Source organism: Grammomys surdaster, unplaced genomic scaffold (genome assembly GCF_004785775.1).
Source record: "Grammomys surdaster isolate TR1022 unplaced genomic scaffold, NIH_TR_1.0 203, whole genome shotgun sequence".
Taxonomy (NCBI): domain Eukaryota; kingdom Metazoa; phylum Chordata; class Mammalia; order Rodentia; family Muridae; genus Grammomys; species Grammomys surdaster.
This window is the reverse complement of record NW_021604648.1, coordinates 8,125,722-8,178,526: the sequence shown is the minus strand read 5'-3', so window position 1 is coordinate 8,178,526 and position 52,805 is coordinate 8,125,722. Positions and strand designations below refer to the sequence as shown.

Here is a 52,805-nt window from a genome sequence, read left to right as displayed (position 1 = left end):
TCTCTCTCTCTCTCTCTCTCTCTCTCTCTCTCTCTCTCTCTCTCTCTCTCTCTCCCCTCCTCTCTCAGATACCATCAGTTTACATCACGTATGTATGCTAATAAAAATTTAAAGCATAACGTATATTGGAAAATTTTATGATTCATAAATTTTTTAAAAAAAGCAAACCAAACTTAGTTGGTGTTCTCACTTTACAGTTTATACAACAGTGCCCTCTGATGGTATAAAAGTTGTTGCCACTTATGTATTTGCTCATGCCGAGCTTACTGGATTGTTCCAGCGGTTCAAACTTCTTGAAGCCATGGAAATTCATTGATTACCTGAGTTATTTAGCAAACTGAGATACTAGAACCTTTTTCAGATGAAACTGTTAACTTCTGTGTGACTGGACACACTATTTTTGGCTGCTGCAATGTTTTAGGTGTTCTAAGAATGGGCAACTATGTTTTATTAGCAGAGAACAATTTGCCTTCACAAAATTTTGTCAACTTAGAATGAAACTCTTTCTCTGGGGTCCCAGTCTCTGGTTGTAGGGAAGTTCTGTGTACTTCAATAACCCGAGAGTTACAGAGGAGTGTTCAAATCCACTACCCACCAGACAGCGTTCTCTCAAGTGTGCTACTATTGAATTCACAACCGTGTCTCCAACTTTCTCAATCATTAGTTGCTAAATTACAGCATATTTATGAACATATGAGAAATTTAATATTAATGAGGATCACTTCTTCAGAAAAATGCAGGAAACAGCCTTGTTGGACTGTACTCATTTTATGTTTATTAATACAATATCTGTCTTATACAGGTGCTGTGGTAGCTATTTTCATCTTGCCTTTCAAGTTACCTATTCATTATATAGGAGAATGGATCACCACATTCTTTTCAATAGTGGACTCTCTTATTCTTATTTTTAAATTTTATTTATTCATTCATTTATTTTTTAATGTGTGAGTGCTCTGCTTTAATGGATGAGTACACTCGCATGCTAGAAGAGAACGTCAGATCTCCTTATAGATGGTATTATGTCATCATGTAGTTGTTGCGAATTGAACTCGGACCTCAGCAAGAGCAGCCAGTGCTCTTAACCACTGAGTCAACTCCCCAGCCCCTTCCTATTCTTATACTTATATTTTTCCTTCCTCATTTTGTCAATTTCTCTTGAGTCTCCTCAAGATTAGGACAGAAGAAAGTACTAGTCTGTATCCTGATTTGAGTCAGGGAAAAAGGATGTGTGAAAAATAAAGCATTATTCCATAAAGAGATGATTTCAGTTGGAGGGTAACTGAGGAGTGTCCACCATCCTTGTCGAACTAGACAAGGGTGTGCAACTTATTGGAGAGCTTAGGCTTACTATGTTTGAGGCCGCAAGTCACTTCTCAAAATGCAAACACAATGAAACAAGCCAGGAAGCTGAACTAGAGCTCTGGGGTTGCTGGTCGAAGAGAAGAGAAGGGTGGTTCCTGCTTCTTGGAGTCATTTTCTTTTTGAACAATTATGTTTTTCCCCATCACTACCACATGATAATCTAGGGGTATTGATTCCTCTGTGGTTGTTTGATCCCTAAAGCTCTCATATCCATTTTGTATGGGAGAATGAAGGTAAAGTAACGAGGCAAGTTCTTAAAAGGCCTTATAGTAGAAATTAATGAGAAGCTACATGTCATTGTTCTCTGGTCCTATTCTAGCTTTGGGAACACCAAAGCACTAATTCTGACTGGAAATGGCCAGGTGGTTGATAGCCCGGTATTCCTTCTTATCTTCAATGCCCCAAATTGTCACCCACTATGCTTAATAGACTTCATATTATTTCTGGATTTCTTCATTCTTGAGCAGTTACAATATGCAAACATGTATCTTTCCCATTGTAGGTTTTATTTACAGGTTTTCCCTGCTCCTTTCTGTACTTTTTACCGTGGATTCTTTCCACATTTCTTTCTTTCTTTCTTTTTTCAGTTTTTTGAGACAGGGTTTCTCTGTGTAGTCCTGGCTGTCCTCGAACTCACTCTGTAGACCAGGCTGGCCTCAAACTCAGAAATCCGCCTGCCTCTGCCTCCCAAGTGCTGGGATTAAAGGCATGTGCCACCACTGCCCGTCTTTCCACATTTCTATATTGTGAAGCAGGGAGCATCTTTTGAATTTCTCCCCCTCCCGTTTCCCTCTCCCCTCTCCCAACTGCTGTATATGACCAGAGTGTGCTTCTTTTCCTAGGCCATACCTGTGAAGCTTTGGCGACACTGTTACCAACTTTTGTTATTTAACTAAGTCAAATTATAGAAATGATTAGAAGTTCCTCCTCTGTAGATGCTGGCCAAGGCATCTGGGATCTTTTCACCCAGCTTGCTTAGAACAAGCAGATCAGAGAGAGATGCCTTCTGTAGCCCTTTCCATGCTGTGATTTCTACAGTTGCCCATAGGCCTTGGAAAGTGATGTGTGTGTCTTAGTCTGGACAGCAGAGGGCACACTGTCCCTTGTGTGCCTGACCACTGGGTACTGAAAACTCAGTTCTGTATGGGAAAGATCCAAGAGGATGCTGGAAATTCATGTGGTGCAAAGGATATTTCACAGAATTTCTCTGGTTCTTTAATACACAGGTGCTTTAGAGTGTATGAGCTTTGACGCTGTAAGAACAACTCCCAAATTTCTCTGAAAACCTTTGTATCTCTTGTCCATCTTGGGTACCCACTCCTGGTGTGGAGAGAATGCGCATTTATTGGGCACGTAACATAATCAGGAACTTGATGCTTTCACTTTCTCTGTCCTCCAGTGACTCTTTGCATGCTATGCTGCCATCCTAATTCTACATAGGAAGGCACTGGACTTAGGGGTTAAGGGACACGCCTGGCCTTACAGCCAGCAAAGACTCAAGTCTGTGCCTGTTAATTTCCTCACTTGCTTTCTTTCTAGCAAAGGCAGATTTCTTCCTCTTTCCTCTTAAAGTCTCAATAGTTAAGGCTGGAATACCTTTGTGTGGAGAATTTGTCTGTATACTTTTGCTCCCTAAGTTCCAGAGGCCTGTGGGATTCTATGTGGGAGATTTTCCTCTGGCAAGAACTTTCCCTGACTTGTATTTATCATGGCATATAACTGTCCCTGTTTTCACGCTTGAAACCTCTAGACTGGGTATTGAAATGTGATTCTTTGTGAGCTGTTTTTAAAGGGTAAGATGAATATCCATCTCATAAGTCTATGTTTGAAAGTCAGTGGGAGAGGTGAAAATCTCTATGGTAAAATGACTTTTGAGAATCCTGTAGAACTCTCATGTGCTTCCTTTCTTTACCCTTGACACAGCCTGTCTATCCACCCTAGTTGGAAGAGATGTAGTTGTTGGTGAACTTCAAATGACAAAGGTGGCTTGCTTTGGGGAACTCTTTGGGGGAGTAATTAAAATAGTTTAATACCAGAGTTTCATTTACCACAAGATGCTTAAATCTGAGATCTGGCTCAAGAGAAGAAATAGCATATTTGTTATGGGGCTTATTCTTGTTCAATGGCTTAAAAAACTTTTTAATAGAAGGATCAGCACTTGGTCTAGACAGTTGAACACATGTTTGTTGAATGAGTGGTTGAGTAAATTAACACACACAGTGGGGATGGTATCTATATGGCATGGATACCATTATTATATGCTTAGTTTCTGTAAACTCTTATTCCTCTGAGAAGTAGGTAGTTGTTTTCAGATTGCATAAAGATCATGTAGAAATCAGGAAGTGCATACATAGTTAGATGAGAACTAGACATGTTCGCATTTTGTGTGCACGTGTGTGCAGGGATAGAGCAGAGTATAGGAGGTCCATCTGTTTGGATGACCTAAAGAAGTACTATTTGGTCTAGTTTAGGTCCTGGGTGGTTTAAGTAACAATGCCAGCCTTCTAAAGTGCTTGACTTTCAGATATGTGCCACTATGTGGGACTTTAAAGCATTTTCTTATGCAGCCAAAATAATACATGTGTTTAGTGATATCTAATACATTGTCCATATTAACATTATCTCAACCCTCTTCAGTCTGTCACTCATATCTTATCTGTTCAAATGAGGGACCAGCCCTAGATCATGCACTGCATGTGATTAATGTGGTTCTTAAAATCCACTTAATCTAAAGCAATCCTTCCCCCATGACACAACTGTGTCCTTGCTTTGTAAGATACCTCAATTTCAGAGTGCATTCAACTCATCCTGTATTTTATGTACTTTCTGGAGCTTTGCATTTGTTTTAAAGTCTGGATAAGTTAAAAAAAACCAATTTTTTGCATTATTAAACTTTTTCATATATTACATACTGACCACAGTTTCTTCTCCCTCCACTCCTCCTAATTCCCTCCAACTTCCCTTTCCCCTAGAACCACTCCTCTTCCATCTCCCTTCAGAAACCTTAAGGCATGGTCTGACTAAGCTACCCAGGATTGCTCTGAACTCACTGTAATCCAGGTAGTACATGATTTGCAATCCTCTTACCTCAGCCCTATAAGTAGCCCGGATAATAGGCCTTTACTAACAGAGCACAGTTATAGTTATAAAGCTATTAAATAGGAAATAGAAAGATAAACTCACTAATAATTCAAAAACTAAAAAAGAATAGACAAATCTGCAAAGAGTAAATTTAGACATTCCAGGTGACTCTGTGTTCTGCTTAATGGAATTATAAGTCAAAAGGACAAAATTCTATTTTCAGAAAACTGATTTTTAAGTTAAAAACATCTTGATTTATTTCTGGATTAAAAAAATCTAAGGGAAGCAGATGTGGGAATGCTATTGCATATAGAGGTTATTTTTGTAGGGAGCACTTAAGACAAGGTCTCTCTATACAGCCCTGGCTGTCCTGGAACTCAGTATTTAGAACAGTATGACCTAGAACTCACAGAGATCCACCTGACTGCCTTTTGAGTGTTGGGATAAAAGGCACGCACCAGCATGATCAGCACGAAACACTGTGTGTTTTGATTATGGGCTCTACCAGATAAATTTAAACAGTACAAGTTTTTCCAGCATTGTGCATTGGAGTTTTGTATTACATTAAGCATGTAGCATGGGCCTAATATCTATTTGTTAAATGAATGAATGAATCAAAAGCAAAAGCAATGTAAATAAATGTAAGAAAATACAACTTTCCCTGCTGGGTATGGAGAAGCAGAGGTAGAGCTGTAGGTGTGTCTTAGTTAATCTTCCTGTTTTGTCTCTTCTCTTACACGTGTAGGCATTAACATAGTAAGACCCTTAGCTTGCTTTCCTGCTTGTGTTTCCTGTCACCTTTTATTGTACTTAAAGTCCATTAAGAAATAGTGCACGTGAAAAGATGACAGTCTTCTTTACGTGTTAAGACTGTAAGTAGAAAATATTAAATTTCTATTAAAAATGCAGGTTGAATTTTAGTAAAGCAGAGAATATCATATTATTTAGAATGGGGGAATTTGCCAGTGTGCTTGGTATTTAGGAGACTTCAGAAAATGCTTCCTCGGTGAGCTCAGTAGAAATTAGAGATGTGAATTGACCTATAGTTCCCAAATTGTCCATAGGTGATTTCTTTTCTTCTTTGGAACTGTTAAGAGTCTAAATATGTAGAAAGTAAAAGAAAGGAGATCATTGGTATGCCTCAATGGTAAGTGGGGTCCAGACTCACTTTCCACAAGATTCCTGCTGTTACTCTGTGAGAAGCCTGACCGACTATGCTTCTTTTCTCTTCTTTAGATGTGACTTCCCTTTTGTTCAGGAGCCACAGGGTGACTTCTCCTGCCTACCTCCTGCTCTTTAATCTAGGCAGAGGGTCCATCCTGCCTCCAGAAGACCCTGCTGCTGTACAGGCTCTGCAGTGGGAATAAAGACTTGCCAGGCAAACTCTGTTGCTGGAAGGGCAGAAGTGGAAAGATAATGTGGGAACAGTTCCCAGAGAATTGACCAGAGAAGATGCTTGAAGGACAGCATCCTTGACCTCCCTGGTTCTAGACAACTTCCTTTGCAAACTAAAATATCACAATTACTAGTTCACCTCTGTGTGCAGATCTCTTGGGAGATAGCTTAGTAGGGAAAATTTTAGCCAGATGCAGAAGGTTTCAGTTCTTACTTTTGTTACTTGGATGTTTAAAACTGGATAAGCTTTTAGCTCTACACTTCAGACTGCTTATCTGTCAAATGGGCATAATAAAAAGATCTATTTCCTAGTGTAGAAATATAGTGATAATAGATGTTGACACATTACTTAGTCTTCTTTTGGAAGATAAAATTACCCTCGAAATGAATGCAGGTGAATAATCACTAATTGCATCATTTATTGGTTCAGTTAAGCTACTTCCTGTCAAAGCCTGAGATCAATCCCATAGAGCTCTGCTCCTTCTCTTAAGACCTTGCAGTCTGGTGGTGTGAGGCACACATGTGAGTTCCTGCTGCAGCTGGTGCAGGAGTTCTTTGCAGCCCTCTGGTGTTGAGGGGAGATGGCTAGCTCTTCTGGGCTGAGGCGTGTAGGGGAGGGTTGTGTGAGCTGGGTGTGGCTGGACCTGGGATATACGGCAAGAGCGAGCATCTCCCTGAAAGAGAAGGTGGGGTCTTAGGAACACAGATATCAGGGTAACATGTCCATTATCCCCACAGGTAGCTCCTCTAATTCCTTATAGTTTGGTTAGAATAACCAAGGCAATTTAAAGTTTTATGCCTCATTAGGGAATAGTAGCTTACTAAACATCAACAGCATTCATGACGTTTTTAATCCATGCTAAACTGAATGACCAATTAATGCTATCTGCCATGGATACTTTCTTAGGAAGGATTCAGAGGGCACTGTCCAGTCAGAGGGAAAGAGGCAGCGAATGGTTAGAGAGGAGCCAGCAGCGTGAAATAGGGAAGTCTGGTAGCCTTGGTGACTGCTCTGCATTACAGCCTGTATTTTAGTCTTGGCTGTGCCACCTGTGTGAACGCTGAGCCTTGTGTCTCAGTGCCTTTGCCTGTAAAGCCACAGTGCCTGATTCTTGTTTATTGTGCTAATTAAGTGAATTATTACATGTGCAGTTAGAACAGTATCTGATACATGCAAGCAGTAATTAATAACAGCTGCTGTTAGCTACTGTTAATTTCCTAATATGTAAGATTAAAACTCCAAGGAGGTTTAGTGTGTGTCTCAGAAGAGGTGGCATCTGTAGTGCATTAACAACCAAAGGCTAGCTTTTACTTTTTGTTTCTTTTTTTGAGATAGGCTCGCTCATTGTCCTCTGCTCAGGCTCATCTGGAAGTTACTATGTTGTACAGGTTGGCGTTGTACTAGGAACTGGCAAAACCTTCTTTCTCTATCTCTCTTCTGTGGAGAAAACAGATGCTGTCACCATACCTGCGGACAGAACCCATTTTCATTTGTTGCACTTAAGATTGTGTGATGGGATGTTCAAAAGTGGAACAAGGATCACATATCTGTGGAAGACACATAAATTGCACAGTGTTTCAGAGAAATCTTTCTGGTCTAGCTTAATATCTAGTTCATATGCTCTGCAGAGGTTCAATCTAACTTTTTTTTTAACATTCGAGTTTTACTTACAGATTTGTGAACTCTTTCTAGGGGTTCATGTGGGAAGTGGCTGAGGAGCTGAAAGCTTTGCTGGTGTTTGTTGAGCATCGATACTATGGGGAGTCCCTTCTCTTTAGTCAGGCCTCATTTAATGTAAAATTTCAAGGCTGTCCCTTTAGGGAGGATAGGACAGGGTCTCATGTATCCCAGGGTGTCCTGTCTTCACCTTCAAGTGCTAAGATTATAGGTGTGCAGCAGACATAGTGTGTGGTTTCACATGGTTCTGGGATGGAACCCAGGGCTTTATACTTCACAGGCAACCATTCTTTCAACAGAGCTATATCCCCCAGCACTGTACATTTCCCTCCCTCCCTTCCTTCCTCCCTTCCTTCCTTCCTTCCTTCCTTCCTTCCTTCCTTCCTTCCTTCCTCCCTCCCTCCCTTCCTTTCTTTCTCCTCCTTTTTATTGCTTTTGAGACAAGAGTGGGTTACATAGCTCGTTCTAGCCATAAACTCATGATTTTTCTTTGTTGGTCTCCTAAGTACTGGAATTACAGGTGTGTGCAGCTGTTACCAGTCACCAGGAGTTCTTTTGCTCATCTGGATGGTAGCTACAGGTGGGCTAAGAAGGCTAGTTTCTGGAAGACTATATTTTGCTTCAGTGTCAGAGAGCAGTGAGTTATGGCAATAGCTAGGCAGAAGCTGTAGCAAGTAGCAACTGCTATTGTGACAGAACCTGGATAGCTTTGGGACCCTTAGCTCCATGGGTCACAGTCCCCTTGCAGAGCTTGGGTACTGGGGTGCTTGAATTTTGGCAGCAGTTGGTGTAGAAGCTCCCATCCTCGAGTCTAAGGCTATTGGCCTAGAAGACTCAACAGTTGTCTAAATGCTTCAGATGACCAGATCCTGAAACTCTGGGGTAAAGGGGATGGAGGAGGGGAAGGGCACATGCCTATCAGTGTCCTGTGTATTCTGTACTCTCTGGATCCCTGTGGCTTCCTTAGCTCAGGAGCTCTGACCTAGGGCCTGAACTTTCCTCAGCTATGCCAACAGCTCACACCTCTTCTCTGCTGTGTTGTCTGACAGCCTAGAACTCCAAAGTCCTTTAAGGCCACTTCTTCCATTCTCCCTTGATGTCAACAGATCCTGGAGGTTGACAATTGTTTTAGTTCCTTTCCTTCCTTCCTTCCTTCCTTCCTTCCTTCCTTCCTTCCTTCCTTCCTTCCTTCCTTTCTTTTCTTTTTTAAAAGGTGTGTGTGTGTGTGTGTGTGTGTGTGTGTGTGTGTGTGTAAGTGGTGGAAAAAAAAACCAGCCTCTGTCCTGTAGAATTGGAGACCATCAAGCAAGGAGGAGAGTTATATTTTTAGGATCAGAGACACGGCAGCAATTTTAAAAAATGTCTCAGACATACTGCAGTGACAATTCTTCTATAATGTTATTTTTATTTCAGAAACAAAGTTATGCTTCAAACCTCATAAATCCATTGACATCCACCCACAAAACAAGACCTGAACTTGTACAAGTTGCAGGCTTGGGAAGGCTACCTGCAGGGACACTTGGGTGCCTGTGTTTTTTTCTCTGCAGGTCAACATCAAGGACACAGAACATATGATGGCTAGACCACTGCTATGTAGCCAAGCAGACAAAGAACTATAGCTTGACAATTTTCCTTAGTGCTCATGAGAAACTTCGGCACAATATCTCACTCAGCCATAGGCTGATTGTTTTTATAAATACATTGTAGGGCAAGTGGGCTTTGCCTTAAGACAGAAGAACTGGTAAGATTAAGTGAGCTCAAACCTTGGGATTCTCAGAGACTTGATATCAGCAGAGTTGAGCCTCTCCCTATCCATTTCTTTACATGCTCTGTGACACAAAACCACGCCGTGCCACTGTGAGCACTGTGGGCCTTCAGTCATATATCCCAACACCTTGAGTCCTTTCATGCAAATAGGACATCACTAACATCTCAAACAGAACAAATAGAAAGCACCTACCCCTAAATCCCACCCTATACCTCAATGTTTATAGAGTCCCTATCCAAATGGAATTAAGCACACAAATGATTTCATTGAGGGTCATATGAGGGTGGGTTTTTACTGAGCTGTAACACTTGGGGAAGAGTTCTTTCTCTTGAAGCATTAATCACTGGACCTTGGACCCATGTGGCTGGCCAGGCTCATGCTGCCGCCACCTCTGCCCCTGCCCCTGCCCCAGCCCCTGCCCCTGCCCCTGGCCTTGCTCAAGGGACCTTGGCTACCTGCCTGAAGAAGACTTCCCAAACCTCTTCACTTCTCTTCTAAGAACAGTAACACTTTCAGCATTCTTGGCAGAAACAGATCCCCATGGAACCTATTCACCCTGGCTCTGCTTTGCCTTCTGGGCAGACACCAATGGCAACACACCTCAACTGTTTTATGTTTGTGACAAAGAAAATCAAGGAGGCTTAAAGATTTAAACTAAAAATTATAAACCACACCAAGTAGTTGTTTAAATTTCTTGGCAAAATCAGAACTGTGGCAACAGAGTTCATGTGGCAAAAATTCTTAAATAGGTCAAGTTTTGTCTGCTGCTGGAAAGTTGTGTTTAGAGATGTGCTTGGTATTGTTTTTGTATTGCATTCTTCAGCAAACAGAGGGGGTGGAGGGAAGGAGGAAGGGGAGAGAGAGAGAGAGAGAGAGAGAGAGAGAGAGAGAGAGAGAGAGAGATTGATTACATTTGATACAAAATGTATGATGTTCTACAAACTTAAATCACTTTTTGTGAGTTCTTGGAAGCGTCATACCCTGTCCTCTGAATAGGCATTTTTGACTCAACTTTCTGGAGATTCTATTTGGAAGAAAGCATATGAGACTCAAGTTCTGTTCTGGACATAAGTTGTGCCTAAGCTTTGATGGTGTGAGCATTTACACCTATGTTCACCTTCTCAACCCTCAAGATTCTAAGCACTTAAACTTCCTGACACCAGAACAAGCATTGGCTGATTTTGCAGAGTTAATCAGAGAGAGTAATCCTGGGAGCTGATGATCTACTTGTCATTGCCATCAGGGGCTCTTTTGGTGGCTTGCTTGCAGCTTGGTTCAGGATGAAATGTCCTCATTTAGTAGTTGGGTAGGTGCATTTACACCGGACACGAGCATGAGCATGATCCAAACAAACTCAGAGGCTTGTTCAGAGTAAAAAGCATGTTTCCTGCTGTTGTATAGATGTTTCTGGGTTCTCATTAACAGCTGTGCTATTTTTCTAATCATCTTGTTAGAGCTCAGTTTCTATTTTATTTTTTCCAAAACTATTTTTAATGTATATCTTTATTTGTTTTTTTGTAGTTTTTTTTATTAATTCTTGTTAGTTTGTTGTTGAATTTTTTGTACAATGTACTTTCCATGTTTTCACCCTTCTTTCCCAACTCCTCCCAGATTCATGCCTTCTTCCCCAGTTACTTTGTGTTTTCTCTTCTTCTTCTTTCTGCTCTTCTTCTTCCTCCTCCCTTACACTTATCAAGTCCAATTTGTACTGCCCATATATATACTCTTGGATATATGACTGTCTACTAGAGCATGGTTGACCTACCAGTGGCCACACTACTCAAAACAATGGACTCTCCCTCTCCTAGTAACTATGCACTGGAGTTAATGATGGTACCTCAGGCCACACCCCCTCTCCATGCCAAGATATTTCTTTTACCTGGCTTGATCTTGTTGTGTTGAAACTTAGGTGAGTTATAGTTTCTTCCTTTCGTTTTATTTCCCTGACCATTTAGAGCTCTTGCAGCTTCTGCTCCTACCTGGCAGTTTGAGGACTTGATTTCCTGTGGTATGTTTATGAAGATTGTAACTGAATATTTTAGGAAAAGCAGTGTAAAATGTTCAGAGAACATCCACAGGTCTTGGGGTGCCATTAACAGACTTTCAAATACAGATTTTACCTAAAAGAATGGTTTTACATTTTTAAATTGAACTTCATTTACTCAATACTTTCACTTAATTAAGAAGTTTTTTAATGTATATGAATATACATAAAATATGCCTGCATGCATATTTCTGTATCATCTGTGTGCCTGATGTCAGAAGAGGGCATCTGATTCCGTGGAACTGGCGTTACAAATTGTTGTGAGGTACCATGTAGGTACTGGGAATCAAACCTGTGTCCTCTGGAAGAGCATCCACTGCTCTTAACTGTTGAGCCATCTTTTCAGTCCTGCCTTCACTTTAAAAGCACACATTTTATTAAAGCAGAATATAAACATTGAAAATAAGAGAAATCAAAATGCATAGGCTGATGAGTTGCCTGATGTAATTATCATCCACATCACTAGAAAACATCATCAGGCTCTCAGAAATCGGATGGCATTCTTAGACACACTGGCACACTTGCGCAGCCCAGCATTGTCCTCATGCCTTCAGCTCAGCTTGGTTTTACAGGTTCTTGAATTTTTCGTAATTGGAATTTTATTACATATTACATATTACATATTACATACATATAGTGGGGTTTTATTTTGCTTAGCATCTTTGTTCAGTGTTCTATGTTAGCTGTATCTATTTGTTTTAATTGGTTGCTTATTCATATTGTTCTATAGTATTCTTATTTATTTATTTATTTCATGTTAAATAAATATGAAATCTTTTAAATTAAAATGAAACATAATAAAGATTACGAATTTTGGTAAATCCCACAATGAAGTTCCACTTGTCTGTCATGAAATGATCAAATTTCATTACGGCACTTTGTTGGATGGTGTAAAAATTCTTAGTGAAGAGGCATAGAAAGTTGTATTTTCTATAGTGCAAAGTGAAGAAGAAGAGATTTGTGGAGGTTTCTGTTGGCTAGCATTTTTCAAGTAACAGCAGTGTCATTCTGTCTACAGGCAGTGTTTTACCATGGCTTACCAGAGTCTTTCACCTGTGTACCTCTCTAAACTTTGAAGACATCCAGCACCTGAAAGACTGGATCATGGAGACCTGTATGAACCTGACCATGGTGAACCACCCATACCCAGCCAACTTTTTAAAGACTTTGCCTTCTTGGCCTATCAAGGCAATACAGGATAATATCTTGTCCTCATTTACAAACTACTCTTTGGCTTTTCTCAGAGGATGACATACTGATGATGTAGGGGCTCTGTGGAGCTAGCAATTCGGAGCTGGCATCCTCTGATTATGTTACCTTGGATGTTTTAAATATTCTTTCTTAGCCTTAGTTTCCTCTTCTGAGAATTGAGGATAAAAAGCATCAATTATTGCATGAGACCAATGGTTGCTGTTAATAGAATAGGTGCTGTGTACCGAATCCTGGGCTGTACTTTGTACATGTGGCTTATCCAATTTTGTGATCTATGTATTATGCCTAAATGTATGTAACACATGGAAGAAACTTCATAAATGGCCATTTTATCACAGTGCTATAGTTATTCAATAAGGTGCTAAACATTGTAAATGCTTTATGCATGAAGTGACTGATACGATGAGCAGCAGATTGAGAAAGGGCATCCATCTTGTAGATGTTACTAGGAGGGCGTGGCCCCAAGCTGCCACTTATTCCTGAGCATCTTGGATGATGGCTAACTCTTTGAGTTGCCCCATTTTTGTCCCATATGCCTCGGACAGACATCAGTAGTTGCAAATCCTTACCCTAAGATCCGAATTTATGGTTCTGAGACATATAGACATTGATTTTAGGTTATATAGATACGTGAACCCTTTGTAAACTGAAATTATCTTTATAATTTTAAAGATTCTTTTGCTGTCCACATCATTTATTGTATGTGTCTTTTAAACTATTCTCCTGTTAAGAATAAAAGTTTTTAAAAAGCAAAGGACAATTATGTTCTGAGGATCTTTTTGACTCCCTAGCTAGAATGAGTGCTGGAAATGAAAATTTAGTTCCTTACATGACAGCCAAATTTCAAAAGCTCTTTCAACTGTCCCACTGAACTACTAAAACTATACCTTGCTTAAAATGTTTTAATTAAAATAAAATAAGTTCACTTGTTCTCAGAGTTATTTTCCTTTATGTATAAAGTGAATGTCTTGCACATAACAGGTTGGAAACTCACATGTATTCAATTTAGCTGGACATTGATAATGCAGAGTTATTATTATTATTATTATTAATTTTTTTGAGACAGAGAAAGCTCACTTTGTAGCTTAGGGTGGTCTAGAACTGTCCACCTTACACAAAAACTACTTGTCTTGCCTTTTGGTTTGAGAGCCGCCCATTGCCAGTTTCTTCTCTTCTCACAGTTAGCTAAACATTTAATTTTCTTTCTCACTGTGCCTCGATCCTGAACTCAGCCTCAGCTCTCTCTGCTCTCTGCTCATTCTGTCTCTCCTTTCTTGACCCTATCTGTCCTCACAGCCCACTAATCCCTGGAACACTACCCAGCTGGGGACCGCTCTTTCACTTGGATGGTTCCATTTAGCCAGAACTCCTCCTCCCTCTGATGCACTTCCTTCTCTGTAAAGGGCTGACAATCAGCAGACCTTTTCTGAGTCTGTGACTCAGGCTTAGCATGGTGAGATAACCTGGTTGTGAGAGAAAACCGGTTATTTCCAATTCGATCTGTACCATGTACATCTCTAGAGTATCCTTGGACAGTGACTAAATGCATTTTCCACGTCAATTCAGCTATCATTCTCTCTAATTTGTCTTTGCACATTGTCTCTATTTGCTTTTGTTTACTGTTAACTGAAGCTGCAACAGTCATGCAGAAATAATCATGCACTTGGCCGGCAAGAACACAGAGAGGAAGGGTAAAGAGAAATAGAAAACCTCTGTCATTTGACAGTTCAGGCCACATTAAAAATCACGACGCTTCTTTGTAGCTTAAAAAGCACTTTTAAAGAAGGCTGCAGTTCCTTAAATTTTGTAGTCTTTCTTTTAGCTGATAGCAAGTTAAATATTTTCATTATTTTAGCTTAGTCTTCTGAGCATGCAAATACACACGGTGAAATAGTAAGACATAAAAGGGAAAGTCTCTTCCGCTTGTCTTGGCGTTTGATAATGTATGCACCCTCTCTGGGTGGTTTAAGCGGTTTAGATGCATTCTATGAAAAGAGAGCTTTTACTGACAAAACTAATGTGATTATCTGAGGCAGTGTGAGAGGGAGGTCGGAGCCTTGGAGGAAGAGAATCGGGTCTAAAAGCTCAGCGTATCGGTTTAATCCTTCTTCTAATGGAGGGATGGAGGGACGGGATTCTGGAGAGAAGATGGGCCTTTTTGTTTTTTAAAACTATCTTCTTCCTTTTTAAGAATTGTATCTTTGCCCTACCTCCCTTTTCTTTTATTCAAACGCTTATCCTCCTAGGCACCGGCACCTAAGGCTTTCATGCAAACCATTATCCTTACTTTCTTGCCAATAAGTTAGCAGAAAGGGCAGGATACAATGGGGTGCAGACCTATCAGTCTAACATTGCATGGATGGTCTACTTTCTACACCTCTTGTATTTTGGCAACAAAGTAGCTTTGTAGACTAGGCTATCCTGGAACTTGTGATCCTCTGGTTTATCCTCCCCAGAGTTGAGCTTGTTCCAGCCTACCTAGCTTCTACACTACTTCTGTAGTTTTTTTTAAACTAATGTGCATTGATATTTATCCTGCATGTATGTTTGTGGGGGGGAGTTGGATCACCACTGGAAGTTGTAACTGGAAGTTGAGTTACAGACATTTGTAAGCTGCCATATGGGTACTAGGAATTGAACCTGGGTCCTTTTGAAGAGCAGCCAATGTTCTTAACTGCCGAGTCATCTCTCCAGCCCCATATTAAAAACTAGAATTATTAAAATGAATTTCCAATGTTTTTAAAATTTTTCTCTTAGATTTATTTTTATGTGTATTGTTTTATTTTGTCTGCATGTGTGTATGTGTACTGTGTGCATACTTGATGTCCAAAGAATTCAGAACAGAGCATCAGATCTGCAGAAACTAGATTAGGGATAGTTATGAGCCATCATGTGAGTGTTAGAAAACAAACCCAGATTCTCTGTAAGAGCAACAAATGCTCTTAATGCTAAGTCACCTTTCTGGTCGCTCTCTTCAAGTGTTTCTTGAGTGAGTGAGTGCTTATACTGGGAAACAGAAAGGAAATTAATTCTATTTGAGTCAAGTGGCTAGTACTGAGTGTCCTGTTAATTTACTATTTTAGTTTCTTTTAAACTATTGCAGATGTATTTAAATTTATACTGCAAAAATGACTCTCCAGTTTATTTTTTTATTAAAAACAAAATATAGAAAGACAACCAAACAATTAAAACTCCTATTTTCGTGATGATAATAATGAAAGCTGTGCATGATGCCACAGGCTTGTGTGTAATCCCAGCTGCCTGAGAGGCGGGAGCGAGAAGACTGCAAATTTGAAGGCAGCTTGGGCAATGATTCTCTCTTTCTCTCTTTCTCTCTCTCTCTCTCTCTCTCTCTCTCTCTCTCTCTCTCTCTCTCTCTCTCTCACACACACACACACACACACACACACACACATACACACACACACACCCCACACACAATGGCAAACACTCCAAACAAAACTAACAACTCACACATTAAGGAGCATGATGCAGGGAAGTTTTGTGTGTTAAGTCCCCTGATAAGAAGAGTTTGTTGTGTTGTTTTAGAGTCTCTTCCTGCTTGCTTTCTCATTAAATCACACCCCTCCTTCCTCCCCATGGAAGTAACTAAAACTGACTGATTTGTTGGCCAGTATTTGCAAACTACCAAGATTAAGTTCAAGTATCAAGTGAGGTTGTACCAAAGTGACTTATAAATGTGACAGCTTCATATGGTTTACCTCTGACTTAATACTTACGTTCATTAGGCACATTACACATCTGATTACAGAGTGTGTGGCTACCTCCTCTTGAGCCACTGGACTCTTGAGTAGTCAATGGGAGAGTGTGGAGGTTCTGTGTAACCTTACCACAGCAGTTCTTTTTAAAGCTTTGGGCATTCTAAGTAGATCACAAGGAGATTGTAGGTTTGTACTTCCTTTATAAAAAGACAGCTTGACAGGATCTAGTAAAGGCCTTGCAATGTTTGTTTCCTATAAACCAATAATTCCTGCAAGAAGTTATCTTGAAGTTATTAAGGATAAAGATTTAGCTATAGAGGTATACAGGTGTAATAATGAAAGGTTACAATGTTTCAAATGACCAATCTTAAGGTTTTATCTGGTTCTCAGCTTCCAGCCTCACTGCTCTTCTGGGAATTGTTTTACAATGGTGAGTGCCTTTCTGAAGGGTTGCTAGTCACAACTGAACCCCATCCTTCCAGGAGTATCTGCCTTCAGAAGGGCAGTGAGTCAGGACTGCTCCTAATTTGGTCATGGAATTCCTTTCAGCAGGTCAAATCTCTGCCAGTGATGTTCTAGGGCAGCAGAAACCTATGTATTGTCATCTGGTGCCAGCTTCCAGCCACTCTTGTGTTTTTTTAGGAGAAAATAACTGCTCTTTGTAGAGATAGCTATTCACGGGGACTCCTTTTCTTTTCTCAACAGAGGCCCAGTGTTCCTGCTGTAAGGGGGGGGTGTCTAATGCCAGAGTGTGAGTCATACTCACTTGCTGCTGTGTTTTAGGTTCTTGTACACCAGCTCCTCTTTTTTCTTACCTAGCTTCATCATCCGCTGGCCTCACCCACCACATTGCTTGAACAGACTTCTTTCTTCTGAATCTACTCTGTAGGTCTCTGCTGACCTCAGGAAGAGAGCTGAGTCTGCTGAAGGTGTCCTGATTCAGAAAGGCAGTCTTTGATGATGGGTGGTCCAGTACAGCCCATGATTCGCTCTTAGCCTCCCTACTGCTTGGTTATTTGTAACTGCTATACACCTTAGGGATGCTTTCTGAGAAAACTGCGGTTTTAAATGTTAAGTTACTTGAGTTGCCATGAATGATTAAAGAATTTTCAGAGTAATAAATCACGGCTTTGACTTTTAACTTTCCTCAGCTGGCTTTTTCTTTGACTTTAGATGCAACAGGTTCGTACTTCCAGTTTAACTCAAATCTATTTCTTTATGTACATCTTGAGTGTGGGCACAGTGTATATTTATGATTTTACAGGTATTTTTCTTTAAAAACTTTACATTTATTTATTTATCTATTTGTTTATTACTGTTTGTGTGTATGTGAGTGTGCATGTGCACACACATGTGAGCATGTGTGAGTGTCTGCATGTGTGTGTGGTGTCTGTGGGTGTATATGGTATGGCATGACTCTGAAAGTCAACCTGTAGGAGTTGGTTCTCTCTACCTTGTGGGCCCTCCAGATCTTCAGACTTTACAGTAAATAGTTTTACCCACTGTTTATTGTTGTTGTTTTGTTTTTTTTGCATTTGACCTCATAGTTTTGTTGTTTACTATTTTTTTTTAAGTAAAGGTCTCACTGTGAAGCTCTGGCTGTCTTGGAATTTACTGTGTAGACCAGGCTGGCCTCAAACTGACAGAGGTCCACCTGCCTCTGCCTCCTTAGTGCTGAGATTAAAGCTGTGTCTCATTATACTTGGTTCTCAGTTTTTTGGATACTGTACTTTGTGATTTTTCTCACACTCAGGATTTCTAAAACTCAGAAGGAGCAGACAGTGGGTCCCTGGATCAAGCTGATTACCTAGACAGGCTGTATTAGTGAGATCTGGGTACAATTGAGAAAGTCTGCCTCAATGAATTAGATGAAGGGAGACTTGGGAAGACTCTTGATGTCAACCTTCAACATCCACGTGTACCTACCCAAATGTGCTTGCATAACCCACATAGATGTGTGCCTGACACATACGAATACATACACATACAACATGAAAGAAGAGGCAGTTCTCCATATTTAAAGTTGATTGTCCAAGAACGTGAAGTACCAATTAATAGTCCATAGAAAAATTGTCATGAACAGGCTGATGGAATGATTCATTTGGCAAAGTGAATTGTTTTACAAACATGAAGACCCAAATCTGATCCCCAGAAACCATGTAAAAATGCTGTGTTTGGGCTTATAATCCCAAGGCTGGCAAAGCAGAGGCAGGGGGAGCTCTGTGGGACTGCGTAAGGGGTATCTTGCTTCATGGTTGGGCATGGGCCTGGAACCCCGAGACTCTAAGTGAGAAACGGCAGGTGTTCGGCCACGCCCCCAGAACCCAGAGTCCTGATGTGCAGTCTCATCTCCATAGACCTACATTGTTCAGTCACGTAGGCTGCCTTCTTCCAGCCACAGCGTCTGACTGAAGACCCAGAGACTCACACTGACACCCAGAGACACATGCCAAGATCCTGAGACACACACTAAATCCTACAGATCCAGACCTTCCAGCTACAGACGAACTTTTTTGTCAAAGTCAAATAGCTAAAGTTACATGTTAGTGAGGAAAACTTAATGTCTGTCTAGATTAGTCAGATGTTATTACCCTCAAACTGTACCAACTGTAATTAACTGATTCAATGATCCCTTGCCTTCCCAACCCCCCCTTAACTCCCCTTATCCTGTGACTTAATTGTGCTAACCCCTCTGGCCTACCTAGTTCTTACTTTTGGCTTCCTCATCCAAAATTTTCACCACAGATGGCACAGTGACCATGCTTTTTTTTTAAAAAAAAAAAAAAGTGAAAGGAAGGAGATGTGGTACTGTATAAGGATATCTTGGTTCATGGTTGGGCATGGGCCTGGAACCCCGAGATTCTAAGTGAGAAACAGCAGGTGTTCGGCCACGCCCCAAGAACCCAGAGTCCTGATGCGCAGTCTCATCTCCATAGACCTACATTGTTCAGTCACATAGGCCATTACAGCCCCTCTGAAAGTGCACAGGTTGAGGGTGTGACCACAGGCCTCAGGCCCTAGGGATTTACATACTAATGAAGACCAGAGGGCAGAGCAAATTAAGCATGCTTCCCCCGACCCTCCCCCTTTCTCCCTCACTATTTAACTCAGGACTGCCCTGAGTTTCACAGGGGTACATCCAAATCCATCCACCATGACAATAAACCTTTCTGAAACCAAGGACTTCCCCGTGTCATTGGGGCCTGCTGCCGCAGAAGCCTCCAGCCTCTGGAACCTTAGACCTTCTCGTGTATGTGGGACCCACCAGCATGGAACACCTCTGGGACCTCTGCTGCGCCCTTTTCTTCCCACAGAGCTCTAGGATAGTCTTGCTTAACTGATGAGCCCCAGAACAATAGGACCCTATTTCAAAGAAAGTAAAAGTGTTCTTGAGTATGGAACCTGAGGTTCCCTATAATTTGTTTATTTTTGTTAGACTTAGGTAGCATGGTGAGGAGGGCAAAATATTTCCTTTCTCATTGCTTTACTTTCTTGACCAGGGATGTGTTCCTAGCCCAGGCTTTGACCTCCAACAGGTCCTCTATTTGAGGCAGAAGAATAGGAGTTCTTCCTTCCTGCCTTCTTCTCTTAACTAGTCTATCTTTTTGATCAGATTTGCCTACTTTCTCAATTTTTTCCATATGCAGTGGGAAGGCCCATCAAAGTGTTAACAGGTATGATGTGGATGTAGTGGCTTTGTCAATGGAACTGTTCATAGTTTCACACAGAAGCACTTTCCTGTGAGAATAGCACAGTGTGTAGCATATCTCTTTTGTAAGTAGAGATCCATAGGAATAAATTTCAGTTTTACCCTTTGCTAGCTGGTAAACTGGAACAAAAGTGATTTGACCTTATATTTAGTTTCTTCTAGGCAAAATAGTATACAATAATCTGTCTGGTAGGGTAGGTGATTTTGAGAATGAGATGATGTATTGGTTATAGACTCAAGGATTAATACTCAGTAGGCTTTGTAATGGTTCAGATATGATTCTGTTGCTTGTGAATTTTCTCTAATGTTTTATTATGAAATATTTCAAATATATCGAAAAGTTGAAAACCATTGGCTAGTGAACTCTCATAAATGTAACGTGAGCATGTTAGGGAAGGACTCTATCACTGAGCTACGTCTCTGCCCTAACCTCCCAGGTTTTATAAATAATATGTAAGTATATTTGACTTATGACCCGCATGTTTACCTAGCAACCTTTTTATTCATCTTATTATAGTACATTTCAAGGTAAATTATAGACATCTCCCCCTTAGTAATTAAAGTTTTATATTATCAACTAGAGTTCAATATAGTTTATGATGCTTATCATCATCATCATCATTGTTATTTTCAAGGCAGGTTATCAATATGTAGCCCTACCTGTCCTAGACCTCACTATGTAGACCAAGGCTGGCCTCAAAATCACGGAGATACACATGCCTTTACCTCCCAAGTGCTGGGAATAAAGGTGTGAACTTCTACACGTGAGCCTAGTTTATGATGAGTTTTAAATAATTTAATTTAAAATATAGACTAATAGACTTTATTATGATATATTCGTGCATGACTCATTTTGGTTGTTCTTTTTCCCTCTCTTTCCCTATATCTCCCTGTCTTCCATCCTTGCTTGTACCCTTCTGTGCCCCCCTCCCCCACGTTCTAGGGTCTAGAAATCATGATATATCATGATATATCTAGAAAATATATCATGATTATTTTCTGAGGAAACAGAAATTTACATATAGCAGAATCCACAGATTTTTGGGTAGTGTTGATTATGTAAGTCAGTCTCCTATGAAGATGTGAAATATTTCTGCACCTTGGAAAGTTTCCCATCCATCCTCTGGGCTGTCTCCATTTTGACTCCCAACCCAAAGTATTGCCTGTGATTTTCAGAGCTAGAATTTAGACACTTACTATATGGTGAAGGCAGTTAGTTTTGTGAGCTGTGTGGTGGCATGATATGTCTCTGATCATGCCACAGATGTTGGAACTAGGAGCCTGTTTCCCTCACAATAATTTTTTTGTAAAAATATAGCCTTTCCATAAAAATGCAAAGGAGTGTATGAGCACAAAAGGATACCAGTGGTGAGGAGACAAATTTTGTTTGAAATACCAAAATGAAATCCAATATTTAGTATGCTAATTAATAATAGTCCTTCATTCAGTAAACATTTAGTTATCAGAGACCTTCCTAAGCACTGTGGGAAACACTGTAGAATCAAATGAGTACAGATAGCATTATAGGGATTGTGATAAAAATAGAAACAGAGTATAGTAGAGCACCAAGGAGGGCACAGTTCGGTTCTTTCAGCCTTGGAAACAGATAAGGAAGATCTCAGAAAGGAGGGGATATTTGAGCTGGGTATTATAAAGACTGAAATGGCCAGCCTTCATGTAATTAAAGAGTGATAAGAGAGATTTGAAGATGAGCAGGGGAGTGAAGGAGTGTTGTGGGAATGTTTTTCCTGTTGTGGAAAGGCAATGTAGATTAAGCTTGAGTGGTAAGTAGATAGGGCGTTGCATGACATGTGAATGTCTGCATTATTTCTGCAATGCAGGGAGAATTTAAAAGGTTTATTTGTTTATGATGTTTGTTTAGGAATACTATACTTAAGAGACTGAAAAACTTAAGGAATGAAGTTAGATTTGCTTTTGGTTGTTCTGGAAGTCACTGTAGATCCTAGTCTGGCTTGATATCATACTTCTGTTTCTGCTTCTAGTGTACTGGTGTTACAGGCATATGTAACCATTTCTAGCTTCAATTAGATGTTTAAGAGTGGTTTATGGTCAACTTATAACTGCATTTCTTCTTTGTGTTATTGAACTATAATTTTATATTTTCTCACTCTTCCTTTGTTTATCTTTCCAAAATGACAGGTAGTGTACCTGACAAATCCCTATATGTCTGACTCCCTGCTGGTTCAGAACATTTATGAAGCCATGAATGTGTAGTATAATTACTCAGGCCAATCCAGATGTAATAATATTTCTGAAACAACCATTGGCAATTTGGGATCCTGGGTTTGGGGCTATCAGGTAATCATGTATGACTCCTGGGACAGTCTTTGCCCTTTGCTGTACAGTTGTGCTACAATAGAGACCAGACAAGATTTTGTCACCTAACTTGCATTCATGTCTAGAAGGTTTTTCATTATACCATGAGACTACCAGTGAGTTTTTCATTCTCTCACCCATTCACCAGACACACAGTGAGTACTTATCATTGATCAAGGTCTCTTTATGCTTCAAATATAAAGTCATAAATAACATGATCTCATTGGCAAATAGTGAAAAATATAAGTATATTAGCACTATAGTAGACCTTTCCAAGTCCTGGGAAGGAGGAAGAAGTGAAATCTAACTTGACTCTCTCTGTGTCACAATTATTTTATCTGCACAGTAAGACTAATAATGGTGATGATGGTGGTGGTGGTGTTGGTGATGATGATGATGTTTTTCTCCTAATGTTGTCTTGGGGATTAAATATGATCATAGATGTGAAAGAATGGTCCTTGCAAAGAAAGGAACATACATCCTTCAGTTCTGTGACCTTTAAGCCATGTCTTTCTACTGGAGATAAGGAGTTTTGTGACAGGGATGTGAAGGGGGCAGGGATCAAGCTTGATTACAAGTTCAGACCCTGGCTTTGCTACTCATCAGCGGAGTAGTCTTTTTAACTCATCTCTTCATTTCCTTTCCTGGCTTGCTTTCCGACCTGTAGGGAAATAATCATTCCTTTTTGTATTAATGGCATTGATGACATATTTGAACCCATGTGTGGGATTTAGAAAAGTATTCTGATGGCTGTAATAACCAGTGGAGTGTGAGGCCACACCCTTCTTGGATCACTACCACATACGGAGGCAAAAACATCCATTCATACCCAAACATCATTTTCAGGTGAGTTCTGCTGGTCCCTAAAGGAACTTTGGTTGTTGGGGACCCTTGTAGAATGGCTTAGAGAACAGACTTAGGAAAGGCAGTAAAGCAATGTAGAACACATTAATGAGCTCATTAAGCTTTCCTATTAAAATCTCTCCAGCAAGAATCAAAACATGAACATGTGTCCTCATTTGTTGTTATTATGGCTAGTAACTCTTAGGGTTTCAATTGCCAGGAAAAGACACCATGACCAAGACAACTCTTATAAAAAAAAAAAAGGCAAACAATTAATTGAGGCTGACTTACAGTTTCAGAGGTTCAGTCCAAAAACATCATCATGGCAGGAACATGGCAGCCTGAAGGCAGATACAGCTCAGGAGAAAGAGGTGAGAGTTCCATATCTTGATCGGAAGGTAGCCAGAAGAGGTTCTCTCTTCTGCACTGAGTGGAGCTTAGCACTAGAAACCCTCAAAGCCTACCTACATAGTGACATACTTCCTTCAACGAGCTGCACCTCTTAATAGTGCCACTTCCTATGGGCCAAGTGTATTCAAACAACCACAGTAACTATAGCAGTACTATTCTATTTTGTTTCAACAGATACTTTTGAAGTGCCCACTCTATTTTCTTCCAAGTACTATCTAAGATGTGAGGCATTTTAAACAAATTACCCAGAATCTTCCCAACTAGTTTCAGAAGTAGTTGGTAATAGCTCTTCTTTGATTCAAGGCGACATTGAGAACCATTGCATTGAGACATTTGCAGAAGTCCAACTAGGTAGCTGTAAAGGGAGCATTCTTCCTTGGCTTGCATGCCTATGCACCCATTTGTTGTTCTTTGTCAGTACTTCTGAGAAGTAACACATTTGATACAGAGTTAACCAAGTCAGCATCAGAGATAACTGAGTTGGCTCTATGTATACATGACTCTGAGATCATGTTTTTCATGTCTAGCCAGGTTGTTAACTATTCAGCTGGCAACCAGTTAATTAAAACATTCACCAAGGGCTGAGAATATAACTCAGTAGTAAGAGTGCTTGTCTGTTATGCAAGAGGCATCTTTCATGCTTAGTACTGGGAATAGTTCTGGAAATATGTGAATGCCAACACATACATCTTCATTAGTGTTGTGGTGGAATTCTTTTTACTCTCTCTTAAGCAAGAGTCAGATTGGGCTCTCTGTACACACACTCAGTGGTTTCTAACAATGAGAAGTGCTGAAGGTAGCTGCCAGCCTTGCTTAATTTAAGCCTGTGACTTCAGACTCAATGCTATTTTTCAACCCAACAGATTCCTGTTGCCAAATAAAAGGTGAGACCTTCTGACAGAAAACAGATAGCTTCATTTGGTTTAATTTTTTAAAATTGTGTTTCTCATTTTCAGTTGGATTCTTCAAAACTATACTATTTAATTCAGTTATATAAAGAGATTGTTGGAAATTAGGAACATAAGAAGGTCTTTGAAGACTGAAAAGGTGTCTGAACTAGCCTCTAGGTCTGGCTTCATCATTAATTCTGCTATCAAAAAATATCCAAGACTGGTCAAGTTTTAAACAGTGTAAACGTATTTATCACAGTTGTGTCATCAGAAATCTAAAATGAAGGTTCTGACAGGTTCTGTATCTGGTGAAGGCATGGTCTCAGTTTCTAAGATGGCACCTTTAAACTTGTAGTCATGTGTGGCAAAAGGCAGAAGAGCGGAAAGGGACCAAACCTAGCTTCTTCTAGCCTTGTATGTTTGTTTGATTGAGGCAGTATTTCACTATGTAGCCCTGGCTGGCCTGGAACTCACAATGTAGACCAGGCTAGCTTCTAACTCATAGAGATCCACCCGCTTCTGTCTCCCAAGTGCTGCGATGAAAGGAGTATATCATCACATCTAATTTGTTTCAGTCTTTTGATGAATCCCAGTGTACGTCATCACTTCCCCAAAGGAGATACCTCTTGTTACTTTTACTAGGTGAAGTTCTCCCATGGGTATGCCAAGCACTGAGACTCCAGGCTCATCTCTATTCTACCAGAGGAGGTACAATTGTCAGTTTGATTTTGCTCCTGGAAATTATCTTTAGGGAAAATTTATATAATTCTTCTAACAGCTAAGACTTTAAGCTCATAACATAAAGACCTTATAAAAAGCCAAAGATTAAATTTAATTAAATTGAATCTTTATCCTTTGTCTGAATGTTTAATATATGAGTTTTGGTCAAGTACAATCTCCTTTCTAATTGGTTTCAACTACTGCAGATACTTCTTTTAGTCATCTGTTTGCCTGTTTACACTATTCAAAATTGTCATGAGCATTGTCTTCATTTTCACGAGAAGTGGGGGCAGATTTTTGTGAGAGACATTTCAGAACTAGAGCAGAAGTCAACGGGTCATCATAGCTCAATATAAAGAGTGGCTTTCTTAGAGAGTTGCAAAAAGTTAAAGGAACTTGTCTCAAATGAAATGACTTGTGTCATCTGATGCTCAGTTTTGTCATATGAAAAATAAGAAAAGCAGTAACACCTCAGAGCTGTTGTCATGTTTAAATGAGTTAACCCAAGCTAGACCTGGCAGTGCAGGTCTTTAGTCCCTGCCACTCAGGAGGTTAAGGCAACAGGTTTGTCTACTTAGCAACTTAGTGAGACCCCATTTCAGAAAATAATAAAACTAAATAAAAGTTAACTCAGCAAATTGCTAAGCACTCAGACTCAAATCTGGAAAATACACATGTGTAAAAAGCAAAATGAAGTCCACTTTCTCTCATGTGCTTCACATCTCTATGGTATTCCTATCCAGCACAGAACAGACACACAGACCTACAGACACACAGACAGACCCACCCACATACCCACACACAGACCCACAGACACACATACAGACCCACAGACACACATGCAGACACACTCAGAGACATACACACAGACACACACACACACACACACAAATACAGACATACATACATACACAGATGCAAACACACAGACAATACAAAGACACACACAAAGACAGACATACAGACCTATACACAGCAATACATACAGACGTACACACACAGATGCAAACACACAGACACATACCAAGACACATACAGATACACAGACACACACAGACACACAGACACACACACACACACACACACACACACACACACACACACACACATTTTGCTGATTGCTTTGGCCAAAAAGTTCAATTTAAAATTGTTGGATTGGGAGATTTTCCAGTTAAGGTTTGCAGTTAGAGAGTCAGGTGCAGCTTGGGTATCTTTTTGTTTTTCCCATAACTAAATATATGGCCTTGGGCAAACTGCTAGTATATGGAACTGAGAAATAATAGTGACTATCTAACATAGTTATTTAAATAATAAATAGATTGTTATGGAAGTAACCACAATGAGGACAGAGGTTTGAACTGTACAGGTGTCTGCTGAACTGCTGTGCCAATGAGCCAGACACAAGGTAGGTGCTCATAAACATTAGTTGGGGAGCTGGCCTTAATAGTAAGCAGTAGGTTTTACAGCCCTGCTTTGGCAATTCCTCTCATTGCATGGTGTTTCTCTTTGGTGCATTCCTGTTTTCTAAAATCACTAATGGTGATTCTCGGTTATTTATGTAGAGATTTAGAAGGGACCCCATGGAGAACTAACATCATTTCTCAAGCAAATAATTATCAACAATGATTAAACAACGAGGCTGGATGTTGCAGATTTTACTCAGGTATGTGGAGTCTCAGGAAAACAGGATTTTATTTTATTTTTGGATTTCCCAGTGGTTGGCATAGCTTACACATGTCTGACCTGAGAAATTCAAGTCCAGGTGCATGCTAGGTCTCTTGGCAGCTCCAAACACTGTTGCTAAGTCAGCAGGTGCTTCAGAAGACCTTTTAAATCAGATACATTTTGCTCATCACGTGGCTTCAGGGACTTTTTGTTTTGCCAATAATGGAGCGTTTCCTGTCTGGTTTAAGCCTGTCAAACTGGCTCAAAGATAAAGGCTATTTGTTCTCTCAAGAAAAGCCAATCTTTATTTTCAACAAAGCCAGTAAAGTGTGCTTTGGCAGTAACTTTTTTTTTTCCCCAAGAATGATATTAATAAGTTACACCAAAGCATTTTCTTTTGTATGAGGAGTATATGATGAAAAGGGAATTTAAAGTTGTATTTCAAACAGCATGCCTGAATGCTTATAATTCAATTTGTGAGTGAGTTTATCTAGAAAAGGCTGATAGAATTAGTATTCTGATTTAAATGTTTATGAGAAGCAATTTTGAATTTGTTTTTATGATTTGCTTGCCCCCTGAGTGCATTGCCACCACCCATGCTTACAGTAGATGCTAATAATGGTAAGAAGGGGACATTTGCGTGGTATGGTACAGACTGTGCCCTTTTCCATGTGTATTATTAACTTTGGCCTCTAAACATCTGTGTGAGAGAGACTTTTTAAATAATTTCTTTTCTATGGTATGCATAGGAACTAATGTTCCCAGAAGACAGGTACCTTAGTAAAGATTTAAAACTTATAGTAATGTTCTTCCTGCTACTTCATCCAGAAGAATGCCTGGATATGCATTTGTATTAGTCATTTATATGGACTCTGTTCTTTTGTGTCAGCAAGCACTGAAGAGCTTATGTGTTCATGAACCTACAAGCATTTACTCAAAGATCCCATGGGGGACCTCTGATGTGAGACAACAAAAATCTGATACTTAATTTTTGTATTTGTTTGGTTCCTATAGTATGAGCCACATCTGGTTCGTGACTAGAGACAGAATAGAAAAACCTCAAATCCTCAATCTTGCAGGACCCTGGTTTGACAGGTAATTAAACAAGGCAGTATCAACAAATATACTAAGGAGGAAGAAAAAATAAATCCAGAGATGAGATGAATGAAGTCTGGGAAGGAGGGAAAGTATTAGGAATACAAGAAACATACTCAAACACATACATGCATACATATGTACACATGTACACACATGCATACATACATACATATACACATGCATGCATAAATACACACATATACACATACACATACATACACATATATATACATATGTAAATTAATGCATGTACACACATATATAAATTTATGCATATACATGTATATGTATACAATACATTCACATATATACATAGACTTACATACTTGTGCACATGCATACATATATATACATATGTACATATACATACACATATGTAAATACTCATGTGTACATACATACACATATACATGTGCACACACATACATACACTCATACATACATGCATACACACACACACACACACACACACACACACACACACACACACACACACCAGGAATACTTTGCTAAGTGGTAGTTTTTGCAAAATCATCTGGCTAAGCACTGGAGCCAGTCATGAGGCTGGTGGGGAAGGGTACTCCAGAGACACAAGGGAGGACAAAGGCCCCCTAGAGGTAAGTTTCTTCAGATTCTTCCAGCAGAGGGAAAGAAACCTTTGTGGCTGGAATGTTCTTAGCGGTCAGTGAGGGAGGCACTGACTTGGATGAATTCAGAGAGGCAACACAGGCTTGGGTAAGGCAAAAGCTTGCAGGTTCTAGAAACCTCTTGAGATTTTACACTGATTGAGATGGGAAAACTAGAGAACTTTGATCAGAGGAGTAACATGGACTGATTCTGGTTTAGAGAAGAAAGCAGCCTGCCAACAGAGGGAAACGAGTGGGTCAGAAAGACCATCACGGTGGCTCTTAGTAATTCACAGTAGAGATAACAGAGGCTTGGACTGCAGTGTGGCAGGGGGGTGAGAAGGGCTCAGATTCTAGATGTATTTGAAGATACAGCTGATGGGTCTGTTGAGGTAAACAAAGACTAGAGAATGGAAACAAACCTTTGACCCGAGCTACTAGGAAAGTTGCCATTAATGGGGACTAAGAAGATGAAGGGAGAAACTGGTTGGAGGTTGAGGAATATGAGCTCACTTTGGACCTGGTAGGCTTGAGAGGTCTAAGTAGACTTCCATGTAAAAAATGTCGTGTAAGTAGCTGAATTTTGATAATAAGGTATTTGGGAAAGCTCGGAAACACAGTATTTGGTATTTGTAAAACTTTCCATTACTGTTACAAAATGCCTGAAATAAACAAATTAAAGAGAGAAAAGGCTCAGTTTTAGACATTTTAATCCACAGTGGGTTAGCCTTACACTTTGGAACCCAGGGCAAGGATGTAAGTGGTGGGATTATTTATCTCATGGGAGAGGTATTTGTACACACAGGGTGGGCAGGGGAGAGACTGCATCCTATAATTCTCTTCAGAGGCACATTCAGTGATCTAAAATTTCCTACTAGCCTCCACCTAAGCTTTCTGCTCATGGGCCTTTCAGGGAACACTTAAGATACAGACAGCGATAGTTGTAAACTGTGTACAGAGTTTGAAGAAGGTTTTATTGAAATAATGTTTGTGCACATTACAGAAATACTTTTATTTATCTGATAATGTGACTTTGAAAGTTTTGAATTTCAAATTTTGTTAAAATACCAGAAATATGGAGTACACATTAAACAAAAGTCAGAATACATGCACGTGTGCACGCGCGCACACACACACACGCACGCATGCACACACACACACATGCACACACACACAAGTAGTAGGTAAAGATCTTCCAAGAGGTGACACTGAAATGAGTGGGATGGCCCAGCAAGTCCAAGCACTCTCTGGCAGACCTGATGACTCTGGGGACCTGAGTTCAATTCCTGGTGCCCATGTGGTGAAAAGAGAAAACCGAGTCCTGCTGATCTCCACATTCACACATGTACCCTGTGGTATGCATGAGTCCCCACACCCATGTATGATGAAATAAATATTTTTAAAAAATCTGTTAAAGAGCAATATGATCTGGATGTAAGCATCCAGGTATTTCAGTGTAAATTTTTGCCTAAGGTTCCTGAGTTTTTATGGCTCAACCCAAAATTGTACATTTACCTGAAGCATCATGAAGGATGTGTATGTGTGTGTGTGTGCGCGCATGTGTGTGTGTGTCTGAATTTTTATTAGGTTGACACAAACTTACTCACCTCAGAAGAAGTAACCACAGCAAAGGAATTGCTTTGATAAGATTGGCCTGTAGGTATATGTGAGCCACATATTATTGATTGCTAGTTGATATGGAAGGAGAGCTGGCCACTTTAAAGACGTTACAACTAAAATGGACACTATGGTAAAAGCTGCTTGTGTGGTAGTGCATTTAATGTCAAAACTTCAGAATCAATTTTTTTTTCCTGATGGTGAGTTTCTTAGTAGACTGATTACTAAATGAAAATTGAAATTATAGCAAGCTATACTTCTATGTATTTCCACACACTGGCAAAAACATAGTCTCATGAACTGCAAAAAGTATATACCCTTCTGTGTCAGCTTGACATGATTGAAAACAGATTTCAAGCATTCTAGAAAAAGTATGTCGACTCAGTTTTCAGTGCACGTAGACGTATTTCCTGTCAACTTTCAAATGGTGCATGGAGCTAGCTGCAGGCTGACACTCAACTAAGAAACATCCGACCATGTGTGTCTATGAGACTTTTGGGTCCTATTGTCCACGCTCCACTGTCAGGCCTTGTTCCCTCTAGTGCTTTGTGTCACCAGATTCAGATCCTCAGATACAGCCTTCCAAATTGTTTCAATTTTCAGGTTTGTGCATGAAGAATGGCTCTCATATTTTCTTTGAACATGGTCATAAAGAACTGACAACCTTAATTTTTCTTGTCTCCCTCCTTCACAGCAGTGGTGACCTAGACTGGTGGTCAGGAGGTGGAGTTACTGGAGGTCTCTTTGATTGGTGACATCAACATCACAGAGGGGGCCCATCATTGAGATCTTCGACCCAGCACCCCCATCGTCCTTGTAGATAGTTCGCTCACTGGAAGCCAGACACATGAAGCAATGGGTCTCAAGCTTCTATGGGAACTACAGAAGGCAGCCCTGAGCAACTTTTAAATGTCATCATTTCCACTTTCTTCTTTTATGTACCCTTCATTCACATAAACATTCACTTTTATTATTTTTTTATATGTAACTACTTTCTCTCATTTGTCATTATATTTGTTGGGCCAAGGTTGAGACACAAGAGAGTGACGGGTGGGCACAGCCATCCCACCCAGGTGACTGCTCCAGCCTCATGTCTTTGTGTCATCATGGCAGCTCGCAGACCATCAGAACTGGTACGGTTCCTCACTGCCTTTCAGCAGAGGGAGAGCCCTCCTCTCAGCAGCCGGGAGGTCTCCTTGGTTCTGAGGCTGAAGTCTCTCTGGCCCATTGTGAGTCCCCATTCCTGCCACAAAAGGGAAAGCAGAAGCTGGATTCAAGTTGCTGCAGCTGCAGCTGGTAGAATGCGGGATGCCAGTCCAGGAAACCGGGCTGCTTCCTGTGAGCTCAGTGAGTGACTCTGAACTGGGCTGCAATGAAGAAAAAGGCCGAGACCTACCTGTGTGTTGCTTCAGTCTCCTCCAGCTGTTGGGAGGTCAGTGTGCCTGGGCTGGCTGCTTTTGGAAAGTCCTTTCTTTATCTCTTCCCCACTTGGCAGCTCTCCTTAGTTCTGGGATATTTGCCACCATGGTACTGCCAGGAAGGAATCTGGCCTTCTCCATTTCTCTTTGTTTCCAAGGTCAGTTTTGTGGTAATTTACTTAAATTATGCCACTTACTTAGGAAAATCGCTGTTTGGTCTTTCATTTTAAATGTGAACAGGCTCGATGTTGTGGATACTTCAGTAAAAAGACCTTTAAATATGATGAGTAAGCTATTCAAAGATCAGAATGTAGTGCTGGTTGTCTTTAAAAACTGTTTTGTCTTCTGATAGTTGCGAGCAGTACCATTAAAGCCGTAAGCATCAGGACACCAAACAGCAGGTGCATGGGGACTTTCTTGTATGGCTTTCAGAAGACAAGCAGGATAATTCATGCAGACAACATATTTGACATTAATAAACCGCAGAGCCTTCCCATTTCCAAGGGGTTGGAACTTTCAAGTGGTTCTTACAGAGAACTTTCTTCCAAAGGGCTTTTCTAGGATAGGAAAGAAGGTCGAACTCAAGCAATTTCAGAAACAGAGAGACTAGCAGTTTCTTATCTGCTGAATAAGTTCTTTCCTCCCTACTTTCTTTTTTATTTCCACAGTAAATTTCTTTTTACCTGTTTTGGGGAACATATAATACTTAAAAAAAAAAGTATACTTGGTCTTGGTCATTTCAAAGCCAGAATCTCGATTAGGAGGTTGCTGTTTCCCTTCCCTGGCATCCAGAAAAATCTGGGTCTTGCTGTGGAAGCCTTTGGTTCTCACTCTAATGAGCTGTCCATCTGAACAGTTTGGGCAGTACTTTGTTTCAGCATCAGAGAACTCTCTGTTGGGGTAGACATTAAAGTTAAGACAATACTAGTCTTTGTCTTCTAAGAAGCTATATGATGCAGCCATGAGACTTTAATACAGGGCGTTCTTATTTTTTATTTTGGAATTTTAACCCATTTTTAAAAACTTATTTAGAATTCTTAAAACTTTTGAAATTTCAATTATGAGGAGGCATTATATCTTTCTGAAGAAACATTTTAAAACAAAAAGATACTCTAGGAGGGACAGAATAATTTATATTATACTGTATAAAGTTAGCCTAAGTGTACTGTGCTAATTTTTTATTTAAGTTGAAAAACAATATCAAATTTTATTACAAATGGCTGGGCATGAACATGCAATCCCAGCCCTTAAGACACAGAGACAAGAGAACTTGCTTGAAAATTCATGGGCAGCCTTGCTGATGTAGCGACTTCCAGGTCAGCCAAAAAACAAAGTTGACACAAAACAAAACAGAAAAAAACCCCAAACAAACACTAAATCTGAAACATCAAACAATAGCCAACCTCCCCTTCCCCCCAAACATCTTATTTTGTAATGTTTAGTATGTTTCCTTAATTTTTTTATTTTAAAAAGTTTTTAAAGTATATACTAATCATACTGGGTTATGACATTGTGACATTTCTCCCTATGTTCCTCTCTTTTCCTCTTCCTCCCATTCCTGCTTATCCTAAGGCTTCTTACAGGAGCATAAGCGAGAGGGTTTGTCTGTTTGTTTAACAAGAGCATAGGCAACTTATCGTTGGCTACATCACAGTAGAAAACGCCTCTCCTTCTCCCAGCTACTATTTAATTGGCTTTGGATCTGGGAAGGGTAGAGCCTCACGAACCTCTTCCCCAACCATGACAGAATGTTGACGGGCCCAGTCTTGTGCATGACTGGTGCAGGTAATCACAGCTGCTATGAGTCCAAGGGTGTAACTGTCAGGTAATGCCTGGAAAACAGCACTGTGCATCACTCCACTCCTTCTGGCGCTTACATACTTTCCCTTCCCTCTTCACTGATGTTCCACAAGCCTTGAGAGGGGTGATACAGATGTCCCATTTATGGGTGAACATTAAAGAGCTGTTTATGCTTGGCACATAGATCAGTTACGAGTCTCTACAGCAACTGCTGCCTGCTGTAGAAAGTTTTCTTGCCAAAGAAAGCTCTTAAAGCAGCTCTACTTTAGAATAAACAGAAACATCTAGAAAGCAATTTTATGGGCACATAATGTCATTTTTTAAAAATAGCAATAGCAGCGTCCCACTAAGACATATGTTCTCCCCAGACATGGGCCTTTTTACCAAGTTTACAGTACCAGTTGCAAAACCACTCCTGCTGAGCAGGCCTCAATCTCAATCAGAAAATGACTGATGATGCTCCAAATAGTGGTGTCACTACTACACTTGTTGGCATGCCTGGCAGCTTGCTGGTACTCACAGCAGAGTGCACCTGCAGCCCTGTGTGTTCAGAAGGCTGATATAGGAGGCTATCTTGAAGCTATAGGTTCAAGGGCAGCCTGGCAATAGACTGGGAATCTTGGTGGGTGGGGAGGTGGAAGTGGGTGAGTGGAAGTGGGTGGGTGGAGGCACTTCCTCATAGAAGCAGGAGGAGGAGGGATGAGATAGGGGGTTCCTGGGTGTGGAGGGGAAATGGGGGAAGGGGATCACATCTGAAATGTAAATAAAATATCCAATAAAAAATTTTAAAAAGAAAACGGAGAAAGCATGTTTAAACTGTTCTTCCACTAGATCACCTCTGAATTCACGAGACAGACACAGAATATGAGTGAGTTTTCTTTCTTCTTTAGGGTACATTAAAGAAATTTAGCTGCTGAAAGTTTTTTCAGCAATTAAAGGTACTTGACATTTTTTTTCTTTGTATAGTGTTCTTTCCATCATTTGTATCAGGCAGCTCACAACCACCTATAACTCCAGCTTTAGGGGATCAAATGCCCTCTATTGGCCTTCATCAGAACCTGCTCACACACATACATGTGCTCACATGTGTGCGCGCATGCGCACACACACACATACACACACACACACACACACACACACACACACACACACACACACACACGGAAACTTCTTTAACATTCTGTAGAGCCAATGGATTATCCAAAGCAGCCAGTTTCCAGACCAACATGTTAGAGGATGAGCGTACCTCAGGAATCCAGCCCAACCCATCAACCCTGCTGGGCAGGGCTTGTCTACAGCCTCACAACTCATTCTTTGGCATAACTTGGAGTTGATTCCAAATTTATTATGTTTCATTTTACTGCTGTAGCTTAGTTTTTGAACTTAAGCATCAAAGTCTCACTAAACCATCGTTTGAAACAAAGCAGAATTTATTGAAACCATACCAAAGTCTCTCCCAGGGCTGTGGTCACTGAGGAAATAGATCTGATGTCTGCCAAGTCTGTAAGTCAAGGTGGCACATTCTCTGTCTCTGACTTTCAATCATGACAACTAGGTGGCAGCCTGAGGGGTCAGCTTTGTTTCTGAGTTTTACCATAGGACTAAACTTTCCAAAGAGTTTGTAAAAGCATCAATGCTGAGCCCTCTCCCAGAGTTTGTAGATTGTCCTGGGGTAAATCTCAGGAAACTAACTGCTTGGAGGTAAATCTCAGGAAACTGTCTAACTGCTTGCCAAGTGATTCTATGACATCATGCCTTGACAACCACTATTGAAAAGCATTCTGAATTTGAGTCTCTTCAGAAGGGCTTGGCTTTTCCTTTCATGCTGCAAGTCCTCCTGTGGTCCTTCTGTAAGCCAGCTTCCTCTTTCTGCTCATAACAGGCCTAGTATGACTTCCCAGAGTGGTGTCCCCAGTGTTCTACAGGTTCTCATATCTCAGGTGGTTAGGGAAGGGCAGGATCTTGAAAATAAAAACCTCAGTATAGAGGAGAAACACATCAGGCAACTCTATCTTATGATGTCTGTCTGGAAGACAGATGTCTGACAAAATTATATATAGTAAAAAGAGCCACAGGAGTACATACCTTAGGTAAAATTTAAATACTGATTTTGTCTTCTGCAAATACACACTGTGATTGTATAAAATGATGACCAAAAGTAGCCATCGATGAGGCTCAGCTCTAGGGTGTCTTGAGAACACTTGAGCACTATGGTTGAGCTTCTCCTAGCTTCCCCAATTCTTACTTATCAGAGGATCTACTGGGCATAAAACATTGATCTAGAGTTTAGAAAATACTGAGGTGACAAAGAAAATACAGTATCTGTTCTAATTTTATATTTTAGTGGGATAAAGACACAAGCTGGCAAGCTTTGTAATGTGGTGGTACATATAGGCGCTGCAAAGAGTACTGGCTGTTTTTCCAGGATATTTAGCTAGGAATCTGAATGAGTGTGAGGGGATAACAACGCCTTTCAGAGATGTATTTTAGCTGACATCTAAATGACAGGAACTATACTCAGAAAGGGGATGCAAAGAATGCCTTGTGTAGCATATTAAATGGAGTTAAAGAACTTTGCTACAATGGTACTGCTGGCAACCATGGAGACCACGACTTAAGTCAAGATGGAGATTTGAGCCTGGGGAATGCCCATGGAGATAGATCCTGACAGATATAAAGGATGAGAAACTGTAACGAAGTCTTCACATGGGAATGACAGAAACAAGTTTTCATTAGAAAATATCAATCTAGTTATGGAGTCTGATATGAATTGTAGGGGGACCAAACCAATAACCACTATTGCAATTATTCATGGAGGGTAGCTTTGAGGAGTGACAAATATAAATGAGATGTAAATGATCTGAGAGTGGTTTAATAATGAAAATTATTGGATGTGGTGAGTTAATAAATATGGTGGTTACTGCTAGTTACTGGCAGTATCTACACTAGCCTCTCAGTAGATGAGCCTCTGGGCATGCGTGTGGGGATCATCCTGATTGGATTAATGTGGGAAGACCTATCTTAATAAATGGGACTATTTTTTCACTATGAGATTCTGGAGTGGGTGGGCTGGAAATTGAGCTGAGTACTAGTATGCATGCACTCATTAGTAGCTTTCTATTTGACTGTTGATGTGATGTGACCAACTCCCTCAAGTTCCTGCTGCTGTAAGTTTCCCACTATGATGAACTATAAACTTAACTGTGAGCCAGAACCATTTGTTCCTTACATTACTTTTGCTAAAGTATTGTATCACAGCAACTTAAAAGAAACTAAGATAACGGAGTTCAGTGGTGGGTTCTGTGTGACATACACACTGGGCGGGTATCTCCGCTTTGTACAATTGAGTAGGTGGTAGTGCCATACCTTAGGGAGGGAACATGAGATGTGGAGTGGGTTTGACAGGGTGATCATGAGGTCAGTATTGTCAAGTTGAGTTTTATGCAGTATTTAGATAAACAAGTGGAGTCAGCCTTCAAGTAGATTGGTATTGTATACAGAGATCAGAAACTCAGCCAGGGCTGAAGCACCATGGTAAGTGGAGAGTCAGCAAAGCGTGGGCTTGAAGAACAAGTGTTTAAGGAACACACTTCAGAGCTGACATTGTATCACCCTTTCATGAAGCCAGAACATTCCCCCCAGTACTCCTTTTTGACTGCACTGATATAACCCTTTCTGTAATATCTAGTATATTTTTTGTCTAAATTTGGATCTGCTTCTCAGAATTCAGTCCCATTACTAGTGCTCCTTTTCATTTCATGAAGAATACCCTGAACTTGTCATTCTTCTCAAATAATACTGGTCTTCTACCCACAATTCATTTCCCAGTAGTATTCTTCAGTACTTTCCTCACAAATTTCTGTGCCTCCCCCTTTTTTGTTGCTAGTACTGATTTTAATATTCTTTTTATTTTTAAAATTTTCAATATTTTCCCCAACAGAATATTTTTATTATTTAGGAATTTCATGTAACACACCCTGATTATACTCACGTCCCTGTCAAGAAGAAGGAGGAGGAGGAGGAGGAGGACTAGGAGGAGAAGGAGGAGGAGGAGGGGGATGAGGAGGAGGAGGAAGAGGAGAAAGAAGAGGAGGAGAAAGAGGAGGAGGAGGAATGGTTGGAGAAGAAGAAGGAGGAAGAGGAGGAGGAGAAAGAGGAGGAGAAAGAGGAGGAGGAGGAAGAAGAGGAAGAAGAGGAAGAGGAAGAGGAGGAGGAAAAGGAGGAGGAAGAGGAGGAGGAGAAAGAGGAGGAAAGTACTACAGTTTGTGTTGCTCATGTACTTACTGGAGAATGGTCAAACTCCCAGTGACCAATCTCTTAAAGAAAATGAAGTCCTTCCCCATGTGCACCCTTGCTAGAAGCTATCAGTTGTGGAGAACAACACTTAAGTATCATTATCACAAATTTTAAGGGTTCTCTTCAGTGGCTTTCTGTCTAGGCCATTACTTTTATTGAGGAGTAGGGTAGGGTGGGTGGAGTTAGGAGTTTGCACAGAAGCCTTTTATGTTCGTCTTTCTCAACTGTGAGCCTGATATTCACAGATATCACCACAAAAGTAGTTTCCTTGCTCTTTACAGTCATCAGAGCACAGATCATGGACTTCCATATGGTTTCTGGTGACAGCATGTGCCACTGACCTCAGCATTGTGTCTAATAGTAGTATAGACCATAGACATCAACATGGTCTCCTGGACAGTATAGGCCACTTACAACAATGTTGCCCTTGGCCCACAGACATCAACATGGATTGGAAATGTAGCACAGAACACAGACATCCTCATGGCCTTTGATGGGTCACAGACATCATTGTAGGCTTAGATTTTCAAAATCTACATTAATTATGTTTTTTTTAAACCACTTCAACCTCCCTTCTAGCCCACCACCCACCAGAGGTAAGGAAAAAGAAAGGTTAGTAGGAAACAAAAGTTGTGGACCTGTTTAGAAATAGTTCTTTGTTAGAACTATTTTTAGAATTCTTTATTATCAGCAGTCTAGTCTACTAGCAAAACACCAAACATGAATCCTTAGCTGCTGCTTGATCCAGAAGAAACTGTGAGGATCTGCTGATTGGCACTTTGAGGCTGTAGAAGCAGCAAGAAGCAGCTAGAATGCCATCAGAAGTTCTTTGGTAATTTTTTTTCTATGAAGTCATGACAAGCAATCAGCGAAGAAAGCAAGGAGAACCAATGCAAGAGTATCGTCCACTGTGTGTTGGGATATACTCAAACTCTTTCCAAATATCATGTGTCCTTTCAAGCATCTGCTCCAGCAAAACATCCATGCCCTTTCACAAGGCGACTTCCAGAAAACACCATGAGTTTGTTCTCAGCAAAACATCCTCTCATGTGTCTGCTTCACTACAACATTCTCTCATAAGATAGTTTCTAGAAAAACATCACAAGACACAACTGAGTCTCCAGTGAAATCAGAAATTCCCACTTCACATCAACATGGCCTCTGCCTGCAGCAGGGCCATGAACTCCAACATGGTTCTTGGCAGAAGCCTGGACCATGGACATCAACATGGCCTTAGGCAGCAGTATAGGCAATTCATATAAACATGGCTTCTGGTGGCAAACTAGGCAACAGACATTAATATGGTCTACTGTGGTAACACATATTATGGATGTCTACTTGGTCTCCCACAGGTCTCAGATATCTATATGGCTTCCAATGGCAAGCCAGACCATGGGCATCCACATGAACCTAGGGCTGCTTCAACATGCCTGGAACATGGTAGTGGAACTCAGATACCAACATGGCCTCTAGGAGCAGCACAGATTATAGTGGTCTTTTGAGTAGGCCCAATCTGCTAAATGACTGTTGGACATTCTGTTGTTGCTCAGAAGCAGGGTTTTGTGCAGCTGAACAGTGTGTTTTGGTTCAGAGTCTGCTCAGGTTCCAGGTTGCTGCACATCACCCTGTCTACCCTACTAGGCAGCAATACTTTCCTCAGTCCACTGTAGCCTTCTCTCAACACCACTCACTGCCTTCCTGTCTCTAGTTCCATCTCAGCATGCCGTTTCATTCATGCTCCATTCCTCTGTCTTTCTACCTCTCCATTACGTATTTGTTTGTGGTAGCGGCATTGGAAACTACAGTATGTCACATAGTATAGTTTTTTGTCCAAACAGTTTTACATGCAAATATTCATTTCCATGGATTGTTGGTTCGATTCAAGGTTTCTAGTTTCCGAAGCACCATAAAGACTTGTTTTGAATATCTTGCTATTGCCTAGAGTTAGGGTAGTGTTATGGCTAGGCAGAGCATCCAGGGACAGGTTTTGAGAGAGCTTCTGGTTGCCCAACACCTCCCTGCTCTTGATGTCTGTCACCTTGGTGCAGGGTAACACCTCTGTCCTGATCTCTCCCAGTAGAGTAAGCAGCTCTGGCTGCAGCCATAGGTTCATTCTGGGGCTGGCCCTATTCATAATGACACGTTCCAACTACAGCTTCAGGCTGCTGCACACCATCCTGTCCTTGGTTCTGGCTAATTGTTGTGCTTGTAAGCTATGGGCAGTGCTAGTGTCCTTTGATGTCTGTCTCCCAGCAGGGCAAGCAGCACCTATGCAACGCATTGCTCCATGCTGGGGGCTAGACCAGCCCTATTCAGTATTGACCTGTTTTTGCAGGAGTTCTTGGACACTCCTCCCGGGGCTCATTAGCATGATCTTTGTGCTTGCAGTCTGGGTATAGATTAGTCAGTCTCCACAGCAGGTGATTTTGTTCTGCCATCTTTCTTTCCAATTTTGCGAGTCCACTTATAAAGGTCATCTTCCCACCAGACAAGACTTGCCTTTTTCCCCCCTTAGTTGTTCTGGAGCTACTGCGGGCTCTGCATCCTCCTTTTCTGCCACAGGATCACCCTTCTGAGCTTCCATGGGTCTCTACGACTCCCCTTAACTCCTCAGTGTGTGACTCTGGCAGCTGCTATCTTTGTGTAGTATTGTCATCTGTGCTTCTTCTAAAGCTCACATAATTTTGCTACTCCTGTGGTAAAGTCATTGTCTGTTTTCCTGTGGAGAGTCATCCCTTAAGGATAACAGAACCAGGTTAACTGGTCTGTCAGCAAGAATGAAAGCTCCATCATTGTGCGTGTTGTGTGCTTTCATCTGAGGCACCTTCAGTGGTACATGATCACGTCTAATTTAGGATTCAGACCATACATTGTGGGGTGGTAAAACCATGCCAGGAAGGTTGGTGGGTAGAACGGGTTGAGACCTGGAGACTAAGTGGGCACACACCTGAGACTTAGGTGACTCCCTGCTCCCTGCCAGACTCCTGGCCTGGAACATGTGTCACACTTCCCACATAAGGAAATGTGACCTGTGGCCACATAGGCCCAGAACAGAATTCTCCATGCTAATGATCGGCCTAGGGGCCCTGAGAGCTTAGCCAATAAGCTTCTCTTCCCAGACATTCCTCCTTGCAAAAGGTATTTAACCTTGGGTCCACCCTGAAAAGTTAGTACGGTACAGTATGCACCCATTTTCTACAATGAACAGCCAATAAATTATGTAGATAAACATGGACCGTCTCTTTCATCTACCACCACCATGGGGAACATAGAAAAGTCCTTTGCCTACAGAGCTGCATCTAAATCTCCAATAGAAGGCTCATTTGTGCTCCCAGACAAATGCTGCCAAGCAAGGACAATTGCCACTGAGCTAGGCCAGAGGTCCCCCTTTCCCCAGCTCCAGGCTAGATGCTGTTCTTGGCCTTAGGGTCCCCGACTCCGTTCTCAGCTTTTCCACAACTCCCCATAGTGACTGGATGTCCAAGAGTCAGAGAACTCCTCAGCCCTGGGGACCCCCAAAAGTTCTGGCTTTCCTACGTCTCAGACTGTGATTTCCTACCTCCAAAGTGGTGTCTCAGAGCTTCTCTGAAACTCAGCATCCACCCAGCATCAGTTCAGGATAAGCACAAACTTTTTGCGCTCCGCCTTCCCAGCAGACGTACCTTGTAGAGGGGAAAAACTCAGATCAACAATATATTGTCATATTTTTTCTCAGTGTTGTCAGTTACTTTTTTTTTTTAAAGATTTATTTATTTTATTTATGAGTACACTGTAGCTGTCTTCAGACACACCAGAAGAGGGCATCCAATCTCATTACGGATGGTTGTGAGCCACCATGTGGTTGCTGGGATTTGAACTCAGGACCTCTGGAAGAGCAGTCAGTGGTCTTAACCGCTGAGCCATCTCTCCAGCCCCAAATATTGGTTTTATTTTTTTTAAAGATTTATTTATTTATTTTATTTATGAGTACAGTGTACACTGTCACTGTCTTCGGACACACCAGAATAGGGCATCCAATCTCATTACGGATGGTTGTGAGCCACCATGTGGTTGCTGGGATTTGAACTCAGGACCTCTGGAAGAGCAGTCAGTGCTCTTAACCGCTGAGACATCTCTCCAGCCCCTGTCAGTTACTTTTTAAGAAAAGCAAATTCTCAGAGGACAAGTACCATGTCTTACCTCCTAGTCACCAATGTTTATCATGGACTTTGGCAGCCAGGTCTCCATAGGGCTGCCAAAAATCCATGGAATTAATCAACTTCAGAGCAAGAGAAGCAAAAATTTTATAGATGGGCACATTTCTCAGCTCTAATCTGCTTATGTGACCTTTGCTTTTGATCATCATGGATGTACAAAGGGAATTACATTTTCAGGACCTTGGAACCTGTGCTCGCAGATGGATCTTTCTCCATGGGTCCTGGCTCTTCCTTTCCCCCCAAATGGTAATTTTATCTATCTGAGATAATGCTTCACCATGTAACTTTGACTGGCTTCATACTCAAGATTCTTTTGCTTCAGCATCCCAAAATGCTGGATTAATAGGCATTTACTACTATGACCACCTAAGAAACTTGATGCAGAACATGACCAGAGGCCAAGGAAATTACTTCCTATATATTTTACTAACTTTACTATTGAGCACGGGATGCTAGCCAAGTTGAGGTGGAAAACAAGCGTTCTCTCCTCTCTCTCTCTCTCTCTTTCTCTCTCTGTCTCTCTCTCTCTTTTTCTCTCTGTGTTTTACATGACTAACATCCTCAACAAGGAATACATGGATATTCATTTCCAAATTGGTTCATAAGACCATGAAGTACATCATTAAATTGTTTATTCAAAGTTTTCTTTTGAAATCATAGTTATCTTTCTTTTGAGTCCTTCAAGGATTTTTTTGTAGAATCTTCTTAGTGCTCATGAATACTTTTAGTTTGTGTCTGTCATGCAAAGCTTTTCTTTCTCTTTTAATTATGCAACATAATCATTTTAAGTTGTTGCCTTTAAGTTAGAGGTAATCCATAGGCTAGATCTCAGGGTCCTTTAACACTAGCTTTAGGTTCAGAGACTGAGTGGTATAGGGAATGCCTGTAGGGCCACCTGGTCCTTGTCTTCCTTACTGATACCACAAAACTCCATGCTTTAAAAGTTTGCTCTTTTTTTTTAAAGGTTTTATTTATTTATTTGATGTGTATGAATGTTTTGCCTACTTGTGTGTAAGTGCACCATATGTTTGCAGAGCCTTTGGAGGTCAGAAGAGGGTATCAGAATCTCTGAAACTGGAGTTATAGATATTGTAAGCTGCCATGTGGGCAGTAGCAATTGAACCCATGTCCTCAGCAAGAACAGCAAGGGATCTTAATCACTGAGCCATCTCTCCAGCCTGAGTCTGCTCTTTAGGTCTGAATCACTGGTCCCCAATTTGTGGCAGCACCTTACTCTCAACCTAGAGCATTCTTTGGACAATGCTTGAGCCATTTTTGGTTGTCACATTTGAAATAACAAAGAGTTATCTGGCATTAGATGACAACTGCATTTATCTTGAGGGACTCTAATCTAAACTGTCTCCATCATAATTTAAAGGTCCTCCTTGCTTTACTTGGCTACGAGGTGAGAATCTGACACGTAATTCAAATCACTCAACACACTTACACTGTTTTCTAAACAGCAAATCAGCACCTTAGGGTTTAGTGTCATACTTACTCTATGGTTTAATGTCCTTTGTATTGAAGCTTAAGTAACTTCTTCCCTAGTGCAACCAACTAATGTCAAGTTTTGGAGTTGTTTCTTCCCTTATGATTAGTCAGTAAAAACATATTTCTAATAGCAAATTTGGGCTAAGCAAAAATAAAATGAAGAAATAAGGATAAAGCCCAGTATTCTCAGGAGCTTCAAAGGTAATGAGAAGAGATCATTGAATGGTAAATAATTAAAAACATTGGAATCAGAATTATTATTGCATTAGGAAGTTGGAAAGCAAAAACATGACAGTGATGAATTTATCTTGAGGGTCTGAGAATAACATTTAAACTTGTACTTGAGGGGTAGGATTTTGTGGAAGCATACTGACTAGGAGTAATGGGAAGACAGTTAAGGCACATGTATCAAGAAAAAATGATTAAATGTTTATTCTGTACCTATAGTTAGGCACCAATCTCATTGCTGTGCAAAATGAATTCAGATATAACCTTTACTATTATTATTATGGGGCTGATCAAAAGAGAACTGTAGGAAGCCCTGCTTGACCGCATGGGTCATTCTTTGAAGTTCTTAGGACTCTTCTTCCTGTTTCTGGCAGGAGGAAAGAGGATGCTGAGGTCAGTGGGAGTGAAGTGATTCCCTTCTGTCCTAAAGCATGGCCACAGATGTAGTAAGTGGCTGCTGTTGATTCTCATCTAGACACTTTGCTATGCTTCCTTATTTCCAAATGGAATTTCCTCGGGCACAGAGGTAAGCACACCAATTTCTATCCACCTCCTACTCGGCCATCTTACTGTTCTGATTTTTTTGTTGTTGTTGGTCTCTATCTTGAAGGCATTTGGTGTTCTCTGTTCTCCTTGCAGGCTAACTGTCATTGTGAAGAGGTAAGACTTGCTTTCTAGCCACTGGCTATTTACAAAAATAATTCCCACTTTGGTTTTTCCCCAAAATATGAAGAATAAGGAAAACAGATGTGGCACCAAAAAAAAAAAAAATCCCTTTTGTTTGTCTTAGAGCTTGATAATGTATGCACCCTCTCTGGGTGGTGTAAGCGGTTTAGGTACTTTCTATAAAAGGAATCTTTTAATGACAAAACTAATGTGATTATCTGAGTGAGTGTGAGAGGCGTATTCAAGGCTTAAAGAAAATCTGTTAGAATAGCTGAATGTATCTGCTTAATCCCCTCTCTCATGTGGCTGAACAATGCTCTGGGAAGCTATTGGTCCTTCTTTCTTCTGGTAAATGCCTGTCTCCAGAGGTAGGGGCTGTCTGGAGCTTTTGATAGCCTTACGGTTCACCTTCTCAACTGCACAGAAACACAGGAGAAGCCTGGAGATGCCCAAAGTATCATCAGAAGTGCACGTTTCTTCTGCACAGCACATGGAACACTGTGTGCTTTCTCCCTGGCATCCTTAGAAGCAAGTACAGTAGACACCATGTGCAATGGCATTGTGAAGACAGTCACTGTTCCCAGCTCTGAGTGACAGCTGAGTTATAAGATAGCCTTAATCACTACTCCCCATTAGGGTGGGTCAGTGAGCACATGAAGTGTAATCAGGGAGAAAAGTAATAGGAAATTGAATCTGGAAAACTGCTCTGGGACTCCATGTCGAAGTTAATGACTCTCACATTTAAACTAGAGACAGTATCACCTGGTACATGAATTAATTTCAAGGACTAAAGGTAAAGCTGGAAATATCAACATGGAAGTGTCTAAACGGATCTGTAAGTTTTCACACGTGCTGAATACTTTCCTTGCTATTTTTCTTTAAAATTTAAAATTTTTTTCTTTTAAAAATATTCTTCTTTTTTAGTTGTATGATTTAACTCACCAAAGAAAGCATTTATTGACTATTCATGGTCTGGGTATAGTTTTTGAATACAGGAAAAAATAAATCTTTAGCTTAAAGAGGGTCACAGTCTTGCAGGGAGGCAGAACTATAAAATGCATCTTAAAAATTAAATATTATCAATGATTAATTGCAATTTGTATTATTAATAACTAGATAAAAGCCTTAGAGTAGTGCTTATTATTTTAATAATAAGCTCCCCTTTTCACTCTCCACAGTCATGGCAGGTAGAAGCTCTTATGTTTCCATTTCACAGATAAGGGGACTGAGGTCCAGTTAGATAAGTAAATAACTTTCCCTTAGTGTCCTAGCCATTAAATGGTGGGCCAAATGGTAGGGTTGTTTGAGACTGCAGTCTAAACTCTTCCTTGCAGTATATTTTAAGTTAATAAGGACTCCTTAGAGATGATCAAAGATGGGTTCCAAAACATCTGCAGAAGTGTAACATGTTCTTGTAGAAAAAAGGGCATTCCAAACTGAGGGAACAGCAAAGGTAAAGGCACATCCAACAGCATTTGTACAGGGAGGAATTCAGAGCATACTGCATTCCGTAGTGAAATGGGACAGGTGGAGAGTATGCAGGGGCTGGATAGATCGATGTATCTTTGTGGGAAATTATCTGCATTAATTATCATATCGATATCCCTTCAAAAAGGCAGTTACAGAAAAGTGGTAGCTGCTGCCATCCTTAAGGTACAGAACCCCTGAATATGCTCCAATTTATAGAATCTGAAACCTTTGGTGATCTCCTTTCAAGGGGATGACTGGTAGAGTTGGCATGAACATTTAACGAGATTTACAGGATCATCTTGAGATGCATTTATAGCTGTTGGTGAGTTGAAAAGAGGGAGAGAAGCAATGGAATGTTCCAGGAAATGGGAATGGAGTCCTTTGTTCAAGCTCTGGAGCCGCCACAGCGAGCTTCTTCAGTGGTGCTGGGTAGTGTGTATATCAGCCGAGGGCAAACTAGAAATGAGCTTGCCTAGGAGGTAGAACTTGGAGATCTCTTTCCTCGTTTGTTTCTTAGTTTCCATTGGCTACTCTAAGTGGAGTCCGGAAAGGATGCTGCTGGTTCTTGTTTCTATCAGGCTGACCATGTGAAGGGCAGGACAGGAAAGAGAAGAGGCAATTGGAACAGTCTGTTGGCTGGGTACTGTGGAATGAATTCTGTGGTAGAACAAGGGGGAAGAGAACATGGCTGTGCCCTGCATGGGTTCATAGAGGGTGTCTGGGGGGAGGGTGCTGTCCAAGGGAAGATCTGAAACAAGAGAAGGAGTGTGGGAAAGAGGAGGGCAAAGAGTAAGTAAGATAAAGGGAATAACTTGTGCACATGACTCAGATAGACCATACCAGTTGAGAAATCTAATCTGCGTGTCCGACTCTCATTCTGGAATAGCTGGAGCAGAGAAGGTGAGCTAGGAGTGCACAGAATTTTCTCTCTCCCTTCCATACTATCCCATGTTACATGACCAGACATGTTAGGAAAGAGTCACAGCTGTGTGAGAAAAAAAGATCAAAACGTGGTTATGAGTGCATCAGAAAACAAGTGATACCATGAAGTGATACCATAAAACAAATGTTTCTCTTCTCTACTTTCTGAAGCCATCCCATTGGCCTGGTTAGCAGACTCCCCAAAGGGGCTACTGCTCACCCCTTAGACATTAAAAACAAGTCACCAGAGCAATGACCTGAATGCAAACCAGACAAATGAATATCAGTGCAGCAGGAGGGGAGAGCAATAAAATGAGAGGGGCCAGAGTGACGCTGGTGACCTGCTGAATTCCCTAGTCACAGAGTAATTTACTGGCTGATCCTAGGCCACTGGATAATTATCCAGGCAGCCCCCATTCTGGTGTGAAGCCCCCTACTGCTCCTGTTATTAATACTGGTAGCAACCAGCATGTGTTGGTGGGAGCAGACCAGATCTCCAGGCAGATCAGACAATGTGCTGGGCCCTCTGGGCTAGACCTCACTAGAAAAACAGACCAGCCTCACTTTTCAGTTCTTGGTCCAGCTACCGTACAATCCTGAGGGAGACTCTCTCAAGGATGGTCAATAGATTGGGCAAATAAAATAGTTATCTAAGCTCTTGAGTTTCACCAGTTTCTGTCAAAAACATTTGCTCTGTTCTCCCTTGAACTAACAGGAAAGGCATTTTGAGGTCTCCTCAGATTAAGTCAAATTAATATCCATGCAACAATGTCAAACACTTGTCTTTGACACAGCGTGGGAACTGGACTTCATTGCCCAGAAGTGAAGCCAGGGATAGTGTGGGTGTCTCCTTTAGAGCTTAAATCAGTTAAGAGCATGACCTTAGGAAACTTGAGAGTGTTTTAACAGGCCATTGAAGTGGGGATGGTGCATATTATTTCATACCCCTATTTTTTACTCGTGTTCTTTCATCTTTCTAAAAATGCAATTCTAATTTTATATATTCTTTGAAGGTTTCATACACACATATAATACATTTTTATTATATAACTATCACTTTCCCCTCCTTTAAAATAAATTTTTATTCTTTGACATTTTATATTTCTTTCCCCATTCCTTCTTCAGCCCATGAAACGAGCCTTCTTTCTTTACAACAATCCTTCTTCCTCCCATGCCCTTTATATGTATGTATGTAACACACTGAGTTTAGTTAGGGTTGTTTTCATGAGCATGGGTGGGAAGTCATTCGTTGGGCATGTGCATCTTATCCGAGGGTATATGATTGAAGAAAGCGACAGTACCTGCCATAGCTACCATTCATTGTCAAAAGTTAGTCAGGGAGGGTAGCATTTATAAGCCCTCCCCATTCCAAGATGAAATGTTGACAGACCCAGTCTGATGCAGATATTGTGCCCGTGAGATCTGCTGTGAAAATATGTACTCATTTTCATGTATTTCACGATCTCCATTCTCTCGGAGTGGTGATGTAGTTGACCCATTTGTTGTAAGCAGCCCACTGACCATTGCTCTCACCAGTTTGACGAATTACAGATTTATGTTAACTATTGCTCACTGCAATAAGAACTTCACCAACAAAGGCTAAGAACAGCGATCATTTGTGAAAATAAATATGAGTAAATATGACCACCTGACCATTTAACAAAACTATGTTGGTGGGTTTTTCATTAGTACCTACTATCTCTCCAGCCACCATCTTTTGATCAGGCTTGTATCGTGTATGTGTTTCCTCTTAGGGAACAGTCCTTAACTCTAATTGGAAGGAGGTTTGCTATCCTCATATTACCCATGCCACTACTCCAGCAAAGGGCACATCTTGTCAGGCCAATCACGACTGTAGACTTCAGCCTTCCCAGCTGAGACTGACTACTGATAGCCTTTCTCCCCCTGAAGTCTGTATAGTATCCTTTGGTACTATGAAAGCTAACCACTACAAGGAAGTTTACAGTTCAGTTTTAGCTTGCTTTTCAACACCTGTGGCCAAAGTTTGTGGCTTCTCCAGAAACAGGTTCGTCTTGGTTAGTTTTCGTCAACTTGACCCAAGCTGGAGTCATCAGGGAAGTAGGAATCTGTTTAGAAAATGCCTCCACTAGACTGGCTTTTGGCCAAGCCTGTGGGCATTTTCTTGATTAATTAGACAACAGGCTAAGCAACCCATGAGACGCACGCCTGTAACCAGCACTCCTTCATGGCTTCTGCTTTCGTTCCTGCCTCCAGATTCCTGTTCTGACTTCTTGATGTGGAATTGTATGCTGAAATAAATTCTTTCATCTCTAAATTGGTTTTGGTCATGGTGTTTTTCACAGCAATAGAGACCTCCTCAGCTAGGGCGAGTGTCTAATGGTAAAGTTCTGGCAGGTAACAAAGAGCACTGGCAATAGCATGTATTGGTTTGGGAGCCTCTGTGGCCTCCCCACGCACAGTCTATTCCACATCCAGCACTGAGATTTTTGTTCAGTAGCGTATGGCTTTTGGTAGAAGCACTATCCCGCTGTTTAGGTACCACCTTTTTAGAACTTTATAAAAATACACTTATTAGGCTTGTAAGATAGGTTTCCATTTTTCTCTTCATACATCCCCAATGCTGACTATCTTTCCTCCTACTCTCCTCTTTCTTATACCCCCTCTCCTCACTTCCACCTTCCCCCTCCATTGTTCCCCTTTCCACTTCCTACCACCTGTGTATTTTACTGTCCACTCTGCCTTAAGGCATTTTCTTGCCCTTTTCCTATAATAGCCCTTTTCCATCTTGGTCTTTTTTCACTCCAAGTTAAAAACACTAAGAGTAGGTGTATGAAAGAACATGCAATATTTACCTTTGTAGGATTGGGTAACTTTACATAGTGTGTGTGTGTGTGTGTGTATGTGTGTGTGTGTGTGTATGTATTCAGTTCCATCTATTTACCTACAATTTTATTTTTTTCTTTACAGGTTAATAAAATTCTGTTGTGTATTTAATACCACATTTTCATTATCCATTCACTAGATGCTAGTCAACTAGAATGATTCCATTTTCTGACTTTTGTGTAGCAATGAAGGAAGCATAGAAGACAATCTTTCTGACCTAAAGATAGGCAAAAATAATTAGGAACCAAAAGGCAATACTTATAACAGAAAATAATAAATCAAAGCATCTGTTCTTTTTTTGAATCTCTCCTTCAAAGTTAGTGGCTGTCAAATTAATTCAAGAAGACAATGAACGTAAACCTTATATGTGTATAAAAATATTTTTAGAAAGAATTAGAACCATTTTTCTTTTTTTAAACATTTTTTTTAATTTTTATTTATTTATTATATGTAAGTACACTGTAGCTGTCTTCAGACACCCCACAAGAGGGCATCAGATATCATTACTGATGGTTATGAGCCACCATGTGGTTGCTGGGATTTGAACTCATGACCACTGGAAGAGCAGTCAGTGCTCTTAACCACTGAGCCATCTCACCAGCCCTAGAACCATTTTTCTATACTTCAGGTTTTCCTATTTAAATTCCTTGGGATGGCTTAAAATGATCTCTTCATCCTATAATGATGCTAAATTGTTGGTTGATAAGCTGAAAGGTGGTTACACAGAGCAAAAGGCATAAGTGAATAGTCAGGGTCCAGTAATTCACTACTTAGAAGAGATGGAACTGGCTATGTGTGCTAATCTATTATCTTCAGGTTCTGTCACTGCTTTTTGACACGGCATAAAGAGGAGGTTTTATGGATTAAATATGCAATGCTCCTCATAGGCTCATACACTGAGTTCTTGGTCACCAGCTCAGTGAACAAATTCTACAGGCTCTGGAAGTTTCAAAAACTTGGGACCAGGATGGAGGAATTAGGCCTTAAGGGTGGACCACAGGAAGCTTCTCCTTGTTCTGAGAGTCTGTGTGTTTACTCTTAGTGTTATCTAGCTTGCATGAAGTAAAGATAAAGAATTAGCTTCACCACACCCTTCTAATATCACAATAGTTCTACCAATGATAAAGGTATCAAATGATCATGAACAGACTCCTCTGAAACCACAAACAAAAAGAAATCTTTCCTCATTTATACCATTTTCTTGGATAGTTTGATTCAATTTATGAAAAAGAAAAAAAACTAATAAAGTTGTCATAGTAGTAGGGTTGTCCCTGTGACTCTCTCTGATGTTATGATTCATAAGTGTTTATAGCTGCTTTATGTGAAACATTTGGAAACATTTGAAGATGCATTTTAGGTAATTATGACTTAATGGTGATTTTTGTGAGAATTCCAAAGACCAGAATCATTATAAGTCTATAGGCAATGACTTCATCTTGGTACATTAACTAGAGGTTATTCTGATAAATAATTTGTTTACATTTGTCTATCTCTCAAGACTTTGAGTGAGACTAAATTTAAAAGTAGAACTAATTTGGTGGAGAAAACTTCAGTACAGCACAGCATTCAGCCTGTGGCCTGGTTGTTGCTTGCTGCGTTTAGCTAGGTTTATAATGAAAGTTAGGCATGAAGAAGAGAGTGCAAAGCTATAGAATATGGGTAGCTTGGCCAGAAAAGAATACACTAAGGTTGTTGATAGAGCACACATACACAGGCACAAACACACACTCAAACACACACAGATGCACAAGCACACATAAATTTAATCTTAAACTTATTTTATGTGTTTGTGTGTGTGTCTGAGTGTATGTTTATTTGTCATGTTCATGCCTGAGCTTGCAGATGTCAGAAATGGGCTTTGGATTGCCCTGGCACTGAAATCACAGATGATTGTGAGACATGATGTGGATGCTGGGTGTTGAACCCACCTCCTCCGGAAGTGCATCCAATGTTCTTAATTGGTAAGCTATCTCTCCAGTCCCATGGGCAAGATTTTATTGTCCTTCATTATTTATTTATTTTAGACAAGATCTCTTTGTGTAGTTCTGGCTAACCTGGAACTAACTATGTAGACCAGACTGGCTTTGAACTTACAGAGATGCTCCTGTCTCTGTCTCCCAAGTGCTTGGATTAAAGATGTATGCCATCATGTCCAGTTTAAGGTCATAATTTTTAAAGGGATTAGTACCATTAAAAAGAAACCAGCTCTTTTCCTCTGGGATAATAGGAAAAATGCTTTTAATGCATCTAAAGAATTTGTCAGATTCTTTTCCTATAGGCTCAAGAATATAAAAGAGTAAACACATTTAAAAAATTTTACCACAAGAAAAGATTAGCTGGAGAGTGTTTTCTAGGATTATTTTAACCGTGTTCAGCTCTCCAAGCCCATACAGAACACAGAGACATGCTCCAAGTTGGTTCTGTTACTTTTTAAGATGATGGCAGACTCTGACTTCACGCATGTAATGCTGGCACTGTGGGCGTGCAGAATGTAAGAGTTACGAAGTCTTTCAGCCTTCCACCCAGATTTCAAATGAAGGTTGGGGAGGCTAGGCAATGCAAAGCAGGTTTAGAGTCCCTTGCAGGTTGTTCTTGGGAAGACAATTTAGAAACTGTTACAGTGAAGGCATAGATACAATAGAGGTTCCAGGATGCTCAAGATGTTAGGAACCTGGAATATCTACCAAAGAAGCTGCAGGCAGTGAGTGGAGCCAGCCCATGGCCATAATGGCAGGGTTGTCCAGGCCCCTTGGTACTCACATCATGCTACCATACATCTTAGGTATCAAATATGGAACTATCTGATTTAATGGTTTTCCTGCCAGGTTCTTGATTTCGATCAGCTTTTTTCTTTTTATATTCCACCATTTTGTAGAGAGGGATATTTCATTTATGCCATTTTATCAACATAACTTTACTTTTTCATTTAGGGAGATGGCTTTGAATCTCAGTAGACTTTCAACTTAAACTTGACAATGTTAGAACAGTTACTGCTTTGGGAATTTTTGGAGATGTAGTAAACATGTTTTGTGTTACGAGATGGCCATGAGCCTCTGGGGGCGGGGGTAGGTTGAGAGATAGGGAGAGAATGTTATGCTTTGAGTTCCCTATAGGTGCACCTGAGTTTAACATTTGGTTCTAAGGTGGTGGTACTATTTTTGGAAAATCTGAAGACTTTTGGAGATGGAGCCTATCTTGTGGAAGTAGGTAACTGAATATATATCCACAGTTATATATACATATATATGAATTTATACATGCGTATGTATATATACA

At 40.6% G+C, this 52,805-nt stretch overlaps 1 pseudogene; it reads left to right on the top strand.

The window, feature by feature from the left end:
• The first annotated feature begins 1,589 nt into the window (after window positions 1-1,589).
• On the top strand, window positions 1,590-31,087 carry LOC114623895 (annotated as a pseudogene).
• Window positions 31,088-52,805: the final 21,718 nt, after the last annotated feature.